This window comes from Ammospiza caudacuta, chromosome 6, assembly GCF_027887145.1.
Source record: "Ammospiza caudacuta isolate bAmmCau1 chromosome 6, bAmmCau1.pri, whole genome shotgun sequence".
Taxonomy (NCBI): Eukaryota; Metazoa; Chordata; class Aves; order Passeriformes; family Passerellidae; genus Ammospiza; species Ammospiza caudacuta.
In genome coordinates, this window is record NC_080598.1 from 35,159,366 (window position 1) to 35,231,454 (window position 72,089).

The 72,089-nt window shown below is 37.8% G+C and overlaps 2 protein-coding genes across 3 annotated transcripts in view; one reads left to right on the top strand and one right to left on the bottom strand.

Annotated features, from left to right (window-relative positions):
- Positions 1-23,063: 23,063 nt before the first annotated feature.
- Positions 23,064-60,335, top strand: RASGRP1 (RAS guanyl releasing protein 1). Of its 2 annotated transcripts, XM_058806309.1 has the most exons (17): positions 23,064-23,245; positions 25,457-25,626; positions 38,674-38,779; positions 40,918-40,980; positions 42,066-42,197; positions 42,851-43,004; positions 46,037-46,210; positions 46,936-47,052; positions 48,735-49,010; positions 50,210-50,290; positions 50,935-51,039; positions 52,035-52,144; positions 52,794-52,938; positions 53,657-53,693; positions 54,264-54,410; positions 55,620-55,996; positions 57,342-60,335. In XM_058806309.1, the coding sequence occupies exons 1-17, from the start codon at positions 23,214-23,216 to the stop codon at positions 57,474-57,476; spliced, it is 2,361 nt and encodes a 786-aa protein (XP_058662292.1). In that variant the 5' UTR covers positions 23,064-23,213; the 3' UTR covers positions 57,477-60,335. The 2 variants fall into 2 exon arrangements, with proteins under 2 accessions (XP_058662292.1, XP_058662293.1); XM_058806310.1 differs by lacking the exon at positions 50,210-50,290.
- Positions 60,336-61,299: 964 nt separating this feature from the next.
- The window catches only part of FAM98B (family with sequence similarity 98 member B), a 17,048-nt gene continuing 6,258 nt past the window's right edge, over positions 61,300-72,089 (bottom strand). The window contains exons 5-8 of the mRNA XM_058806976.1: positions 68,924-69,004; positions 68,424-68,540; positions 65,891-66,058; positions 61,300-64,426 (exon numbers count right to left, since the gene is read on the bottom strand). Coding sequence (XP_058662959.1) covers positions 64,076-64,426; positions 65,891-66,058; positions 68,424-68,540; positions 68,924-69,004 — 717 coding nt within the window. The 3' untranslated portion in view covers positions 61,300-64,075. The remainder of the gene's footprint in view (positions 64,427-65,890; positions 66,059-68,423; positions 68,541-68,923; positions 69,005-72,089) is intronic.

Consider the following 72,089-nt stretch of genomic DNA (forward strand, 5'->3'; position numbering starts at 1 on the left):
CAGCAGATGATAAACTTGTAAAAATCTGTGTACATATTCTATTACTTTGTAATGTCCCATATTGTACAATGCCACCCAGTGTTGCCAAAGAGCCCACTCTCAGAAATGTCATAATTTCAGGCAATATTTGAGAAGTTTACAATATGAGAGTTCTTGTTCTACAAACTCTTAACCAAGATGAAAATTTACCTGTTTTTTCAGTTGGAAGTGAATTAATATGTGTCAACACAGTGCAATCCCTCTTCTAGGCAAGGGATTCTTCTGCTCTGTGTCTGTCACTCCTGTGCAGTTAGTTTGGGAAATTTTCAATTAGCCTGTGCTGAAAACACAGCACTGGCATATTGTTCCAGGGAGATGTACCATAAACTTGGCATAAGACAATATAGACAGAAATTTCTCTTGAAATATAAATGAAAAATGTTCATAATTCACACAGTTATCCTCTCCCCTCCCCCTCCCAAAAAACCCCCCAAAACCAAAAAACCAAACCAACCCAAACCTCTTTTCAAAGAGAAAAAAGCATCCAACAAAAAGCACCAATGTCTCAGAATTTTGGGTGGAGTTCAACTCGTTCCTAACTGACAGCCTTCTGATCTTGTGGCCACTGGTACTGACATACCTTTCTCTCTGATTTCTAGCGTTTGCTTCCAAGTCAAACAAGATTTTGCTGGGTTTGCTCAATGTGGCATGGCCAACACAGTTGCAGCATCTGGTTCCTATGTTGTTTATCCAAATTTGTTCCACGCTTTCTCATCAAGGTGAAGATGAGATGAAGACATAATCGACCAAAAGGACATGATACTCACTCTATTCAGTGACTTGGACAAGTCTTGTGAAGAACAAAGCAGTCTTTAATCTCACCAGTAACATGTCACCTGGACAAAAAACACGCAAATTTTAAGAAACAAATGAGATTCTTTCCTTTGTGCGGGCCAGGTACTTGTAAAATATCAAATCTAATCTATCCAATGAGGTACATATGGTCTCCAGTATGACCTGCATTCTAGTTATTTGTGTAAATAACTTGTTTCCTTCAGTAAAATAGGAGTTGTTGGTCCCCTGGCAAATATTCTGAGCAGCCTAAAAACAGCAATTCAAAACACAAATCAGAACTGAGAAAAATAAACTAGGAACCTACTCTTTATGTTTGTATTTCTGCATGCTTTGGCACATTTTGTTAGTATTTGTTTACAGATTCAAATATTCTCAAATGTTCACAATGAAAAATGATACAAAATTAAAATGTGGTAATGTCTGGAAATACCTTCAAAATGCCGCCTCAATTTTAAAAACATTTCTTTTCTAGCAGTTAATTGATATTGTATCTATTAACATTTGAGTTAATAATGTCCGTATTGACAATCATACTAACTCTGGATTACACACTTCCCAAGTTTACTATTTGAATTTATTCCTCAATGACTAATGCAAATAATTATAGCTATACGTTAGCCTACTTGTTACATGTTAAGCTGATGGTATAGGAGATAGGAACTAGACCAAAACTAAACAAATGGTGGTATGCTATACATAAAGCATATGCCTGATTTGATATTTCTGGTAGTTGAATTTTCCAAAGAGCCTACAGGAAGGAAGAGCCTAATGGGCCCTTTAATTTTAAATGTGCCCTGCTGTTTGTGTTTTGCATCACCCTTTCTATGCTGAAATGCTGGATGACTGGCTGAAGTTCTGCTCCTGATCACTTACTAGAGAAGGCATTTCAAAAAGGAAGGATGTGCATCACAATCACAAAATTAATCCAGATTTCAGACAGCAGTTTGTAACAATTTCGATTCAGGTTCAGAATGACACTGTGCATTTCAGGCCACTTTAAACTTTCAATATCTAAAAATTAACTAAATGGTATGTTGTCAGGGAAGCCATTTTTAGCATCAAGGAGAAATACAAGGATATCTATTTAAAGATTTAACAAGGTTAAATAGAGAAGAACACTGTTAATAACAGACTTAAAAAGTCATCAATCTCAGTGGTAAATGGTCTAAGTTATTCAATGTAAAAATAGCTCATTAAAGAGATACAACTAAGCACCATTCTTTTGGCAACAAATGTTTCCATTTAATTAAAATGTTCTGTTACTTTCAAAGCCACACAGTTTCTAGTGGTTTTATTGAAATGTATTAAATGGTTGATCCATTGAACTAATTTTATCTGTATATATTTTTTCAGGCAACAATAACCAGACATTTACTATATTTGCAATATCTGAATAAAAAATGTTATTTTCCATTGACAATAGTATTTAGAGAGGCTTTCCTTTGGTAAAACTTTGAAAAATTGCTTTAACTAAGGACAAGACACCTCACAAGCAAATTTTACCCATTTTTGAGCATTCTATTACTTTCAAAATTATTCTTTTCTATATAGCCATGCCTGATTATTTTCCATATGCTACTGTCTTCTTTTTAAAAGCTCTTTCTCTAATGGCCTTTGATGTTTCTTTACAGAATTTATTGCTCTTTTTCTCTCTTTTTATTTTAGTTCCAACACATACTCAGGCTGTAAAAGGAACATCCATTTAAGATCTCCTCAGAGCCTAAGGATATGTATTTTTCTTTGGGTCAATGCTGAGTGACATAGATTCTTCTTTAATCAAGAATTACAAATTTCAGAAACACTGGTAATAACATCTAAAACTTTATGTACTTATCTGTAGTAATCTCTGAAAATTGCTTCTTTCTATAGTGGAAATTGTCTCTTGAATACATAATTAAATATTGAATGCAGGGCAACTAAGGCTCTCACTAAAAGGGCTTTTTTTCTATTACCTACATATGCATTCAATTTTCCTCTTGAGGGTAAAATAGGAGAATAAATAGGAGAATACATAACCTAGTCTGTTCTCATCTTAGTTTCTGACACCCTGTAGGAAAATAATATTTAGGGCTGTGCATTATCTCATGCATTCAGCAAAAGATGTGTTTGATTGGTTATGGTCCACAGCCCTGGTCTTTCATCTGAATGCTTGTGTATACAGAGGTGTGGTAATCAGAATGCAGATGATCAGTCATCAGTAGGCTAGAATTTAAGGCTAATTTTTAAACTGAATTTTAGAATTATAAGTGCTATTTGTATTCTTGGGTGGCTAAGTTTAAAGTAATCCCTGTATCATGGAGATTACAAGGTACAGAGTTAAATTCTTAAAGAAAATAAATAAATTATACTCTGAGAGGAGAGTGAGAGCATGGAAGAGAAAATAGTGAAACAAAAGCAGTATTTCTAATAGGATAAATTTTGCATTAGGTGAGCAAGTCTTGGCAGCTTTTTCAATAACAGGTAGTTTTGTCTTCTCTACACAGAAATTTACTCCTTTCTTTCCCTTAACTAATTTGTTCCATGAGTTAAATATAACTCTCCATTGTCGAATTTATTTTAAAGCTATCTAGTCTGATTTGTTGGGTATTACATGCCATACAAACATGAAAGTAGAGTGTATCTATTGAAGAAATGTAATTTTCACTTGCTTTTCACACCTAAAAGAAGCATGTAAAAAAGAAAGATGTGCTTTTACTCTAATTAGTTCATTCGCTAAAATGGCCAATTTTATACCTTCTCTTTGAAAGAAATGGTATCAAAAAATGACCCTTTTGGTTAAAGCATATGGCTGGTGAGTTTGCTAGAGTAATGTAACATGAAATGCATGAAAAACATATGAATTCTGGCTCAAATCCAAGAGCTCAATGAACATCTGAAAGAAAACTTCTCAAATGCGCATGTGCAACCTGCAGCACCTTAGTGTGAGAAAAGTTCAGGTTTGACAGTTCAGGAATTCTGACTAAACAGAAACTACTTGCACATGACTGAGAAAGAAAGTTGAAGAAGAAACTGGTATTTGGTAATGAGCTTAATGCTCTCATTTTGTCAAATTTTACAAAATCACAACCTGTCAGGCACAAAGATTTCTCAGAAGCCCATTCTGAAGGCACCTACCAGCTCACAGTTTTTAGAAGCACTTGTACAAGCAGTGTCAAAATCAAAGTAGAGCATGGAAAGACAGGGTAAAACCACAGCTCAAAAACAATATTCCTGACTTTTTTTTTATAAGATGGTAAGTGCAATGCTTATAGGGTTAGCATTTTTAAGTGTTTTAATCCTTATGATTTTCCATACTAAGAAATTATTTTTTTCTTGTTTTTAACTAGCAAACTGCAAATATTTGGGCTGAAATTCTTCAAGCTACTGTTTGCTGCTAGCTAGGTATTTCTGTACATTTCAGCTACCAAGAGAGAACAACCTTTGAGAGTAAAATTGAGCAAAAATACATCATGTGGTCTATGTTCTAGACCTGTGTAGCCTGAAAAGATTAAATAATAGAATCAACTTCTAATCAATCTAGTCAGACATTTTTAAATTCTCCAAGGTGATGTTGTGAATTTTCTTGCCCCGATTAAATCTTGTTTCATCTGGTAATTAACTGGTAACTCTTTTGTCTCCCCAAGCAGTGGTCAGACATCTAGTGTCCAACGCCGACGTGCTCTGCGAGTCATTGCTCTATGAGGATTTATTCATACTGATAAGTGCTGGGCTCAATGGTGGTGCATGACCCCCCTTCTAGGTTAAGCCAGAGCACCAATGTGAGTCATTCTGTGAACTGGAGGGCTTGAATGATTTATGTTAAAAATAAGAAAACATGCGCAAACAAGGCGTATCAGTTGTCTGATGTTGTTCCATAGTCAGGTATGAGGCAGGGGACGTGGAGCACAGCACTGCAGTCATGGCTGTCCAGGCACAGCAAAGACAGCAGTGCCTTGGGCTGGCATTACCACTGAAACCCTGTGGAGTGGAAATAGAGCCAGTGGGGGCTTATCCTCTAACGAGGCTCAGGCAGACAATTACAGTGACTGATCAGAGCAGCAATCAAATTACACTAAATCAGCCTAGTTAAGTCTTTTGCACGGCTTGTATCTCAGCATCATTTCAGTTTCAGCCCTTAGCAGTCACTTTGAGACAAAGCATTGCTTCAAAAAAATCTCTCTTTGATAGGGACAAATCGGGTGGAAAGAAATATGGTATTTTGCTACAGCTTGAACTAGTGTTATAGAACATATTGGAGGATTTTGTATCAAATTGCCTCTTCCATACAGTTATGCAATCTAAGTATCATTCAAGACACAGAAAAAATAAGGTATCTATGATCTGACTTTTAGCAGAGCTGAGTGTCCTCAGCAGAAGTTTATGATAAGTATGATTTTAATATAAATTTCTAAATATTTGGAAAACAAGATTATAGATATTTTACATGGGACGTGCAACATGATTTGACTTAACTCTCTGCATTTTATTCTTACACTTTGGTTTTCTTTATCACAACATGAACAGGTTTTCTTTCAATTTTTACTAAATTTAGTTATTAATATCAGACATTGTAAAATGGAAGCTAGTTTCTGTATTCAGTGCAGACTGCAATAAACTGTAAATAAGTCATTGAGCAGTATACTGCAGGAAATGGGAAATTCCTTATAGGACCATACAACTATCAGACCTAATTTATGTTATAGGTTGCTAAACCTAAGATGCAATTGCAGACTACTACATAATTTAATTCTTTTCCTATATGCTCCAAATTAATCTTAATGATTACTGAATTGCTTGCCCACAGTAGGAAAAATTATAACCCATTCATCTCTAGATTCTACTGACCATTTTGCCAGAAATTTCTAATGCTTAGTCTGCATCGTAGAAAATTTCTGTTTTCCTGCTAATGTTTTTTTTGGTTTTTTTTACAATGAAATGTCATATATTCAGCTAAATGAACAAGGATTTATGACAGGTTGGACTAGAGCAGAGAAATGGCATACCTCCTTCCATAACATTTGTTTCACTCTGAAATCATCTTTCTGGAGCTTGGATGCCTAGAGCTATTGCACATGAGATACTCCTGCTCCTGCCCATCAAATAACCCAACTGCTTTCCAGTACTGCTGTGGCCAGTGTCACCTGGTGCACTTCTCTCCTACAGCCATTTCACACCAGTGACTCATGAATCATTCTGAGATCAACCTCTGTGTCCCACCACAGCTGTTTCCCACCAGTAAGCTCACAAATGAACAGAAACTCTCAGTATTAGTCCCAAAGAATGCTTGTGCTTGACAGTAGTTAATTTTATCCCTTGTGTATGGCTCCAGTTCTTACAGCCACCCAGGTCTTCCTGGGCACTGCAGCTGCCTTCTGTGTTAGTGAGACTCACATTATGCTGTCAGCAAACTCCATTATCACACTCCTGTATCTCCCAACTGAACTGTTTAATGAAATGACAAAGCAAGTGTTGTTTGAAGACTGACCCTCTAACAGCTCCAGCAATAACACCACAAAACAGCACTTTCCCTTTCAATGCCACTTTCCCCCCTCACAATACTGGCCTCTCAATAATTAGCACTTGGCATAATTTATTTATTAATCAGTGCCGAGCACTGATTATCATGTGCACTGAAGGTACATCAGGCAGGAGTCCTGCAGGAAAAATATGTTCTTATTTAGGCACACACTGTCTATTGATGCATGCTTACCTAATGAACAAAATGACCATTTATATAAATCTAGGGGTTTTTTATAATCAGTAAAGGAATATTAGTCTACTGTACTAACAATAGTTGAATGTGAAAAAGCTGAGGCAGACAATGAGAATCTCTTTTTTTTGCTATTTTAGGGCAAAATATTTTGTTTGATGAAAATTTTTTTGAAGTTTCATTTTGAAAAATCAAGCCTGAACTAAATTAAAAAAAATAAATTGAAAAGACGAAATGTTTCCAGTGCTACATAGAATAAATGAATAAAATCACAATGAAGTATTTTTTGTGAATCCATACAAAGAAAAATGTTTGGCTAGAAGAAATAAATATTTTGGACTGACGTAGAAGGAATGTACCTTCTGGGTTTTTTTTATTTTGCAACAGAACCGAAAAAGGTAATTCATTTAATCAACCTCTGATTTTACAGAAAGCATGAGCTCTGGTGTTCTCCATATACCAACCCATTACTTTGCAGTTTTAATGTTCTTTTCCCACAGGTCATTTAGGGTACAAATTAAAATTAAATACTAGTGTGGCAAAGATAGCTCTGGTCCTAAAGCGCAGATGTTTTCATGAGCACAAATTCTGGATTTGGAGGAAATAATAAAATAATGGAGGAGTGGTGGCACCAGGAAATCTCCCCAGTCTCTGCCAGGAAGCAGTTAATGCAGGAACAAACCCAGTGCCAATGTGCATAAACAAGCCTGTACTTCTGTGATGAAGACATAGAAGCATGTGTCAAAATCTAAATGCATATTTGAGGTGATTTCTTTGGTTGGTCCTCAGAAAAAGCTAGGAGGAGCATGAAGCAAAGATAAATAACCAGTTAAAGACAAGTAATAATGTTGACAGGCATTGACAGTGGGGGAAAAAACAAGCCAAGTTTCTTAGGTGACTACTCTTTCACATTCATATGGCAAAAATAAAAAGTTGTTTACTGAAATGGAAAAAAAAGTCATATGTGTCTCTTAGACATCACGTGCAATACAACTAAATATTTATTTAAAGGCATAAAATGCCATGCTGTTTTGCCTAATTAGTGGCAGAAATACTTATTGAATAAACAAATTCTACAAATTTGATCATTATATACTTTAAAAAATCCATTGCTAAGAGGTACTTTATATGTCAGAGTGATCACATGTAGCCTAGCAACCAGGATGTTATTGAAATTCTACATAGAAGTGCATGACTCATTTTTAGATATGATGTAAGTGTAATGATGAATGTTTAACAAATGGCAGAATCAGTAAGATATGAGCTAGATTTTATAAATGTGCAAAGCTTAGTAATTTTTTTTCATAAATTTGCTGATAAGAAAGGATAGATATCTGTGGGGTTTTTTTCCATAAGAATGTTAAATAATATTTTCTGTGCAGGTTATTTCCCATATTCATCATTTGAAGATTTTTAAACATCAACTTCACTTATCTCAGGTGTAAGGATTTGTCCTGAAAACATACATCATATCACTCTTATCCTGCCCAAGACCCGAAGAAGAGTCTTCTCTGCTTCATGTACAGATTTGTGGGTATAAGTGTCATGCATCCAACTGACAGAAACCATCTCTCTAGGATATTTTATATGCCTTTCCTGACACCAGTTTCCTTCTACTTCAGCTCTTTGGTGAGGCATTATCCATTTTCTAAGAACAGACTGTTCTGTAGTTAGTGCACAAAACTTGTACAATGTGCTGCTTCAAAGACCACATGACACTTGAAAAAAAAAAGTGGAAATAGTATTAATACCCAAAGTGATTTTTTTTTTACATTTAAGGGATCTGAAGGGGTCCTGTTTCATGGTAGTACTGTTGCATTCATCACAAGCCTGGACTTCAGCTCTTTGGGATTCTTTCCTAAGCAGCAGTCTAAGTAAAAAAAAGTCAATGAAGTCTGCAAGTACACACGATGAAAATGCAAGATTCAAGGCCGAAAGGAAGGGGAATTGATTCACTCTAGAACGACAGTTCTCACATTCCTAGCACAGAAAACATATTTGCTTCTCATTATTCCATGTCTTAAACCTCAGTTTAACTGTAATCATTACTTCTCTGTTCCGTGCTAATTTGCATGCAGCATCACTTAATACCAGCTTAGAGGAATTGTTTAGTGATTGGCTGTTAATTGACATTGTGTATGCTAGCCCTATCTCATTTTCAAAGCTTTTTTCTTGAATTCCAATTATGAATCAGGAACAGCTTTTGATTAGTTATCAATCAGATAGGAAAAATTATCAGAAGTTTTTGAATATTGGAAATTCCTAAAAATAGTGCATGAAAGAGAAATTTGCCTTTGCAAACACTGTACAGAAGAAAGAGACCTTAAAGTAATTGGAGGAAGAAGTTGACTCTGTCAATATAAAACTTGTTTCTGGTTTAACATAAACTGAGAATGATGGACATCTAATCCAAACTAAGCTAAAGTTTCACTGACTGTCATAACTTGCACAGGCTCGATGGGATCATTGCTGTAATAGTCCAAAGCACAGCACACATTTCTCATGCAAAATCAGACTACAACAGTTATGGTCATATCAATAAGAGCTTTTTAACAGTTCAGAACCCTTATTTAGAGATGTTACACCTAAGGCACAAATCCATAGTTTTAGTCTGTGCTGAAAGAAAAGCAGAGGTAAACAGTATCTCAGAGAAGCAGTGCGAATGAAAACCTCTCCTTTTTTTCTGCTAGAACTGGGTGCAGGGTGTGGTGTGCCCTTACTACTTTATCATAGAACCCATCCCTTGATCTGTTTGTAGTAAGGTAATGAGTAAGCTAGGCTTGTGTAGTTCTTTTGAACTGAAAAAAATATTTTCTCAATGTAGTTTCTAATCTCAAAATTAATAAATAAATTCTCTTTATTTAGGAAAAATAAAAAGACTGTAATCCTTCCTTCCTAGGATCCTGGCATATGCTAAATAGTCAAATAAATGATTGCTTAAGAGAAGAATCCTCAGGAAGGGTGCTTAAGAGGAGAAGAAACTAGTAATTTAGATTAGTTCTTCATAAGAAGCAGCCTATTTGTATTTTTTTCTTTAAATTATCCAGAAAAAGTTGTACAAGCTTAAATTTGGCTAGTTGATACACAATTCCCCTTAAATCTGCAGAAAGATTTCAGAAAGTTAGCTGTGAACAGCTCTATTTTTTTGTGTTTTGGTGACTGAATATTGTTTCTGTTTTGGTTAATTATACAATAAAGAACAAAAGGAATGTTGCATGGGCATCAGCATGCTAAGTACTGTAAAGACATGGACAAAGTGCTTGTTCCTGCTTGACCATACTGTTTCTAAACAGGCAAAAAGGGAAATGAGATGAGGGAGATGAGAATTTGACCAAAATTACACAACTGACTAATAGCAAACAAAGGATTTCCTGCATTTAAGCCCGATAAGCAGGGAACGAAGCTGCTTTTTACACATACAGCTTACAGGGGAAACTAAATACTCAGGTTGTTTCACTTGCTAGAATGTGGATATTATGCTGAATTAGGAGAAACAGTTTTGATTTCTCTGTTTTGTGTCTTTTTTCAGTCTGGTTTGCTAAGGAAATGAAACTTGTGCAATCACCATGGGTGTGTATGAGTGGCTGCACACGTCCTGGTAGTGCCTTTTGAACCTGTTGGCAAACTGTTGCAAATTGGTACAGTAAAAGTAATGTACAGACGAAGTATTGGTCTCACAGATAACATAATTCCAAAGTCTTGGTCTCAAAGGTAATGTTATACAAATGGTGTGAAAATAGGGGTACAGTTGTAGGTGCCATCCTGATAGCAGGAAAATTCATGTGACAGAAATCATACTACTTTAGTTTTGATATAAACAGAACCATGCACTTTCTTCAGTTATGTTTTAGAGTCTTCCTCTGTATTCAAATCTAAATAAAAGCCCAACAACAAAATGAAACCTCATAAAACAATGCAATATTATGAACTGAAGCTTAAAGGAAGAAATTACCTAGAATAACTGCTCATGGAAGGATGGTATCAGATTTCCAGATTTTCCTTCACAGAGTAGAACTGGTGGCAGCAGAGAGCTTCACTGCTGTACTTCAAGGAAGAAAGAGGAAACATGAAAATAGGGATGAAGCTATGTTCATGATGGAGAATATTTATGTTAGTGATCTCAGATGCCATAATGAGGCAAGAGCTAATAAAAAATATCAGTATAGACAAGGCCTCACTGGGGCTCAAGGAAGGCAATGATTGAAGTTCTAACATTAGACAATTCCATTTGAGCACGTGTCTTGTGCTGGAACTTGCTTCTTTACAATCACTGCTCCCTGTCCTGCTGTTGAGATCCCCTGCCAGGAGGGTGTGATGGAAACTGAAGAGCCAGTGCATATGTTTCACTTGAGTACTCCAGAGCAGGTCAGAAATTTTATTTCCCCTTTCAAAACAAGGGTTCCAGTAAAATTCAGTTCCACTTGCCTCACTGTGAGCAGCCTTCAACCAAACCAAAGCACACAATTTCCATTGTGTCATACATGTTCATTCAGCATGAGAATAAAACGCAGTGAGAGACCAATTACATGGGATGGGCTAGGGAACATTTTTATTCTTGTTGCTATAGTAATGAATACAGCTAGTTGTGCAATCACTGTGATTGCACATTTTAAGACGGTGGTACTTTCAAACAGTAGCAATACAATTGCAATGTGAAAAGTGATGTAATCAAGGAAAGATGGAAGCATAAGGCAACAGAATACCTAAGACATGTTTATTGGATTTTGATGAAATATTTTAAAGACGAAGTCTGGCTTAGTTAAGATACTTGCATCAGCTTCTTACATTAAAATCAGCATTTTGCCTTTCCACAGCTTTCTTTTTCTTAGCCATGAAACACAGAGTTGGCTAACAGTTCTGAGCACTAACAAGACACTTTAGGTGCTTGGCCATGGAACAGAATCCAGAACCCAAAGCTACTCAGATTGACCACAGACTGCATTCTGAGCTGGGAGCAAATGAACACAATTAATGGTCATTCTTTCTGATAGATTATATCCTAAAACATCATTTGAGGTGCAGAAGAGGTCATCATTGGAAGGAGACATTTCCTTTAATATGAGATTATGGAATTTTCTCTGAAGACATATTCCCTTCAAAGGGCAAGGAACTTAACAGTCTGGTTTTGTAACGTATTTAAATTCAAGGGTGCAGATACTGGGAGCCCTAATAGAGATGCTCTCACTCATAGAGAATGCTCTGACACTCATTATAGCATTCTATGGGATGCCTAAGTCCAATTATTTCCTCTCTCTGTAAAAATTCAAATCTTATCCTAATGTCTTAAATGCCAGGCTATAGGGTAGGATGCTCTCACTCTCCTATTCAATAACTAAAACCCTTTGTCTGCACACAACAAAAATGAAAATGGGGAGTGCACACAACAAACATGAACACTACCAACTACCAGAACACTTCCTTGGAAGAGGAGATTTGAGCAACATATCCAGAGGAACAAATAGGCAATGGATTTTGATTACTGGGGGCTTACCAGCCTGACCAGAAACAGAGCTTAGATGCCACCAGATTGAGGAAGCAGCTATGTCAGAATATTAAGAATTTTAACTTGGGTCTAAAGATTTTGAAAGACAAAACACTCTATGGAATAAGGTATCAATCCTGCTGAACAGTTGTTATTTAATAAAATGGCCATGTTGGTAGTTCCTTAATTACCCCAGGTTCTGTGTCACTAACTATACTAAAATTGTCAGAATATCAGAACTTACCACCATATGGCCATGGACAATAAAATAAATTAACAAAGATTTAGCTAAGTTAAACAGCTTCAAGTTAGAAGATTCCTTTAAACAATTTTTCAAACTATGGAAAATATTGAAATAATAAAGCTTACAAAAAAGCATAGTGTTTGATCACTCAAAAGGTTGCTCAAGGACTTTGTATACTGGGAATGTTTTGCTGTTTTTCAAATATATTCCATAAACCAACTGTAAAGAGCTTTCAGTTATTGCTTTTTAAAATAATTTGTCTTGTGAGAGCCAGAGACAGGATATAAAGAAATAAAAAAGGAAAAGGAGGTATTTGCACAAAAGGTAAACAAAAATTTTTAAAATACTCAAAACAATGTGTTCCTATCTATACATAAATGGCACAAAAATGAGAAAGAAAAGGCTCATGATTGAGATAGGCTTGTTAAACAGCTGGAGTGACTTCCTGAATTTCCTCTTATCCCTGATGTTTCCACTGAGATTAGAGTTCAAGGAACGGGAAAATAAGGTAAATGAAGAAAGTAGTTGAGGCCTACAACCAATGCCTGCAAAGGTGTCTGCAAAGTAATTCATACTGTATGTAAGTAAATACAGGCAATTAAAATAAAGGCAAATAAAAGCAAATACAGGCAAATAATACACAAAAACAAAAGAAAAAAATTCAAATAACTCTCCAGTTTTGTATGGTATACCTCAGCATGTTCTGCAATCTACACAGGTCCAAAGGAACAACTTCCTATGGAAGCATGTCAAATATTAAAATTATGTCTGCTTCTCTGAACATCACCACAATGATTAGTACAGCAAAATCTTGGAATTTTGTATGAAAATGAGACGGTCTAGCACACCTACCCAGTTGCCTGTCTTCTAGTGGTGATGAACAATGTTATAAAGTCAGTATGGCATGTGCATGCTTCCCACTGGGTGCCTGAGGAATCATCAAACTAGGTTAAAGAGGTATAAGCTTGTGAAACCCAAACAGCAATTACCCCTACAGTGTGCTACTATCTATTTTTTGCCACTTATCCTGCACAAAAAGCCAAGGGGTCTACAGACCTATTCTGATTAAAAGTTTGAATTCTTTTTCATTGTCGCAACCTCAGACTGAGACAAAAGAACTTAACTTTCTTATCTGAATACAAATACTTTGCACCATTTAAAGTAGTGATTTGAATATTGATAGAATCTGACCCATCCATCTAAGCGCAATTTCTTTCTTGCCATTGTTCTACTAGGGAACTAGAAATTAAATTTTTTGTCTACAGTCTTAAATAGTATTCTGTAATTGATGCTGAGAATAATAATGTGTGGCATGCTCTTAAAGGCAGCATAAACCAATCTGCATTATGAACACTAGTTCAGTTACTCTGACTCATTAGTCACACAGTTTACTGGCAATGTTTTTCCCTCCTCTTTGTTTTCTGAACTTCTGAAGATAATACTAAGTTTAAATACAAATTTTATAATGTGTTTGTATTTGACAAAAAAGTAGCACACTTTTTTTAACCTGTGAGTCATCCTGAGCAAACATTAGCAGATCTTCCTTTCAAAATTCCAAAGAAGTGATAAAATAGGACAGGTAGATAGGTAGAGAACACACACAAATGATCACTCTTCAGACAGAAGAAGAAACTCTAACTTTCACTGCTGTATTGTTTTCAAGTTGTCATAAGACTTCGCTGTTCATGTTTATACCACAGGATTTAAGAAGCTTTCAGAAGTTTGTCCTGGTTTCAGCTGGGATAGAGAAAGGTACTATCACGTTTTTCACTGATGATTGAAGGAGAAAAATAAAAAGCTGCAAATGAACAATTTTGAAAGACAATTGAGGCTACAAAAAGCTTCAGATACTTTGCATAACCCTCTTGTAGACTGACAAGCAGAAATATGAGCGCAGAAAGTTTCTGGCATGTCTTGACAATTGTGCATTGTTTTCCAAGGTAGATATTCAGAGACACCTGTAATTAGAGACTAAGTTCCTGAACCTAACAATGCTTGGGCTAGGGCTTTACAAGGACCCCTTAAAAAGGAGCTCCTAATAAATAGGGATGTATCTTAAACAAGATTAATTTTCAGCATATGAATTTTCAGCTCCCTGTTTGGCATTTTGCAATAAGAATGCATTTAGATGTGAATACACTGAATTTGCAGAATTGCTGTCTAAATACCTTCAAATAATTCAATTATTTATATGCTACTGAACACTGATAGTGGTGTATATTCACCATTACAGTTTGTTCAGTGCTGCTACATCTACTCTCCCTGATTAAAACTGAAGCCAGCAATTGATAGGGCATCTAATCCAGTAAAATGGCAGTAATACTTAACAATATTGCTATTCTGAGCAGTCCTTTAAAACAGGAAACAATACACATTGCTTTAAAGTTGAAAAGGTAAGGAGTTATAAGACGGGGAAAAGGAAAGGATTTGAGGAGTTCAGAAAAATTTGCATCATTTTAGGTCTAAATAATTGACATTGCCCTCTATTCATGTCACATCTGGCCACCATGGACCACCAATATCCATTTTTGGAGAGAAAAATTACTTAAAATTGTCTTTATTGCATTAATTTTCCTAATCCTGTTCCCAACAGCATTTATTTCAAATCATCTATTAAAGCTACGAAACTGAGGAGCAGGTTTTACATTCCCTTCCTCTAAGTTTGATGGTGTTGACAAAAGAGTGTTAAGTATTTTCCTGTGAAGGGTCTGAGAACAGTTTTGCTCCCCCACCTCTTCAAGGTATTTTCACCATAACTGTAAGACCTATAGAGACTGACCAGTGTATTGCCCTATCCTGATGATATTCTTCAGGGACCACACAGAAGTTCAATAAAGTACGGTGAATGGTAACAAGTTTTGTAAACAGATTTGAAAAAACCCTCAGGATTTTTTCTAAAAAGCTCCAAATATATTATGAAGTATCAGCTCTCTTCAATTTAAAAAGGCATCAATTAAATTACTCAGTCTATCACTCTTCCTTCTGGGTCGGTGGAAAAAAGAGCCTCCAGGTCTAGCCATAAGTATAGAAAGTTGCTGAGAACAAGAGAACACATGAGGGAAAAACGGAGTCTTGAAGAGCTTAATCTTTCTCTTCATGCACACACATGGCTGTTAAATTTACTGTTTGCAGCTCACACCAAGACTACCTTTTCCTTTTAAATAAGGAAACTCACTGTTAGTTCTTGTAGCAATAACAGCAGAAGAGAGCCAGCCCTTGGCAGCCACTGTTACCTGTAACCACATTCTTAGCTCAGTTCTGCTTCCTTCTGATCCTGCAGAACCATGGGCTCGCTGAATTGCTGCAACGGGTTTGAGGGAAGATGCTCTTCCTTCCCCATTATCTCTCTTTCTTCAATGAGCATACTAGAGAAACAGAGAGAGGAGCAAGCAAAACCTGGTGAGAAGAGCAAAGAACTTTTCCTTTAAAGTGATGGAACAGGAGAGTCCCTCAGTAGAGAAGAATGGGGCTTGTCTACGTGGCATATCATGTCCAATTACACTTTCAGCATTCAATTCGGTGCTTAGTTCAAATCAGCACAACCTTGCATTCCAAGGTGAACTCCCTTGGAAAAGATTCCTGCCCTGCAGATGAAGTCAGAAAGGGCAGAGAAACACCACTTACCACACCCACGTCCTGTGAAACCCCTATGACTACTGCTTACTTCTTCTCACCTCACAGTCAGCAGGAGCTGTCACTCCTAATTGTTCACACAACCCCTGAGTTTGTCACTGCAAGTGATGAGGACAAAATTATTATCACTGACCTTGAACACTGCAGCAGCAAAATCAAATTTTGTCCACTCACTTTGGATATTTTGAAGGAGCTCCACCAGAAACAAAGCACATGGAAACCATGTCTACATTTCTTTCCAATTTGAAGGACCAGTGTAATTTTAGGAAAAAATTAAGTAAGCATTATATTAAAAAAACCAAACCCCAACACTTCTGAGAGCCCAACTTTCATCCTGTTATACTTTCAAAGGGACTGTTATATCCACAACAATTTAACTGTGAAACCAATTGAAAAATGTTTAAACAATACACTTAGTGTATTTCTAGAGCATGATGTCTGGCCTCTCGCTGCTGACCAAGAAATATCCTGTAAAGGAAGTAGCTAATCACTGTCTCCTTGGAAAATGTTTACAAAGGGGGTTTGGGGTGATATTATCTACATCCTGTTTAAGTAGCTATTTTGTTCTCTTAAATCAGATGGTGAACCAAAAAGAAGCATTCTTAGTAGTATTGTTATGCTTTTCCTTTCTGTATCTTGAGTTTCTAGACAGTTATTTCAAGGGTACCAGCTGTTTTTCACCTTATCTATCCATACTTTATACACATCTGTTTTAAGAAATAAGGTGTTTTGTGCTATTTTTATCAAAATCAGTAGGTAAACTGTATGTACAAGTAAGCAACTAAATCAAATCTGACCAAATATGTTTATTCTGAAAGATCATAAAGGAAAGAAAGCTACTTTGCTATGGGCTACAGGAGAGAAATAGAAGTTATGATGACAATGCTGTTGGACTCAGTTATAGTAAATAAAAACTTTTGTCTTTTGCTGATGCCAGAATGATTTTATTGATACAGAATACAGATTTCAGTTTGCAATATCATGACCTTTCACTGCATATTGCCCCAGTCTGTGCTGCTTCTGAAATTCAAGGTAGGCAGATGATCCTATAGGCAGATGATCAATGTTTACTGTAATTCAGCATTCTCCTAAATAGAAAAATATCAAAATCTTGAATCAATAGCAAGGCTGGGGAATTGAGCCTAACAGCCACATAAATCAGTGTGAATCTACTTGGAAGAATGCCACCGGTTAGTAGCATTTCCTAACCCACCAGACCTCTTGATATTTTTACCTATTATCAAGATACATCTTAATTGCTTTTTCTAAATTTTACTAGAAGAATTCATTTTAATCCACTTTTGTTTAAAATTTTTTTGATTAAAAGCAGCAACAAAATCTCAGTTTCAATTATACATGGCTGATAGCGCAAGACTATTGCCAATCAGTGGCTTGCACATTAGCTGTACATCCACCTAATGATAAACTTAGGCATAGTTCTTAAAGCAGATGTTAGACTCCCTGCTGACTTTTAAGTCTGTGAGGGAGCCCAGAGTGCACACAGAAGGAACATCTAAGTTATTAAAAATTAGAAATATCTAAATTTTACTGTGCTAGCTCACTTCATATTGTAAGATTTATCCAAACAGAAGAAAAAGGGAAGAGGAATTTGGTCATTTTGGGGATATTTGCCTCTGCCCAGAATCCCAATCAGAGTACTGATGACACTGGAGTAGTATATGCACTACCTGATGCATTTATTCCTTTATCAGTCTCAAAGTTCCTGGACTGAATGAGAAAAGCTCTAATTTGGGTTGCAAAACCATGTGCTCATGTGCATTCCTGGAATATATGAACACTTTCACAAGCACATATGCAATTCTTTTCAGAGTATATTACCAAGCAATTGGATAAATATTTACGAACACAGCTGCATATATAAAAAAAAAGATTTTATCACTCATTGTTGTGAAGAACAGTGAGAGGGTTTTTTTCTATTTAAAAAAGGGGAGCAGATGCACAAGGAAAGGGCCGCAGAAGTTGTACTACTCAAAATGACACTATGAGGACTTTTTTTTACAAAAACTAATCAGCATTACTTAGTCCTTTGCATGATTGAAGAACACAGTTTTTATTTAATTTTCACTACTGACTGCTCAGATTTCTGCAATTCCTGCAGGTAAAAGAATGACCAGTCAGCACCTGAAGAATACAGCAAATAAATGTGTAGAAAGCTCTTTTTGGCATCGTCACTTAAAGAGCAAGAACACTCTAGAGCCCATAGAAGATGCACAAGAAGTTTCTACTTATTTCAGTCATGAGACAATATTTTTACTTCTCTAATCCTCATTCCCATCCTCATTCCCTAGTGACAACAAGCCATCTAACTTCTGTAATCAAAGCAGTTGAAAATGGCAACTCCCACCAGTATGCCTCTTTGTTTGCCCCCACTACATATCCATACTATTATTTAAATGGAAGCAGAGATGCTGTGAAAGAAATGATACCTTGTTTTATAGTTAAAGGTAATATTGACACCCATACACATGAGATATAAATTTTGAAGTTCACAAGGGGCCTCTCTACATGGTTATACTGTCATAACAGCAATGGCTTAAAAAACACAGTCAAGACAAAGTTTTTAGGGATAGATAATGCCTTTTATTAGAACCCATAATATAGGCAAAACCACACAGATTTCCAGATGTTGCTGGTTTTTAAAGTTCAGTAAATTTTAGATTTCAACATGACCTCCTGTAATACTACTGCATTCAGTCTGGGAGGTCTGGATAGACCAGACCAACTAGATACACGCCCAGTAAAAAGCATTTTGAATGGTCAGGCTCAGGGAGCAGGTGTTTACTGTAGCTGGAGACCAGCAGTGAGCAGTGCTGGGGGAGCTGGTGCAGTGCTCTCTCCTCTAGTTGATGCAGGCAGCATTAAATTGGGATGACAGTTCAGTACACCTGGGGCCAGGGCTGCCATCCTGAGAGGCCCAGGCAGGCTGAAGGAATGGACTGACCAAGGACAAATGCACAGTCCTGCACCTAGGAAGGAAGAGACTGCACCAATGTAGGCTGGGTTCTGGCAAGTGGGGAAGCAGCACTGCTGGGAAGGAGGTGGAGGCTTTGCCAGGCAGGGGCAGCACATAAGCCAGCAGTGTGCCCTGACAGCAGAGAGGGCCAGCAGCAGCCCGGGCTGTACTCACAGAGCCAGCAGAGAGGGAGAAGTGATTCACCACCACTAGATGGATCCAGTTCTGGGCATCCCAGCACAAGGAGGACATCGACAAACTGGATTGCCTTCACCAGAGGGCCACAGAGCACTTGTCCTGAGAGGACATGCTAAAGGAACTGGCCTTTTCAGCTTGGAGAAGAGATGGCTACAGGGGAGATGCAAGAGCCGATTGACTACTGAGAATGCTCCCTCAATAAGGTTTTCACAGCAGTGCTTAGCAGAAGTATGAGAGACAACAAATAAATCAAAACAAACTTAGTAATTAGATGTGGAGATTATTTAATTTTCCAGTTTTTTTTAACCATGAGGTCAGTCAAATGTTCTAACAGGCTGATCAGAGAAGCTGTGCAGTCTTCAGACTTGGAGGCTTTCAAGATCTAGCTAAATAAAGCCTTGAGCAACCAACAGCTGGTCATGCTTTGAGCAGAAGGCTGGACCTGAGGTCCCTTCCTAAGTCAGACATTGTGTGATTCTGAGACTCTCTACAGAAATTCTTGTTAAATCTACTCAAAATTTTGTAGCTTTTTAATTGTGCCAGTTGGTCTGATAAAAGTTATTGCCTTTACCCACAAGCTATGTCTTGCCTATAGTTTCCAAGACTAAGACTCACAGATATTCCATAAAGTGGCAGCATGTTTACACCCAAACGGGTCATTACCAGGACTGGACTCATTCAATCCACCCCACAGACCTTTGGCATTTGAAGTGAACAAAGTTATTCACAGTAGCTGTAACCACCAGCCTGAGTGTTCACTGAGAATGCTGGGGAATCCATGGCTGGCAAATAACTCAAAAAGTGCTCTGGCAAAATTAGAAACCAGCAAGTCCAAGTATTCCATGCTCTACTCTAGATTCTGGCAGTTTTTCTAAGCTTTTTCTTTTCTGCTTTCATGAATTCTGTTTGTGTCTCTCACCTTGTTCAACTAAAGGCTGACTGCTGGATGTTAATGTTTAACTGAAGCAACCTTTACAGAAGAAATGCCAGTATAGAATAGCGAGAGAATTACCCAAGGTCTGATAACCTCAATGGGGTTATCAGACCAAAATCTGCACTTACCCTGCAACTTTCCAAAAATGGAAATATTTGATAAATTGGTGAATGTACCCAAAGCCTAGATCATGGTGATCAAAAGGAATAACCCAGGCTTGGAACAAGCACTAGAACCACTCTACTAGCTACAACAGAAATCAACACTCACACCAACAAACTGTTTTAAGAGTTTTAAAATCTACAAACTTTAATTATAACAGAGAACTACATTTAGATGATATCTTAAACAGGGCAGACACTACAGGACAGCCACACCTTTGTCATATCACAGCTCAGATGGAAGCTTTTCATGTGCAATTGCTGGTAGGCTCTCACTGAGGACAATTTGTTAAATCCAATGACTTTGATTACTACCTAGTTTACATAAGAATTTGCAATGTTGACTTTTCATACAGTGACTCTTCTAATGTTTCTATTTTCTGTTCTTCCCAATTATGTTAGCAAGCTTTTCTCCTTTTCTGGAACTGCTTCCTACGCTATATTATCTGGCTTGCCTCCCTAATGTTGTCTACTGACCCTGCCACATACCAGATGTTCTGTCAGTGCCAAGGACCCTTCTCATTCATGATCCCACACCACAAGGACGCTGAAGAGCTTTCAGAATGAGGCTGTGCTTTTACAATCATCTATGTTAAATAGATCTAAGTAAATGCTACTGGGAAAATGTATCGTCTCGCTCTCATGCACTGTTTGGTTGTGGCAACAGTTGAGCTAATATGAGTGGGTGGTGAAATGATTTAAATAATTAGTACTGTATGAAAGAACATCTATAATTTTTATTTCGGTTGTCTTAGTTTATTTTTTCCCTGGATTTTGTGTTCAACCCGCTGTATGTAGCACATGCACCACTAGTTGGCCCATTCTAAAGAGCAGGTATAGACCCAGGAAAAATAGCAAACTGAATAAGCTTAAAATAGATTTGAAATCACAGCTTTCAGAAAATTACTTTTACTCTGATTCAAGGCCAAGCTATGTTTTTCGTCTTGCAGTAATTTGGAGGGGAAAAGGTGTATCTTGACGAACAACTAAACTCCAAAGATCCAGCTTGAGCTGAGGCAGTAAGAGGGTTCTTTCACTTGATTCTGATGTTAAAATCCAATTTATAAGTTATTATTGTGGCAAAATCTTCCAGGAATCTGAGCACATGAGTACCAAAATATCTAGCTGGTCATGTTCCCTTGGGAGCAATATGGTCTGTCTTAGGCATAAGCATCTTGTAACTGCTAGCATGGTGGCTTAGTATCATGTTATACTTTAACTACTGAGTGGAGCTCTGGGAATAGAAGAAATGTCTTGCTTTTCCATAGAGCATATCTCTGATCCTCTGAGAACAAACCAAGCATGAATCTACTTTACACTAGGAGACCATTTCATCAGAAGGTCACATTCAGGGGTCAGTATGTCAGAGCCGCTGTCTGGGCACATAAACGGAATATTTGTATGAGATTGTGTACTGTAAGATTTACTTATGGATTACTTTCAGGCCACAAAGCTAGAACGTACTCTTTCTGTCTAACCTCAATCTCTCCATCTATTTGTGTGTGTATGTATGCATGCATGTGAACTTCTTAAGAAAAATGTGTTAAAGAAAAAGCAAAGATGGCTGGGATGTACTTCTCTGAAGTACAATTCAGCCAGGAGATTGGCTTACCAACACAACTGCCACAGAGGATGATATGTGACTTTGGATATATATTAATATATTTGGGTTTCTTAAACCATAATGGACTCCAAGCTCTATGCTAGGAATGACCTTACAACTTAAAAGAATGGCACCTACTGAATGTGATTGCCAGGAATATGTAGGGTTTTTCCTTTTACCTGAAATTCTTCAGCAAAGCAAAAGTCAAGTTGCCCCAGTCCCTGTTGTGATAATGGTATTTATCACTGCCTCTGAGAAAAGCCAATGAGCAAAACTGTAATTTTGGAAACCTGAAATGTGCCCAGATTGTTGGCAGAAAATTACTTTAAATATCTGAACCTTGTCAGTTTGTCTTAAAATTAAAGAACCATTTTATGAAATCTGTCTGAATCTTGGTGTGAGGCACATTGACATTATGACGACTAAGTAATGTTTAAAAACATAAACTGAGCTCTAAAACAATGACAGTGCAGCATCTCCGGGACCCTGTATTTTGTACTGCTCTGTTGAGCGTATTTCTCAGAAAAAGACCATTTGGGTAAATTTCGGTTACAAGATATAGAATGACTTTGCCCTTTCAGATTTCTCGCCTGGCCATTTGTTCTCAGAAGCAGAAAAGTTGACAACATTGAGTTGGAAGAGCACTCACAAACTCCTAATCGTGATACAAGAACCTTGAAAACCACTGGGGCCCCTCTCCTTGCTCTGCAGTTAAACTGGAGGGACAGCATAAGGAGCCGGATAAGCCTTTAAAATGGCAATCATGAACGTGGGCACCCGAGTTTTGTGCCCCCACCTGAGCACGCACAGAGGCTCGCCTGGTGGGCCAGCCGCTGTCCCACGGGCGAGCTGCATGAGCCGGGCCCCTCGCGGTGAGCCGGGCCCGAGCCGGGCCCCCCGCCCGCACACCGCGGCCGGCGGCGGAGGGGCCGGGCCGGCATCGCCCCTCGCTGCAGCCGCGCCCGGGCCCAGCCACGCGGGAGCCCGGCGGCTCGGAGCAGCCTGCTCTGGGAGCCGCGAGGGGAGGGGAAGGCAGGGCAGCTCCTGCCCTGAGCCGCGAGGGGAGGGGAAGGCAGGGCAGCTCCTGCCCTGCCGGGCCGGGCCGGGCCGAGATGGTACCGTGGAAAAAAGTTGTGGCGGCTTCAGAGCTGGGCGGTGCGAGCGCGTGCGGGTACCTAGTAAAGCCGGCGGCTTCAGAGAAGAGCAGCCCCAGCTCAGTACTTCCTCCTGCCGATAAGATCTCCGCCAGCGCTCGTCACGGGTGGCGGCCGCCGCCGTCGCTGCCCTACTTGAATTGGTTTCAGACTCCTCCCGAGGCGAGACGGGAGCGCGGCGAGGCGGGAGGGAGGAGGCGATGCTGGGGGCCGCGCCGCTCCGCCCGGCCTCCTCCGCCCCGCGCAGCCCCGCTCCCTGCGCTGCCGGCAGAGCCTGCCGGGCGGCGGAGCTGCCGCTGGGACAGGCATGGGGACCTTAGGCAAGAGGAGAGAAAACCAGTGAGTTTGCCGTGCTGCTTTTACCCCCGTCGCTCCGCTCCCCGCGGCGGAGGGCACCGGGGTCGGTGTCACGCCTGAGAGCGTGCGGTGCCCACCGGGGCGGTGGGGCGAGCGGGGGCTTCCGTGGGGCACGGGGGTGGCACTGCGGGGCCGGCCGGGTCCTCCCGAGCGGGACAGGGAGGGGAAAGAAGCGCGGGAGGGAGTGTGCGGGGGAGGATTTTGTTTCGCCCTTTGGGATGCCGGTGTGGCCGAGCAGGCGGGTCAGCGCGAGTGGAGGAGCCTCACGTTACGGTGCCGGCTGAGCGCCGCCCGGGCTCGGTTACCTGCGGCGCGGCGCGGCCGGGAACGCCGTTGGCACCGGCCCGCCGGGCAGGCGGCACCTGCTCCGGGGTCAGTCAGCCTGGCACGGTCACTTGTTTGTGATGTCCGCCCCACCGCCAAGGGTGTATAGTGGAAATGCAGGGCAGGCGTCCTCGCGCTGCACGTCAGTCCCCCTTTCGTCTGTCATGTCGGGTGGCTGCTGCGAGAGGATCTGTTCTGAGGAATAACCAGAGGTGCCACCGGCTGAGCTTTGCCTGTCCAGCATGGCCAGGTCGGCCACAGTGTAACTGTAAACTGCTTTCAGGTGTGGAAACTTCAGGTTTTTTCCTGGGTGTTGTCAAAGCCTGAAATATCTTCTGCTTTAACTCTTACTTTTTTGCTACTTGCTGGGATCCTCTGCCCTATGTTGAAGAGGCACGAATAAAGCTATGAATAAAGCTAGGAGAGGGGCTTAAGCTTGTGAAAAGAAAACACTGAAAGCTGATCAGGCCCTTGTTCTTTTTATATGAGAACAGGAAGTCCGATCACAAAGCTAAGAGGGAAATTGAGAGAAAGGGGGAAGGGTAGAGAATATTTGTGTGTCAGCTACTGTCAGCCTAACTACGTAGGAGCTCAGTGATGAGTATTGCCTCTGAAGGGTCAGGTGTGTGTTTTCCTGAATTTGAAATTATGGAGGCTGGGATCAGTGTTGGGTTGTAAATGACACTGTGATCAGTTTTGTGGCTTCCCCAGCATTCAAGTGAGATGGAGAGGTAAGGATGAGGCTGGACTCTGACAGGGATGAGGTAGGGTCTTGTCTTTCTTCATAAGGCATGTATTTTTTTAACTTCATGCAGGAGTGCCTATTCAGGGATATCTGTGAATTTATTTCCACTATCTCTATGTAAAACACACTGGAGGAAATTCTATGCCGTTTCTTCCTGGGACTATTAGAGTCTTGCATGGTGTTCCAAGAAAAGTTATGTGATAGCACCTTAAAGACACCGGAATCACTTGTTTAGGAAGGCTGTGGAGTGTCTGAAATAAACCCAGAGGATCCCTGAAATTTCAGGAGTCCCTGAAATAAACTGAAGTTTCAATGAAATGGCAGTGCTTGTTGTTATTTTGCAAGCGGTATGGTTATACTCTTAAGTCAGATCTTCCAGTGGTTCCTGGTATTTGCAGGCAAATATATTAAATCACTTTTCATTAATACAATATTGTTCCAATTTACTATTTGATACAGAAATATGAACTTGTGTGCAAGCAATGAATAGCCTTTAATATTATCTATAAACATACATGTTCTTGCAGTAAAAGGTATTATACAAGTAAAACACAAGACTAAAATTAGATATGTGCTTTATTTTGATCTTATTTACCGTTGTTATTAAATACATTTATTTGCTCATGTATACTATTTTAAAGCAACCTAGGAAATAATAGTATTGAATAGATGCAAATTAATATAATTGTTTTGGTTGTGAAATACTCCACTATTAGGTTGTGCTGATATTTTGTTTACTTAACAGTGACTTCTCAGATTAAATTAATAAAGCTAGTCAGGTGTTTTCCAATGTGTTTAGTATTTTTTTGCTCCTTTACTTTTGGTGGACACAGACATCTGATGGTAGGTTATTACATACTCTCCAACAAACAGACAAGACTGCTGATAATCCTGACAGATCATTCAGGGAGCTCTGTGACCATGTGCTCTGCCACTCACATTTAGCAGAAAAAAAGTCACTTATTGAGCAGTCCATTTGGTGTACATATCAAGTGGGAGGGTGATGTATTTCAGCAACCCAACTAGAAAGAGTTAATTGTCCTTTAAATCTTTCCTCCTTTCCCGTGCAATGTAAAATTTGGCACTCTATCGTGTATTTACTTCACTACTGTGCTTTCTCCTAGGCAGCCTGCCCAAGCATGCAGCACTGCCCCTGAATCAGCGCTGGAGCTGCAGCAGACCAGCCACTGTCACAGCCTCTCAAACCATACTCAGGTCATGATGGTGCCCTTGGGGCACCTAGCCAAAGGAGCCACTTTGGAAGACCTTCTTGAAACCTGCATTCAGTCTTTTGGTGAGTGCCTGGAGGTTTTTAGAATCAAATTAATTTGTTTCTATGTCTATGGTTATGTTTCTGTTGGCTGTGTTTCCTATAGGGAATTAAATACATTTATTGGGGAAGTCAAATGGTGTTCACTGAGAATTGTTTGTGCTACAGGTGATTGTATTGTTAGTTGATGGATGTGTTTATGCAGCTGTGTGTAATATATGCTGAGAGATTAGAGTAACTACTGCTCGTTCTTCAGGGAATCGGACAAATTGCAATCATCTACACTTCTGAGAGTACTTTTGTTAAGTACCAATTTTGTAAACTTCAGCAAGTTATCAATATATTTTTGTATATTACAATAACATTCTCATAATGCGTGTAAGCAACATGTTAATATTAAACATTTTAAAGAAGAAGGGTTATTTTTAAGCTAGGTGAGATAACACTGGATTGCTTTTTGCATTATCAGTATAGATTTCAAGTTGTTTCTTTATAAGAGGAAAGAGTCCAAACAGAAATCACAACTGCATTTTTTAAATGTATCAATTATCTATTTGTCTTTTTACAATAAGAATTGAAGTATGGATAAGTGTAACCATTGCCTGAGCTGTGTACCCCTAGTTTCCCTTTCTAGCTTTTTCATTAGTAAGCGTGTTTATATTCAATATTATTAAAATGTTATTACTGAAGACAAAGTGATTCTGAATAATTTGCTTATGAGTAGCGCATCTGTTTGTTAATGCTGAGTCTTTCAGGGCTTTGAGCTACTCCCAAAGTATATGGGGGAAAGTCTTAGTTTCAAAAGTAGTCCTTAGAAGATAAATGTAGTTGAACACCCACTCAGCTCTAAAATAATTATCTATATAGTTAAATAGTAACACATCGTGCTGATCTACTGGTACAGTGCATAAATACTGTGTAAACAATGACTAATCTTTCACATTTGTTTAAAACGAGGTTTTTTTTAACTTTAAAGCCTTCTAATCAGCATGAGCAGAGAAATGCATGTCTGAGAAAAGCTGGAGAAACATGTAATTGTCAGTAAATCTTGTCTCTTTTTTGCTTCTTTTCTTCTCCAATTCATTATTGTGAAAACTCTAAATTTCTGTAAAGCCCTAATTCCTCAACAAATGTTGATTGATATATATAAATAAATTTCAGTTCAGTAGCAGGGGGATAAGATATCTAAAACATAAGGCTTTCAGGTAGCTGTAATGACTACTTGACCAATATTAATATCTCCACATTTTAATGAAAAAACAGTAATATAAATGTAACATCATAAAATTATAGAATAGTTATTAAAGTGATTGATTTAAAGTAGGGCAGGTGAAACCCTGAGTAGGAGATTATTTTTGGCTAATACTCTGTATAGCAATATAGACATGCTTAGGTGTTCTCAAATTGCTGAGCATCAGTACATTGAAAGGACTGAGGTAATGAAGAAAAGTACCTTTGCAGTTCAGCAGCACATGCGTGTGAATCTTTCTTAAGGGTTTCACACTTCAGCTAGGAAATTTACTGTAATCCACTAGGTAGGGTTTTCCTGACCCTTGACAAGCTTTACATAAGTTGAGCAAGGTGAATTGTAGTGCATCAGCAAACGTCATTATAACTCACTAAGGACTGCTGAAATCATGTTGTGTGCTGCAGAGGCTTAGACCCTTAATTGGACAATTCATAGTAGTGTCTGTATTTATACATCTTCCATGAAACTATGCATGTTCTTATGCTATGTTGGAAATTCCCATTAAGATATTTAAATAAAAATACAACTGCTACAACACTAGGTAACTTGCATAATAAAGTTCATTAAAGAAGGCTCTTGTTCTATCAGCAAAACCAGTGCAAAATTCATTCACATTATTGTGCCAATAAAGGAAGAGATAAAAAGTCTTTAATCTGAGATTTTGAAGAGGGTTGGGGGCAAGGAGCAAAATGGTGGGGAAAAAAGCATAACTGCAGAATGATTACAAGGAATCTGAATGATTGAGCAAATTTCTTTCCATGCATATATGGATATACTGAAATCTTATAACGTCTATGCTGATAGTTCTGTTTAGGCTGAGATTTTATCTTCAGTCTTGGATATGCTGACCTATAATATTTTGTATATTATTCTATAAAGTCATTATTGTGATTTGAGTAAGTTTTATTTAAATGTTTAAAGTACAGAATCCCTCCCAAGACATTGTACATTTGGAGTTTACTTTCTGAAAAAAGCCATTGGTTTATTTGCTGTCTAGTCTTAAGGAGAACAAGAGGCAGTAGATAGTGACGATGATGTGTCATGTTTCAGAATATGTACTGCATCTTGTTAGAATTATGCTGCACTTGCTATACATGCTATGTGTACAAACACAATTCCTCTGTAATGGATGCAGCTGAGTTTATACTCCTGGACTCAATTATAGAAGTTTGGAGAAAGCAAACAGTGTGTAAGAGAGGCTGCGATCAACAATGGTGTGTAAGGAGAAGTTGGCAGCCTTTTAATGTATATGCAGAGAATATCACAAGAAGGTCTAACCAAGAAGGTATTAAGTATCAGTACATACTTACAGCTGTGGAGAACACAGACTGCAAGTTTGTATTGATTCTTGTTGTATTGATTGTTGTAGTTCATCTTACAACATGATTTGGGAGAAGAAAGGAGGATGGGAATTTGCCAAATTGAAGTTAAGAGTGAGACGACTTTGCTGCAGTATTATAAATGGGTTCCAAGAGGAAAGACTTTGTTAGGAAAGGCAAGTTAATCCAAAAGCTTAGTCAGTGCAGTTAACTTAAAATCCTGCTTTGGGGTGAGTAGTATGTGTGCTCTTTCACCTCTCTCAAACTTGGTCTTCTTTAGCTTGGACTGATGAATGACAGGCGTGTGCCTTAGTGACAGAAACAATGAGGGGCTTAAGAGGTAATTTGAAGTCATGTAGGTGGTCACTACATCTGAAAGAGTACATCAGGCCAGTGTTTATTCAACATCATGATGAGGAGATGCTAAAAGTAGAGGTTTCTTCAAGTTCCATGGAAATTTGAATCAGGATGATGAAGATGAATCATCCTGCAAATGAATTGCCAAAAGTAAAGGCAACAAAAAAGCAAGGATGTAAGTGAAGGCAGGAGTTTGGGAAAAAATAGCATGATGAGATATTGAATGTTGGAAGTGTCTTAGAAAGGAATATTGGTCCTTTCTTAGGAGAAGATCTGTGGAGACTTGAAACCACTCTCACCAGTTTTAAGAGAAGATATTTGGTTATACAGGAGAGTGATTCAAAACATGTTCCAAAATGTGTCTCAGAAGACCTTCCAACATTATGAGTAGCTACAGGATGGTGTTACTGCTATGATCTGGATTGACAAGAATTGTAGAGCACAAATAAATGCATCACACCTGGTTGCCTAGAAAAGAAGGGGAGGAAAAGAGAAAGGAAGGAAGAAAGAAAGGAAGAGCAGGAGGTAGGGTAAAATGATTTTAAAAACTAGAAAAGACAGTAACTGCAGAAAGGTTAGATTCAGTGCAACCTCTACATCAGAGAGGTTGCACTGAATCTAACTTCACTACTAATCCTGAACAAAAAGCTCATAGAGAGATAACTAAAAGTAGATTTTCCATTGGCAACAAAATGGCTTAAGTTGTAAGTTCAGGGAAGCAAAGAAGTAGTTAATAGATCTTGGCCCAGAATATGACAGCTTCAAGAGGGAGATAATTTATTCTGGAGGAAATCTTCATTAGTGACTGTGATTCTGGAGTGGAATTTTACATAGAACAGTGACTTTAACCCCCTGCATCCATTTATTTTCCCATTATGTAGCACATGAAATGCCACAGGAAATGTACTTTTGACTGGCAGACAGGTCTCTGAAAGTCAGTATGGCTTTGACTCTTATTTTGTTGCTAGTTGTGAAGGCATTTAAGTCTATCAGCTTTGTTGTTGAAGCCAGCAGAGTTAGGTCTAGTTTGCTGGCAGGTCAGTGGAACACAGGAAGCATCTGCTTAGTAGCACAGCCATACTTTTATGTCTAGTTCTTGTAGCAATCTTTGTGACACTACATAAATGAATAACATATATTTAGTTCAGAAAGTGTTACAGGTCAGAGAGGAAAAATGTATTAGCAGTGTTCCCTTCACTGGATACCTAATATGTTAATTTTATATCTGCTAAATGTTCGTGACATTTATCATGATACCCTAGGGTATCTTCATGCTACTGTGAACTTGAAATTCTGAATATGTGTTTTGAAGTCAATTTCTAATCTAGAAATTACTTTTGTTTTGTAACTTCACAATATGTTAGTGCATGGTAAGAGGTCCCTGTTTGTTTTCTTCGACTATGTCTATTTTTATCTTATAAATCTACTTTTTTAATCTAGAGTAAAGTTTAAGGGTGCCTATTTTTTAAACAAACATACCTTTCAAAGATCCAGTGAGCTGTTTTAACATGCATTCAAGCTTATAAACCATGTAGGGTCAGAGAGCCTTCTCCTTGCCCACACAGAATATTTGTTTAAATTGTTTTTACAAGTGTTTAAAGACTGTATTGCAATCAGGACAACGTGTGTCTTCAGCATAGTGCCAATTTGATATCTCCTTCTTTTGCCTGTAGTAAAGTCCTGAAATGTTACCTAGAATTACCTAACAAACAATTCCAAGAGTGCACTTGAAAGCCATCGTTTACTCAAATACGTCTTGCTAAAAAAATCTGAGGATCATTTAAAAGCTGAGAATTCTGTAAGAGCTCAATTGTTATGAAGGAGTTTTTGTCCTTAACCTCTGAGTACAAGATCTTACTCTTTGCCTCTTACATTTGAGTGCTGGAAGTATGTTTACTGTAGCATATGGGTGACATATGCTTATCCTACGACTCAGACACTTCAGTTAAAAAGAGATCAAGAAGTATCATCTTCAAATGCATGTCACAGTGCAGTGTCCCTGTGTTTGGTTTATTTAAAGAGGTGTAAGTAAAGGGCTTTAGGAAAGCAACAAAAATATTTCTGAGACCACGTAGCATAATTCCATGTAAAATCTCATCCATGATAAACTCTTTGCAATGGAGCTACTTGTTTATACATATATGTCAGTTTTAACCCATGGAGGACTTAAAGGAAGTGGAAAATTACAACTTCAAAGATTAGCAACGTTCTTAATAGGATTTATGTGAACCTAATGCAATTTGCAACTTCTAACAGTCATAAAAGCCTTGGAAAGCTAGGTCTAGGAGTAGGTTGTGATGTGAAGTTGTTCTGCAGTGTTTGATCTGTGCTAAACTAGCTTGTTGCCTCAATGTGTGATAAACTGACATGTTTGTACACAAACCTTATAAACACTGGAAACTACATTCAGACTAATTTGGATGAAAGATGCCACAGAAGTGTTTTGATAGAAACCAAAAAAATCTCACAAAGGTGCTGATGCTGGTCGCTTCTTAGGTGCAAGCTGCCAAAAGGTTAACATGGTTCTCATTTTCTGGAATGAAAAATAACTGTATTATTGAGTTGTGTAGTTATGTGAACTGATAATGTCTTTATATTGCTCATCTCAATATCATGCAAAAAACATATTGAGACTTAGGAATTCTTTGAGAGTCAGATATATATTGCATCCATCTTACAAACAACAAACCAGGCAAGTTAGAGTTCCCTCCTTAGAGCTGTAGACATTTTCTCCTCTAAAATACAGAAAAAAATGAAAACTATCCCATTTTTCCATATCAGTTATCTGCAAAAAACTCACTCTATTTTGAACACAAATATGTTCTTCCACTCTGGTTCAAGCATACAATTAACTACTAAAACAATCACAGGTCAATTACTGTGTTTATCTATTTATCAAATTTACTATATAAAAAATTCTTACATAGAATTCTGATTCAAAGGCAATAAATTCTTTCAACGCATATGCACACCCACAGAATGCAACTATTGCCATTTGCTTTTTTCCTCTCAGGTTTCCCTGAACAATCACCTGGTTTTTTCTCATGCTGCACAAACTTGCAGAGTTCTATCCCTTCTCTTGATGCCTGAGCTGAATGTTGAGGTCTCCAGTTCCCCCCAAGGTGTTAAGTTTTATCCACGATGCTGTTCTGTGAGAAAATGCTGTTGATCATTGTGTGTTAAGTAATCTGAGTGCTATTTGGTCAAATACAGTGCAGAAACCTTACTATTGCTTGGCAACAGAAACTATGTTAATGATCAATTAATGACATTGTGGGAACAGAAGAGTCATTACTGCTCTGTAGAATGCATGACATTGTGGGAAGAGAAAAGTAGTTACTGCTCTGGAGAATTCTAAGTGCTGTTTAGCTAACTACTGAAGTTAATTGTGGTTGTACCAAAATGAAAATGATTTCTTTTTTAACCTGATGTCTGTGAAAAAATTTTCCCAAAGAAAAGGAACTTTTAGATTTCTTTATATGTATATTAGAGAGTTCTATTTAGCAAATTTGACTTCACTTTTTCAATGTAATTTTCCAAAGCCAAGAAGTAAGTAATAAATCAAAATGAAGAAAACTTAGACTTTCTTCTTTATAATGCAGTCTCTTATTTACTTATATTTACTACTGGGATATGACTGCAAATTCTGTCTTCATGCATCTCAATATAACTTCAGGAAAAATCAGTATAACTATTATTTAGCAATGCAAGATATTCTAATTGCCCATCACCAGTCAGCTGATACGCAGACAGTTCCCAAGCAACAGCCGCCCTGACAAAGTTGCAGCCTGTTTCTAAATGCTAAGCATTACATGGTATGACACAAAATATCCATTGCTCAGCTGCTCGGGCTGTCTCTGCAGCCTCCTTGCTGCTGGGGCAGTGTGAGAAGGCATCCCCAGCTCCTGGGTTAGGGCTTGGTTTGCCATAGTCTGTAAACACCAGTTCCAGAAGTATACCTAGAAGTTAATGCCAAGACTAGGAAGCTTAGGTATGTGAGTGACATGGTCAGTGAGGAATATTAGAGCTGGAGCATGCAGCACTAATGAAAATCAAGGTCAGGAAGTGGGATCCAAGGGATCTGTTCTCCTTCAAGCCCCTGAGAGGCAAGCAGCTTGGTGTCTGCTAGTGTGTTGCAGTTTGACCCTTTGGTGGGACAGGCTTCCTGCTTCCCTGGATGGGGTGACTGACTGCCCAGGATCAGTCATGCCCTCAGAGGGAAGCTTCTTGTAGAACACTGCAGAGTAAGGGTTAAAGCACACATCTGGGCTCAGTGGTCAGACAGGGACACTGGCCTCAGCAGTTTCTGGTTCTGTTCTGGGAGCCTGTTTTTTCCTATCCATCAGTGCCTGTGCTGGCACAGCTGTGTTGCCAAGCATTACACTTGAATTATTCAGGAGTTGCCTGCAGCTCAAAAAATTCACATGGCTCCAGCATCATGACTTAAAGCTTTGGAAAAAGTCTTGAGTACTCAAATTATGTTTTGTAGGCTTTGGAGAAAAAGACTATTTTATTAAAAAGTTTGCATCTAAATTTGCTAAAATCAATATTTTAAATATGCTGTAGAAGGATGTGTCGTGTGCATCCGTGTGTGCAAACTTTTTGTCTTCTTCTGTGTACCTCATCTGAATTTCCAAGGCTAATGGAATGCTTTCCACCCACATTGCTTTTGGTTTCTCTCAAAGTACATTTTAATTTCGGAAAATCATCCCATTTCCCTTTGACAAGAGCTTTTATCTCCTTGTTTTTCATTTCAAAGAATTACCCACCTAGAGCTCTTTCTGCAAGATGTAGCTTTCCAAAAGCTGTTTCTGAGAGAGGGTAATGATTTCCCCTGGAGATTTCTCTCCCCTAATGTTCCCTACCCTCACACAAAACAGTCTCATTATTCTTTTTGGATACATATTATCCCCATTTTGTCTTGGATATATCTGCATTGTTTATGAGTATTTGGAGGAACAGGAGTGGGTTCCCCCCTCCTCTATTCTGTAGGGAGTTAAAATGGAATAGACTTGAAGAAACAGCAACTTTATGGGGTTGCTTCTAACATTTTTGTTAACTTGTTTTGTTTATAGAGCTGTTGGTGCAGGATTGATCACAAAGTAGTGGAGTTTTTCCTCTCAGGAAAATACTGATTTCTTCTAAGTTTAGTTTTGGAGCGTTTCTTCCTAAGATCGATTACTTGTGTAAATAAATGTATGTAAAACTCAATAGTTGCAGACATGTATGGGCAATAAGCCAATTTAAAAAGACACAAATGAATCCAAAACTTTGGTGCAATTCCCTGAGCTTTTTGATGTTGTCTGCTAAACATCATGTAACTCTTGTGGCATGAGGGGGAATTCCATCATCCTGTACAGAATTAAATGGAAGCTGGAGAGCTCAATATTCCACCAGCTTTCTGCTGCAGCTAAAACTAAAAAAAGCATTCTATTACCTTATTACTGTGTCACCTTTGCAAGAACATTCTTATTAAGTTATATTATTTCTGAAAGATATTAAGTACTTAATGATTTGAAACAAAGAAAAAATCACTAAGGATGAGTACAAAGTTCTACTTAGAGTAATCAGCTGTAAAAATGGTATGGTGAAGTCCTTCAAATACAGCATTTCTGCAGAAAAGGATCTCATTGTGAAGATGGACTTTAAAACTGAAAATGGTATTAATTACAATAATGATATTGTATCACTGCAGAAACTCTGTGTACATGGAGGGATGTGTGTACTTTCATATTTTTTGTATATACATTATACATTTGCTTACATTAAAATGTAGGTGTATAGAAAGGTATTATGCAATATTTGATTAGATCGAAAGGAGAACTCTTAAATGATAGAGAAACTCAAGCATTGGCATTAGTCACCTACAAAAGCTGTGAAGTGCTCATTACTGTAGAATTTTGAGAACAAATTAAACTGGTTCTGAAGTGAGATTTTGAGAAAGCTGTTTCTGTATTGGAGCAGCAGAATACAATATATTGGTTCCTAGCCCTGATATGTGCCATCAACTGAGCATTCGGCTGTCATTAAAAAATTAGTTTAAGTTAAATCTGCTTGCTGACCCTCAATAATGGTGTCATAACTGATTTGGAGAATGGTGGCTTCTTATGAATCTGATTCTGGCCAAATTCTACCTTCAATTTAATGAAGGTAGTTAAATGACTAGCTCTGTTACAGGGTATCAAATTCCAACAAAGAAGTAGTAAGCATGGAGTAAGAAGGCTACTATGGGTTGCTTAACTTTTAAGATGAAGGGGAAAAGACTGTTTCCTGTTTGTAAAGGGAATTTCCAGGGAGTATCTGTAAAATACTTATGAACTATTTTATTTAGTTTTGGTAGTTTCTAGCCATTTTAAAATTTTCTTGCAGTACTGCACCTCACGTGTGGGGCAGATGCATTGACTTTGGCTGTTTCATTTCAGTCACTAAACTCTACCATGTACTCCCACATGTATCTGCATATTTCTTATGTCTGTGTGATTTCTCAAGGTCTTTGAAACCTTGAGACCTTAAGAACACAAGTTCCCTCAGTTTTCAGATGCCAGGTTGACTTAGTAATCTTTGCAGACATTTATAGCACCATTCTCACGCTGTGTTCTTTAAACTGCTGGAAAAAAAATGCACAAGTCTTGAAGAATTCTATGTGGCACATCAGAATAGCAACCCACGACTTTCAGCTTTGCACTTATCTTCTGGCAATTGCTTGATACTTTCTTGCACTGCATTGTTTTCTGCATTTTGATAACCACTGAAAGACTTAAGGGAGTTTACAAGAAGTTATTCGTGTTCTTCGTATCTTAGTCACTGATCATGTGATGTCAGTGCTCTGTGATTCACTTCTGATTCATTTCAAATTGTACTCTAGGTGATACAGTTGGAACCTGCTTATGAAATAAAGATGGTGCTTATGAAATAAGGGCCTCTTAGACCTAGAAAAGCTAGCTTTTCTTTCCTACAAAATTCAGTTTGGTTAGGACATCCTTGGCATTCTTACTACTGCCTTCTCATTGCCTTCATGCATCAGAGGGAAGGTCTCAATACAGCGATCTTCTCTGCTGAACAGATTCTTTCTGCTAAGTGTATTTACCACAGGCTCGTGGCCATCAGGACCTGGTGAAAAGCAGGGAGTTTGCTCTTAAAGCCTTGCTTACAGACTTTTGAGCAATTTGTTTCTCTGAAGCATTCAAGGACCTAGAGAGACTTAAGCTATTTCTAAATCACAGACTGCGAGGAGTCACTCATTGGATCATGCAATAGAGTGGCTGATGGGCCTAAATTAGAGGGTTCTTACCTTGTGTGTTCTGAGTCTCACATAAGAAATGAAACTTCTGTAATTGTAGTTTTTAGTGACTTTGTGCTACTACGTGGATCGTAAAATACTAATCATTAACTGTCATTGTGCTTTCACTTATGGAGTTAAATGCTGGAAAAGTATATTCAACTTCTGCTTTATTTTTTTGTTTCAGAGTATATTTATTAAAAATCTTAATACAATAAGGGAATTTACAGGAGAATAACATGCAACGAATAACTAGTTGGTTATTTGTATTTTGCTCTAGTGAGACAGAGCTAAGGCTTTTGCAGTAATTTTCAGCTTTCTTTCATGTAAATTGACTAACTGAAACACACCCATTGCACTTTAGTTAGTGTTCACTTGGTGGTTTTGCTCAGTAGGCTGTGTGGTTAGAAGCAGGTATACAAACGGAAATGAAAAGGAGTTTTAAACAAACTGCTGGGGGTTCAGGAGAGTGCTGCAGAGGCACTCAGAGGCACAATTGCAGCACAGTCAGGCCAGCCCTCTTGCTGGCTTCACCATTTGGGCAAGATGCTTTACCATTGTAAATTGTGTGCTGGTACAGTTCATGCAGGCTTCTGTTCAGTGCTCAACTGTACTGGGAACATTTAAATTTATTTTTGCAGAGTGTTTATTTTGTTTTTTAAGCCACCACAAATACAATGGGTGTTTTTTGTGAAGGTGAGCCTTTTACTTGGATGAGAGAACAGATAGCCCCAAACTTCGTATTGCTTTAATGTGTGCAAAATAGTTGCATGCCATCGTAATGAAGTGTATCTGTGTTGCAAGACAATTAGGTCTGGATGTGGTGAAGCATAAATACACTTTCATTATGCAGGAAAACACCATAAATGTGTTGGCTGAAGTACTCATAGTAGGCAGAACATACTGTTTTTCTCTGTACCTTTGTGACATGATAAAGCTAAATGGAAGAGAGAACTTCTAGAAAACAAAAATTCAAATGGGAACCTGTGGCCAAGTGATACCTGTGTTATGTCACAGCAGAGGATTTTGCACACAATGAAAGTGCTAAGGGAGAGAGAGTGTTATTTTTTGTCTTTGTTGTCTGGAAATGATCTATATTGAGCACTTACAGGAAGCTGTATATTTTTAAGAGTATGTGTGCACACATCCATTTGGCTTCCAAGTTAAGCATGTACTGAACTGTTTTCCTGATTAAACAGGAGGTAGTGGATGGAGCCTCTGGCAGAACACCAAGTTTTGCCAAAGGGAGAAAACTGATACAGGCCTCTGTGTGCAATGCCTAAAATAATTTTACTCTTCATGAAGACACTCAAAGGGTACAAAATGCCAAATACTAAAGGCCTGATTAAGTATTTATTCTTAATGTTCCAGCCTCCCTCTTCAAATTTCCCGCTTCTCTAGCTGAATAATTTGCTGGTTTGCCCTCAGAGCTCATGCTGTAATGCCTAAGCAGTTTATATCTCAGAAGGGTTCTTTCAGTAAGGAATGAAATTTTGTGTGAACACAAACAAGGAACACATAAACTTTGGTTCATGCTGTACAACAGAACTCATAGCATAAGTCAAAAGTCAGATCAAGAACTTCCTGTTACTTGAGGTCTGTTTCACGCTCCTGCTCTCATTCATGGTGCAGTAGGACAGGCAGATTTTTCCTTTGCGCATACCACTGAAGGTAGATACATTTGGTATTTTCCTGTAGAAGGGCATGGAAATTGTTACCCAGTAACTAATGTGGATTATCTTGTTTTGCAAATGGGCTGTTTCAAGTTCCATTTTGGTGATGTGCAAGTTAAAGTGCCTTCTCCCTGCCTTCCCTAGCAGTAGATGTCATTTCATATGCTGGAAATCTGCTGTTTCACATCCCTCTTCCATTTTGCTGTATTGTGCTTTGCTTCTCTATCTTGTTCCTGCTGCTGCTTTTTAAAGAGAGAACTACATTTATTCCCATAGAGGTTAATCTATTTAAAATTATTCAGGAAGATTAATTTTCTTTTGTATTTGAAAGGGTGTCAAATTTCCATTCAAGCTACTTAGGTTCTCTTATGCCTGGCTGTGGGAGAGCATTGTCAGTTAATATTTACAAACACTTTCACTACTGTTTGTTGCAGTAATGGAAACTTTTTAAAGTGTTCTGCTACATTTCTTGTCCTTCATCTTTTTGACGTATGGAAAAACCCAGAAGACAGATGTAGTCTAAAGTCCTTCTGCTGAAATCTCTGTACTGCATAGTTCAAATTGATGTGCAGTACAATTAAGTCCAGGACAGGGAGTGTGCACAGGTTAATCTCTAACAGGTTTTCTAGCATATGTTGTATCTCATTCCATGTGCATCTATGCACATCTGTGATCCTATGCTGTGTGTGCACTCTGGTGTTGTGTGTCATCTGTACAAAAAGGCTCACAAACAATTGAGAATATTGCTCTTCTGTTTGTTAACTGTAGTCATACCAATGGCTGGCTGAGATGGATCAGTAACTGAACTATTTTGCTCTGCAGTTCAATGATTTGTTTCCAAGTTTATATTCATATGCCGAAAGCTAAGATTTTAAGTGCATTGCTGGGCTTAGATCATCATGTATTCTGGGTATTCTGGTTCTGATTACTTTTGAGACACATATGCTTTTTTGTTTGCCTTTTTTTTCCTTATTTTTAAGGGTCTTCCAAACACAGCAGCAGTGAAATATAGTAGTTGTTATATGGCTCTCACCAGAAAAAGTATGCACTCCCTAAATTAGTGAGTTGCTGCTATCTTTGAAATAGCATATGTGAACAGACCTGATTAGAATTAGGATTCTGAGAAAGCTTGTTGAAAATTGTTTATGAAGGTATAGCAAGATTTCAATATGAATAATCCTTTTTGTTTTTTAGATTTAGAAGGAAATGCATGTCAAAACAACCAGCTGCTAAAAATAATTCTGGCCATGCATCAGTTTTTCATCTCCTCTGCAGACATGCTTCAGAAACTCGTTGATCTATATCCTTTGTAATCTTCACCTGCTTTTAAGGTAGCTTGATAGCCAGACAAGTTTAAAATGGGTAAGTAGAGGATATTTAATCTATGGGTGTATTAGTATTCTATTAGTTATTCTGTATACTTGTTCTTCACAGTTTTTGGTTGTATGGTGTGCTTTTGTTTGGTTTAGGGTTGGCGTTTTTTGTTTGTCAGGTTTAGCTTGTTATACAGAGAGGAAAAAGGGAAACTCCAAGTCAGGTTTTAAGTAGGATAAATCACCCTCTGTTGGCTGGGGAGGGAATATCTAGCAGGTGTTAGATGAATGTAGGCACTTCCATTAGGTACTGTGAACCTGGATCTAAGTTTTGGATTTGTGTCTCTCTCTGTTCACTATCAAGTCAAAGAGTAAAGAACAAAACTGTATCATCAAGGTGTGAAAATTTTTGATGAAAATTATTTCTCTCACACGCACTCAAAATTGCTGAAATAAATCATAAGCTTTTCCTTTCTATTTGTTCTCATTTGAGTTGACTGCCTGGACGCATATGTGTGTGTTTCTGGCTCATTAGGTTTTTCACAATGTAACTACTAGATCATATTCACAATACTAGCCTTTCTTTGGAATTTTTATTTGTGGAATATGTTACTGTCTTCTTAGCTTTACAAAACGTTTACTCCTAATTAGATGAGCACAGTACAGGATGGACACCTGTCATGCTAAGAATCTCCATCCAATTTTGGTACAATTCAATTTAATAATCTTTTCTTTCCTCGAACTCTGTATCTTCCAGGCATTTACAAGCAGCATCCTTACAACAGAGCATTACTGGAACACTGACTGTCTGTCTGTAGCAGGACTGTCTTGCTGCTTCTCTAATGGCAGGTGTTGGATCAAGTGTGCTAAGCTACAGCTGTGGTGTAGTGTTGTGTTTCACTTAGGCTCCTGGGCTCTTGGAAAATGCAGCAAAGCCAGTGCTTGCATCTTCTTTCTGAGGTGTAACATTTTCTACAACCAGAAAAACAGTTCAAACTTTTATTAGACTTGCATATTTTGGAAGCTTGGTTTTTAACTCTGTATGTAGCTCCCTGTAAAGACATTGAAAGTTAAAGACAGTTTTGAATGGATCAGGTATTCAGAGCTCTTGTATTTTGCAAAACCTTGCAAGTGTTCCAGTTACACTGTTTCCCATCCTCTAAATTAAGGGAGAGATTTCAGGTGGTTACAAGTTCTTTGTAAGTCATCTAATTCTAGTCATTCAGAGAGGAGCCCTTAAAAATACTTGGGAACTTAATCAGACTTCGCCAGTCCTGTAGTCAGCATAGTGTAAGCCTGCTGAAAGGGGAGATGGCATGTCCCCTCAGCTGTGGTAGATTTAGGCTGCAGTTAATTGCAATCGGATTTTGAGTGGATCCACAAGGTATTTTCATTACATTGTGTTTTTCATGCCTGAAAATATGTATGTCATCACCTCCATCAGAAGAATCAAGAAATGCTTAATACATTTTTCAAAGTGGATTTTCCATGACATCCACAGACATTGCCTATGATATCAAAACATGTTTTAAAGAGCTAATAGACTAAAAATATGGTTGTTCCGTTCAGTTGCCAGAGCAAATAAAGTGAAAACTGTTGTGTAGCTAGAAAGGTGAGGTTACTATGGAGAGGCATGTTACATTTTGCTCTGCCATTGTCAACAACTGGTTATGTTTAAAAGAAAAATGCCTTTTTTTTTTTTAAGTCTCCAGTGAATTAGCTGAAAAGGATTGCTTCATAAATGGATTGATAAATTTGGTATGAATATTTCAATTTTTAATGACATCTGTCATTGCACGAGTTTTGTGAGAAATTTTGAGGCATGTTGCAAAGAAACATGTAGAAAACAGAGTCCTTTTGCTGGTTGACACTACTCAGTACTCTGGCAACAGCACCGGTATTACTCATAGTAGTCATAGTTGCAATAAACTTCGGTAGCAACCTGGGGATATACTTTGTATATACTTTGTATATACTTATGTAAAACCCTAATCTGATATAACATTTGCCATCAGCAGGATGATTCTTATTGCTTACAGGAATAAGAATAAGATTGGGAAGTATCAAGCTTGTTTTATTTTACATCTTATGTGAATGGATGTGGTTTTCCTTAACAGTTTTCTACCTATCTTAATGCTTTAGAAAATAACTCTTCCATGCTGTGTGTGAAGATATGCTATTTTGTGAGGTAAGTATGTTCCTGGTTGCTAGCTATTAGTTGTTAGCTTGCAGTTATCTATGTGACGAATATAAATATGTTTTTGCATGTCTGAAATTCACATAAAAAAGAGAAACAGGTATTCTGCTTCAGCTTTTCAAGGTTCACTTTAGCAGCTCTACACAGAAAGGTCCAACTGGCATTTAGCAGATCTGCTTAAATCAGTGCAAGAGTTCTCGGGTCACAGTTTTGAACTGAGTCTATATGAATCTGTATCTTAAACATCTGTGAAAATTGACAGAGCTCAGGAAATTGTAGAAGTGTGTCTAATATTATTATATAGGTCTATTAAAATGAAGTGGGATATTGCAGATACTTCTATACTAAGCAAAGCTCTAGTGCATTTGGGAGGTAATTCTCCTTAGTACTTCTACTTGCAGTGGTCCTGGAACACTCTAATTTTTACCTATTAAGTATAATAAAGTTTGATATCTCAGTTTAGAGAAAACAGAAGAGAGGGAGAATATTCAGCTCTAATAGATTGAGGATATGTCTTTTTTACAGGAAGGGGGAAATTATTAGTAACAGGGCAGTAGAATTTGTTTTAAATTGTGATGATTTTATTATCTCAGAGCTGATTCTCATTGGTTATGTCAGCATGCTTTAGTACTGTGCGAGATCTGGTAACATTTTTGCTTCCAGGCAAATTCATACTTACATGCATACCTAAAAATGTGCATTTCCATTTTTCCCACAAGCACAAGTTTTTACATGTATAGTGCTGGGTACTATGTCTGTCTGGGATGGAATTAATTTTCTTTATAGCAGCCTCTATAATGCTGTGTGTTGAATCTCTGAGTAAAACCCAGCATTATTTTACCTCTTGCTGAAGAGTGATTGCACAGCATCAATGCCTTCTGTTTCACATCTCTCCCTGCCAAAAGTGGGCTGGGGGTGAGCTTGAGGCTGGGAGGGGACACAGCTGGAACAGCTGACCTGAATTGACCAAAGGAACATTTCAACCCATAGAGGCTCATACTAAATTTCAGCCTAACTAAATCAAAACCTTTTTTTTTTTTTTTTTTTTTGGTGTGTGTGGGTTTTAATTTTAATAGGTATTGGATTACAGAATTTTGGATTATGTTCAAAATGGACTCTAAACTATCCACAGCTATGGAGGAATTTCAAGAAGTGGTTCGAGCTAATGGTGAGGAGTTACATTGTCGTCTAATTGACACATCTCAAATGTGAGTGTCAAAGTCTCAATATACTCAGAAAACAAACTTCTGCTCTGAATTTCCTTTATTTGATTATAATGTCTCTCATAAGTCATATGTTAGCTGTCCTTACAAGAGTTTATACTTCATTACAGATGAAATATATGTTATGCAGTAGAACAGAATGCCTTTCAAGAATGGCTTAGGTTGAATTTAGCTGCAGTGTAGACTTTGGGCTGATTCTCTATGACAGCCAGGTTTTACCCTGTCCAGGGAACTTAGAAAATTTACTCTGTGGGTCAATAGCAAATGGAGACAGTTCATAGAGGCTGATGAAGGAAATCTAAGGATTATTAAACGGACGAGCTCTGGATGTGTTCAGTGAAGACAAAGTTACAGATAGCTATTCTGAAAATGTAGAGCTGATTGCAGAAATTATATAGACTCTCATGCTGTTCAGTAAGACAGTTCTATTGTACTTCAAGTGCTACATCAATACAATAAAGACTAACAATAATATTTTGTCATATAATCTCTAATGCATGAAAGGAGTTTGCTGTTTTGAAATTCAAATAATTCAGTTTTTACTGCAGTAAGGCATGAAAACAATGTTACCTCTGACTTAAGGAAAAAGGAAAATTTTGCTCTTCAGTAAATAACTTGGAGTAATTGTGTTTTAAAAGAAATTCTAGGGATTGGTCTAGAAAGCTGACACAGCGTGTAAAGGCCAACACCAGTAAGAAACGGAAAGTCTCACTTCTTTTTGATCACCTTGAGCCAGAGGAGCTGTCAGACCATCTTACCTATCTTGAGTTTAAGTCTTTCCGAAGAATATCAGTAAGTTATTTTTATTTATTTATGTAATTATTTATTTATATTAAGCAAATATGGGAAAGACATAGGAGAAACGGCAGAGGTAACAAACAGCACAGGATTAACTCTGCCATACGAGATGTTGGACATGCTGAGTCTGTTTTCAGACTCTTTTACTTTACTAGTATTGAAGGTGGCCAGTGTAACTTAGATTCTGAGTAAATACTCTTCTGCTACAACCATATGAGAGTGAGAGAATGAATCTCAACTGTGGGAGAGCTGGGGCAAGATCAGTTGGAAGGAAGAGGAGAAAACCTTCCAAAGAAGCTTGTTTTGTTAGAACAAGGGATGCCATTGGACACAAGAACAGGAAAACTTGGAATATTCTCCTAGAATGCCAACCTTCTGTGGCTGTTGTGATCAGTGCAGCAGTCCTGTGCAGTGATTAGTGCTGGACTCTGCTTGCCTTTTTTGATTGTGCATAACAAAATAAAGACCAGAGATAAGAAAGCACTTTAGAAAATGCCATTTTTAAAATAAGGAGGTTAAACATATTTTATTATGCTGTCATATACAGAAACAATTTTTAAGGATTTATCCAAGATATTTTTTGCTCAGTCATGTGTGTAGCTGATAAGATGCAAACTTCCCTATGCACCTTGGCTTCACTTGCATCACGGTATGGTACAACATTGCCTCTTTTCAAACCTGATACAGTTTACACATGGAAAAGTGAATGTTAGGGACCAAAATCTAGAAGGGTTGCAAAGTCTGTGTGAAAATAAGACTGAAAGCAAAGTTATTTTTTTAGTGTGTTGTTTTTTTGCTGTTTCTTGTTATTTAGTTGGTTTCAGTGGGTTTTTTTGGTACCACTACAATATGAAGCTGAATCTGTGCAAGAAAAGGGGCTCTCACTAGGTGGTGGAAGATTTCACAGTCGTGTTTTCATGTACTTTGTTTTGAGCTGACAGTACATGACTCTGTGTTTTGCGTTAAACTCAAAAAGCTGTAGAACTGAAGTCATGCACAGATTGCTGCCTGTAGGCAGTAATAATATGCAAAGCTTATATAACTTACCATTTTCAAAACCTCTGTGCAGATGTAAGGTAATTAATGAGTATAACAAGTATGATTTTAGTCAGTGTCAGATGTGTCATGGAGTTCCAACAGTTACATGCATGTATATATTTTGTATACAGGGTACCTGCATATGTTTTTGTATAAATTGAGACCAAGACTTTGGGTCAGAAAATTATATGTAATTAATAATTAGTTATATTAATTAAACCTTTGCAGAGTATATATCTAAACCTTAGATGTGCTAAGCTGCAGAATCCTTTCGTTGTTCTAATGTGGCATCATACACCAGGAGAAAGATTGAAAATGACCAGCTGTGTTATTAATCCCTGGAATAACTATTTAAAGGCCTGGGCATTTGAAAGTCAGAAGGGAATATTTGATCACATACACAGCATACAGCAAAATCTTGCATGAGATACCATCCATCTTGCAGCAAATTAGAATGCAAGGAGTGGTGCTCACAGAGTAAGGGCTGGAGGCATGCTGGTGCTTGGAAAGTATTTTAATCACTAGTCATAAAGTACAGGGAGGCCACAGTCTTTTGTAAGAATCTGGATTCTGGATTCTTGTTGAGGCTCTTGTTAATCATCGCAATAACAGACTCGAGCAATATTTAAATACCTAAACTACTTTAGTGTATCTGCCACTAACAAGCTTCTTATAGTTGACTTCAAATTATTTGTGTACCACAATTAATTCAAAACTTTCAAGTAGCATTTTAGAGATTAATTTCTTCAGGATTTAAAAAAAACCCCAAACTTTTCTGAAGGAGATTACTGATGAGAAAAAAATATATACTGATTCGTAGTTGTACTGAAACTGCTATGAAGTTCATAATTATGTAGTCAAAAATTGAAAAATTATCTATCTTATAGAGTAGTTGTTTAAATTTTCAGATCCAGCCAAACCTGGCTGGAGTTCAAAATTCAAAGAATAATTGTAATGTAAGTACTGTGTAATCTCAGAGATAGCTCTACTTATTACTAATATTTCTTCCATTTTTAATTTAATAAGGACAAATCTAGAGGTGTCTGCTGTCATCCGCTTTGACAGTGCTAGTAGTTCTTATTAAACGGATGGAAAAAATTTAAAAAGTTGCAAGAAGATGAGAGAGTGAGTGTAAGAAACAAACAACAGCCTGACCTTTGCTTAAAGATCAGTGCTATTCCACATATTCCTGTGGAGAGGAATGTATATCTCCTACAGCTATGAGTGGTTTTGGTAAGATATTAGTGGTTATATTAAAGAATGGAAATAAAAATCCCATGTAATGTTTTCTGATTATTCAAATTCTAGTGTATTTTTGTTAATGGATAAATCAACAGAATGAATAAAAATTCTGTTTAACAAAAGCAAATTATTTCTTCTCTTTAATTTTAATGTAAGAATGGCTTAAAAAAAAAGTGTGTTACAGGTATCTACTGAACAATTTTAGATTGTCTTGATTAAATAAGAGAATCTCACAAGTTGTATCAAAACTTGTGAGTTTTGACAGCCCTCACTCTTAATAGTCTTATCTCAGTTTTGTATTAATCCCATTGAACTTGCTTTTTGCATTAGTGTAGCTTAGTTCAGAAGTGTGCCCCAGCTACAGAATACATGAACTGAACACTGAATTCCCTTAAACTGAGTTATTAGATTACAATTTAAATTCTGTTTAACCTTCCCAATAGAAGTCAATGAATCTGTGAAGCCACTGAGGCTGGGAGGAAAGCCCCAGTGCTATTCATCCTGGGATTTATAAGAGCCAAGACTTCTGAGATATGGCCAATAGAAGCTTTCAGTTAATTCAATTAGTGGAAGCCCCTGCTTTGAACTTAACCAAGCTTTAACAAAGGAAATATTTCAGTTTTATGGATAGTTCAGGTGTAAAAGATATGGTGTATATTTCATTTGCAAAGCAGACCTCTGTCCACACACAGATCATGAGGCATATGAAACTACATTAATTTTCATTTACGCTTCTTTTGTTTAAGTTCTCAGATTATCAGAACTACATTGTGAATAGTTGTGTGAAAGAGAACCCAACAATGGAAAGATCAATTTCTCTTTGCAATGGTATCTCTCAGTGGGTGCAGCTAATGGTTCTGAGCAGACCAACACCACAGCTTCGGGCTGAAGTGTTCATCAAGTTTATCCATGTTGCACAGGTCAGTTAAAATCTAGCATGTTTGCTGTTTATTTTGTCTTTCTCTGATGCAGCCATTTTTCTGCTCTTCCCATGCCACTACTGTAGGGTGAGCTGGGAGTGTTGGCACTGCTCTGGTGGTTCATGCACACCACATGTGCATTTCTGTGTGTGGTGCTGTCTTACGAAGTGTTCAGATATTAGTGTCGTGGCACCAGGACTTTCTCATTTCATTCTGAAGAAATTATTTTCACTGTAAAACTGGACTTGCTTTTGAATCAGCATGTGAGATTCCCAGCTGTGGCTGTGAAGCTTACCAAAGCATGAGAGACCCTGATGGCTTTGGCTGTAATTAGAGGCATTCCACCAGAAACACCTTTCTGGATAAAAAGAGAGCTAGGGTCCTATTTGTATTCTTTGCATACTAATTCAACTGCAGTCATAACAAAGATAATAGGCAGTGTTTCCTATTTGTGGTAGATTGTGGGAAAAGGGGGAAATACTGAGGAGGTACTTTGAAGACTTACTGTATCTGAAAATTTAATATTTGATTTAACAACAGTAAAGTTCATGTTACACCTAGTAAAATCATAGCTCATCACCAAAATACATGAAGTCAAATGGCACAAACTTGTAAGACTTTGGAGGAAGACAACAGAGGAAATTAAAATTTGGATGTGCACATTGAACAACCTGAACCTTTCATTTATACTGTTTTTTGTTTTTTTTTTTTTAATGTGAACACAGAAGCTTCACCAGCTGCAGAATTTTAACACATTAATGGCAGTGATAGGAGGTCTCTGTCACAGTTCCATTTCCAGGCTCAAGGAAACAAGCTCATGTGTTCCTCATGATGTAATTAAGGTTGGTATTGCTTCTAAATTTTGCAAATACGAGAACCTTTAACTTTTTTTGTCACTGCACACACTAAAAGTAACACACACTGAAGTTTGTTGGGTAAGATGGAAACAAAGAACAAAAATTTCTTTGGTTTTGAAGGGTTTCTATTGATTATTTCATCTCTACATCACCAGTTACTCCTATACTTCTTGCAACCCCATCTTTCTTCAAGACTTGTAGAGATTTTCTACAGTTTCTCCTTTAGCCTCAGATGTCATGAGCTGCACTTTCATTTACATGCAGTAGTACAAAATAATATTCACATATGAAAACAAAGTGAACACTTGAAAACCAAACTATTGTCTTCTGTAGTAACATTGATCATCCTTAATCTGTAAAATGCTAGCACAGAGCTCTCACTTTGAGTGAAAGGACTGATTTTGTTCATCTGATCTTTCCATTTGACAGGTTTTATTTAATTTAGACTTGAACAAATTTAGCCCTAATGCACACATGGTATGGTGGACTGTTAGGAATCTGTTTTAATTTCCAGTTAAATTCTTGTGAAATACCATTGAAAGCTATTGAAAAGGGAAGGAAGGCATATTTTTTAGCAATGCTTCTTAAGCATTCATGTGGCTTCCTAAGAGACTTCTTAAGACAATAAGATACTTTCTTCTTTTGGGGCCTGAAAGAATCCATGAAGGTATCTAATGAGCCTGTTTTGATCACAGTATGATCAGCCTAAATAAACAGTGCATACCTGGACCTGAAGTGTAACCTCCCAGTGGAAATGTTTACAGCTATCAGAATCTATAAAATCAGTTAGAAAGCTTATTTTAGAAACATATTTTTCAAAGTTTGTCATTTTAAGGTCTGCATGTGTGCACATCATTTGAATAACTTCTTGTTTCAAGAAATTGTATACAGGTGCTAATAGAAAACAGGTAATAAAAGTCTGGTAATTAATGACTTGTAAACCTCACACTTCGAGGTTTAACTACGTCAAACAGTTTGCAAAGGTTACAAATGGAGAACTTTGACAGGAATTTCCCAGAGAAGACATTAGTCCATGAATTTTATTATGTTAATGAGTCAATTTTGTACCTGTATAATTTTAAACAAGGGAAATATTTATATTGCTAGACTGAAGATTAATTTGGCCTTCATAAAAAACACAAGATTCTGTTTCTAATTCATTTCCATGGAAAAAATTTTCTTGAAAAGACAGGTGTAACACCTTGAACTGTTCTGATCACACCATGATGGGATCATGGCACAGCACAGGATTTCACTGCCAGGACCTCTCCAGCAATTCCAACTGGTGTCCTGGAAGTCAGAGAATGCATTCCAGATTTGAATGTGAAGATGGCTGCTCTTATGAATGTCAGAGAGCTTGTGCTGAGCTTACACATTGACTGCATTCAGATCTCCCTGATTCAAGAAAATCATCTCTTTTCATTTGACTAAATGGGGAGTGTAAGGAGACCAGCAGTATAGATTAGGCTATAAATTAACCATCTATAATTACATATTAGTACCTAATTTATGGCAGTAGGAAATCTAGAACACCTAGATTTCACTCAAAGTTTTGTAATTTTTTTCAAGAGTAAATTTCTTAACAATAATATGGGAAGTTCTTGGCTGTATAACAAAAACAGAAATAGTAAGAAGTGCTGACTCTTTGCTTTTATTTTTATTTTTAGGTGTTTAATGAGATGACAGAATTGCTTTCGTCTTACAGAAATTATGATAGTTACCGACGTGCCTATAACGAGTGCAGTAACTTTAAGATCCCAATCCTTGGGGTCCACCTGAAAGACTTGATATCCCTTTATGAGGGCATGCCAGACTACTTGGAGGACAAAAAGATTAATGTGTACAAACTATATTCTCTGTATAACCACATAGATGAGCTGATACAACTCCAGGAAATGCCACTTCCCCTGGAGGCTAATATGGACCTTGTTCACTTGCTTACAGTAAGTGTGTTAGACGAGATAAATGCATCCAATTAAAATTGTCATACACGTATCAAATAACTAAATAGAGAATCCCATTAGTTAATTAATTGAATAAATTAATTGAATACATAAGATTGTAATCTTTTTTTCCCCAAAGGGGAAATGTTCAGGAATAGAAGAGAAGATAGTGGTGATGATTTATGTGGCAGCAAGGGTAGAGGTGCCACTTCAGCAGTATGCTTCAAATTATTTCTGTAAGGGAAGGAAATGTTTATTTCTGCTTCACTGTATTCCTCTCTGTACTGTCAGTAAGGAAGATTCCTTGTGTTGAAAACGAAATCACACAAAAGTTCAGTCCCTCAAGATACTTGGCAGTTCTAGCCAAGTTTCTTCTGGTGCTTAAGAAACTGTCTGACATAAACGTTGGTCACATATAGCTAATGTATTTCACTCCTAGTCATATCTAGTCAGTGTCATGCTACTGAAAAATTTATACTACCTAGGTCATTGTTAAAACTATAGTTTTGGCTTCTCCTAGTAAGTTAAAATACTACCTTCTATTAAAAGAGTAAATCTTCCTTTCTTGTTTCTCAGTTTTGTTTGGCCTTAACAAGTATCTTACCTTGGAAAAACCAGATAGTCCACTTCCACTTTCTGGTTACAAGCCCTGTTTCAGGAAAAAGATAATAGATAAAAATGCTTATGTGCCTGAGGTTATTTGTTCTGTCTGGGAGCACCCTTGTGTAACATTAAGCGCACATGCTCAGAGCCTGAAATACAGCTATGTGAAGTGGTGAACTGCTTACTTCTTCCTGCTATTTGTTTTAAATATTTTGTTTGAAATTATTCTAAGTATTTTTTTATTCTAAAAAATGTTTTATAAAATCAGCTACTACAAATATGTAGAACTTTGGTCATAATTTCATGCAGGAATATATTACAGGATATAAATGAGAAGAAATACTTCATTTCAATGCAGGAGCTTCTGAACTCCCAGCACTCCATGTTAGAGATTTCCAGATAATGGCAATAACAGTCTGTAATGTAGAATTGGACACATTTCAAATCACTGTGAACACCTGTGCAGCTCAAGTTCATTTTCTTCTAAGTGTAATCTACATTAAAAAAATCACCAAAAAAATATGAGTGCACTCCAGCAGCAAGTTTTTAAAGTAGTAGTGACTGTTCAGGGATTAAACTGATGTGTTTGTTTTCAGCTGTCCCTTGATCTTTACTACACAGAAGATGAAATTTATGAACTTTCATATGCACGAGAGCCTCGAAGTCACCGAGCTGCTGTAAGGGCCTCTACAGATTCTTAAAAAAGGAGGGCTTTTATGAGTGATTGTAATTTAAAACCAGGATTTTTTAAAAGAAAATTTTATCTCTTGCATTCAATTTAGTATTTTATTTTACTATATGCTAAATTGAAAACATTTTAGCTTTGTAGACTGAGTGAAATCTATTAAAGCACAAATTGTTTGGTTGATGATGAAGTTTAAAATGGAATATATGGCATGAGTTGACACTATATAAGGTTTTATAATATGAACACAATGACAAATGAAGTTGCTCTATAGAGACATGACATCAGTCTTAATCTTGGCAGTTGATACTGTTTTATTCAAATGGAAAATCTTATATGATTCAAATGATGAAACCCATGAATGTTATGTGGTAGTTTTGTTCCTGTTTTATTAATATGGAAAAGATGGTGATTTTACAGGGCTGTCAGTGAACTGTGACAATTTAAGGAATGACTGCTCTTTTGAACAGTTCAAGGAAGAGCTTAAGCACCATGTAATTATCAAAAGAATGATGTTGGGTCCAACAGGTCATTTCTGCAGTCTTGTGTCACATAGTCCACTGTCACAAATGGAAAAAGTGTAATACTGAAAATCTTTCCATGTGGTAATAATGAAGTTCCTTTCAATTTTTTAAGCCTATGACACCTTCCAAACCACCAGTAGTTGCAGACTGGGCTTCAGGAGTGGCCCCAAAACCTGATCCAAAAACCATCAGCAAACACGTTCAGAGGATGGTAGATGTAAGTAAGGTTGGCCAGTGTACTTCATACTATTGTAAACATTTATAGCCTTAATCTCAAGGTATGAGAAAATATGGGGATGGGCCTTCTGTGCTCACAAACAGATACTTTTGCCTACCTGTAAATAGCAGCAGCAGCAGACATGAGGCAGGGGTGGAAATTCCTTCAGGGGGTGAAGGGCCATCAGGAGCTGGGAATGCTGGTTTGTGCATTTGCAGAGCCACGCTTTCAGGGAGCCAGGGAATACATTTTTACCAGGGCCTCCAACATCATGTTACTGATGCAGAGGCCTCTCAGTGGCTTTGTTACACACAGCAATTGTTTTTCGTTTCCTTTTGGGTCCCCTGCTTTATGGGAAACAATTAAGGTTCTTGATTCCAAAACTGATAGAGGTAGAGATGTAAAGAGTTTGTCTTTGCTTACCTGCTTCATTGCTTTCCTGTCTAAGCACTTCTAATATTGTGAGGCATCCTTTGATACACACTGTTTTGGAATATATTTCTAAATTTATTCTGGGTGTGCGCCTTGCCTTGCAGCAGTGACAAACAGTAATACATTCCTCAAGTGGAAACAGGTATCTGCCTGAAAATTCTGCCCTATAACTGATTTTCTCATAACGCTGTCCCAATGAAATAAGCTAGGCAGCTGCACTCATTTGGCTACAGAAACCACCATGGAGACCACTAATTGAGAGCATTAGTACAAATTGTATATGTGGGCCTGGACAGAATGGTCTTAAAGCAGAAGTAAAAAATAGCTGTCATCGTGTTGTGAAGCTTTTAGTCCAGCCTGTAGTGACTTACCAATGTTTTGCTGCAAACCAAAAAATCGTAATGCTTTTTTAGTCTCAAGCAAAAAATGCAATTAGGCTGTTGCACTGTTTAATATACACTGGGAGAAGATGGGAGATGAGATCCATGAATAATGTGGAGGCTTTCTAAAGTGGTAATTGAGACCATCCTCATTATAAACTATTACACTCTTACCTTGCACAGTCTGTCTTCAAGAATTATGACCATGATCAGGACGGATACATTTCCCAGGAAGAATTTGAAAAGATTGCTGCCAGTTTCCCATTCTCGTTTTGTGTAATGGCTAAGGACTGGTGAGTGCCTGCTTATCAACTTTATGGCATCTGTTTTGGGAGAGATTTAGGGGGTTTTGTGTTTAAGTTGTACTTCATCATTAGGGTGTTGAAAGCATCCTCTTCAAGCACAGACAGAAGTGAAAACATAAATGACAAAAGCATCTTCTAAACATGTTGTGAATGACCTCTTCATTTGCCTTACAGCAGTGGTATCCAAGCTCATTTAGAATGGAAAACAGACGATAGAAAAAGAAACTTTTTTCAAATTATATCCACTATATACTGCTAAAGAATTTTCCTATGATAAAGCTGTCCCTTAAAAATAGAGAATTGGCGTATGTATATTTTGATAACATCAGGAACATTTTTCTTAACATATTAGAGCATGGGAAAATACAGTAGTGATTATTCAGAGGTTTACTATGAAGTAATTTTGAGGTTGCATCACATGTGCAGACATTCCATTTATCCTGTCAGTCTGCAGTTTAAATGTGTAGATCAGCTTCTGTATACTTTGGAAGCAGTTGGCAAGATTACTGAGATCACTTTAGCTTTTTGTGCATTAAACTATTGCTATTATAAAATGTGAAGGAAAAAGATACTTAATTCTCTTTATGCATTTGGCAAAATCTATGTCTCACAAACAACTTTTCTTGTTTGTTTCCAGGGAAGGTCTGATTAGCAGGGATGAAATAACAGCTTACTTTATGAGGGCTAGCTCAATCTATTCCAAATTGGGACTTGGCTTTGCTCACAACTTCCAAGAGACCACTTACTTAAGGCCCACTTTCTGCGACAACTGTGCTGGATTTGTAAGCTTACTTTTTAGTAAATTATGTTAACTTTCTTTGGAATTATGACTTTTTATCTCATAATTGCCTTGTGTCATATACAGAAATGGATCTTTATAAAACATCAGTGAACACCAGACTTCTGCCTCTGTAGATGTTTAAGGTACCCTTTTCTCCCCTCTTGGCAGTGTCAGTATGTTTAAACATGGTTCATATTTTGTGGGGTTTGGTTATGTCACCAAAAGCAGTCTCAGGCAAGATTTCCAAATGCAGAGCCTTCCACTCCTTGGGGCTGCTAGAATTCATGTCCTGATACAAACATGACATGCCTCTGCCTGTAGCATGGAAGGTTTCATACAACTGACCAGTGTTGTCCTACCAATCTTCTATTCAGCTGAGATCAGACAAGGGTGCTGAGACAGAAGAATTCTCCATCTACTCCAGCTCCACAGCTTCTTGAGGAACTGCCACATCTGCTGATGCTGATGCTTGAGCTAATTCAGAAGATTAGCTCAAGATATTTTGTTTGTCATTGAGACACATAAAATATTGTTTACGTTATGGTAAAGGGGTAAATAGTTCTATTTTGACATTATGATTAGAAGTGCAGAAAAACAAGATACTCTGCAAGTGCTCAGATCTTAGAAAAGAGTGGAGCTTTTAGTGTGGTTTTTATCTGGGGGTATCAAACATGCAGAGAAATATATTAATACGTAGGCTTTTTCTTTGTTTGTTTCAGCTATGGGGAGTCATTAAACAAGGATACAGATGCAAAGGTAAAGTACTTTATTCTTTGTTAATTTTAATCTATAATTGATAGGGAATGACAAAAACCTGTGATCATCCTGAGATCCATGGCTGTATCTACAGACCCATTTAATCTGACCTCCCAGGGAGGACAGGACTGATTCAAGAATAGTGTGACAGATACAAGAAATGCAGAGATGAAGGGACTTGTAACTGACAGCTCTTATGCTTTGCAAGGCATGACTGAATTCAGAGGGTTTGGGAACAGACCCTTGGACAAAAACATCACCACTCTGTGAATATTGTGCAGCATATTCCTAAAATCTATTTTGCAGTTTTCTTCCTCATACAGGTATCAACTTTCTCTGCAGCTCCTACAGTCAGAGCCCTTATGTGACTGAATGGTGCCATTTTGTACTTTCATAATGAAAAGGAGTTTTAGGCATGTATAGCAAAGGGATGTTGTTTTACAGATGTATGTTGTTACAGGTAATGCATGTAGAGAACACCAAAGAAGGCTTCTTGCTTCCCAGGAGGGCAGTAGTGCTTAGATGCTACACCAGAGCCACTGAATCATGCAAACATTATTTTGTTTACAGACTGTGGGATGAACTGTCACAAGCAATGCAAAGACCTGGTTGTGATAGAGTGCAAGAGAAGACCCAAAACTTCAGTTGCAGACAGCAGCCCAACATCTGCTCTTGCTTCAAGCCTCTGCCCAGTAGGAGTTAAAGAGCAATTCCATGGTGAGAAAAGATCCAAATATGTAGATAATATTTCCTTTCTTTGCTCCTTTTTCTTTTAAAGCTGTTGTACAGCATCCTTTTAGGTTTTGTGAGTTAACTGCAGTGTTCTATCTACATAGAAACTAGAAACAGGTGTGTATTAGCTTTTATCAAGTAACACCGTTCCTGCTGTAGACTAAGGATGGACTCCCTTTCTGGGAGATCTCTTGTCACACTACACAGTGTATGGTGCACAAATTCCACCAAATAAGGGGTAAATCTTCTGCCAGACTCCCATGAGAACTTGATGCCTTGTGACATGAAGAGTTAACAGACTTCCTTAACTCTCTCACCTTGTGACAAGCAAGTCTTGCTTTTTAGCAAGTTGTAATATTGACTTCTGCACTGTTACAATTCTGACTCACATTTTAATGTGGAGTTTATAAAGGCAGTTTTCCTGTGTATCCGTGTGCTAGGAAAAGCAACAGCTAATTATTGTCTTTATTTTTCCACTTCAGTAGCTGAATCTCTAACTCCTATCCATCTGTGCATCTTCTACAGAATTGGAACTGAAAAATCTACACTTCTCTGTTCTTTTCTCCTTATATCAAACAAACTGTATAAAATTTTCTGTGTAGTCTTCCAAAGAAGGAATGTTGTCCTTGAAAACACCAGGCTACTTCTGTTTTCATTTGATGTTCCAACTCTTTGCATATTTGCTTTCTTTGAATTTCTTTCCTGTTCTTTGCCGGTATTTAATGTTCTTCAAATCTGCTTCCTGCCACTTTGATTATCAATCTTTTGTGTTATATTTAAGACTCATACTGCTGGATTCCACCTTAGGCTTCCTGTTAGCATATATGTAGAGCTCAGTGCAGCCCATTTCTCTTGACACTATGTGCATCTCTGTGATTGTGTCTGAAATGACTGCAGCACTACGTAATAACCACCTCTTACCCAGATCCGAGTTTTTCTCAAGCTGACCTTGATGCCACACACCTGTTTTCTTCTTACTGATCCATATTTGTGTTACTGAGACAGGGCTAAGAGTTGTTTCAAGGGACACAACATTGAGAAACTTCTAATGACATCTATTTTGGAGAGCAATGAATGTAAAAGTCAGTAAGGAATAAATGCTTTATTTATTAAAACCATGTTTAATTACCATGCCTCCTGTTTCTCCTTTTCTGGGAGAAGATCTTGCCTTAATTTACCATATATATTTTAAAGGACAAGAAGAAGGATCATTCACCTTTCCTAATGGAGAAGTAGTGGAGCACAGTGAGGACAGCAAGGATCGAACCATTATGCTCATGGGTTCCTCAGCTCAGAAAATCTCAGTGAGACTGAAACCAGCTGTGATTCATAAAAGTACACAGACTGATCCTGTACTGCTGGCTGGTGATGTGTCTCGTAAGCGGAGAGAGAAGAAAGAGCACAGGATGCCAGAGAATCCTTATCTCCAGGCAGCCCCAGCATCCTCCACGTTCCCAAGCCCAATTCTTGGCCGCCGAAGGGCATTTGTTAAATGGGAGAACAAGGACTCCAGCCACAAAATGAAGGAGGAGCATCACAGCTGTAAACCTTCATACCAGGAACTTGAGCAGGTACTTAGATGATGGAACAAATTCTGTTTTACACAACAGTATGGTCAAGTGGTTGATGTGTGGGGGAGTGGCTGGGTGGCAAGGTGTCACTTCACTCCAGTGATAGCCAGTTGCAGTTGAACAATCCATGAATGACATCATAAAGTCTTAGCCACTTTAACTTCCAGCAATGCTTTATTTAAATGATAAATTTTAGTGTTAGTACAGGGCTTTAAAGACATTCACACTGATCCCTGTCTGTTCTAGAATGTGAACATAATCCAATCACTCAGGACAGAATGTTGCTCTGTAAAATGAGGAACATAGTTCTGAATTTCTTCCTGATTTTGGTGGCCTCTGCTCCCCCAGGTGACAGGATATGTGGGGCTGAGAGGGTAGGGAGCTCTGCTTTTATTCAACTGACAGATGTAAGGACCACCAAGAAATTTTGCTGTGGACAGGATGCTTCTTGCTAGATTTCACCTGCATCAGCCCCATTGTGTCTCAGCTTACTCTAAAGTGCTCTGACACAACAGCTATTCATAACACTGTGTCACCTCAAACATGGGGCCCAGGTTCAGGTTTGTACAAACACCTCTCCAGACAGATTAAAGAGACTGTTGCAATTCCAAAGGTGCAATTAATGGACAGATCCAGCTATAATTATGAGGAACAAAGACTTATTTTCAGACTTTTTTCTCAATATTTATCACTATTCTGTGATGACCACAGGACCACAGTCTAATCTTAGAATGATGACTATAACTTTCAAAATATCCCTTGGTGCTGATAAAGTGAACTCATGTTTTATCAAAGATGAGTGGTTTATTAAGACCAAGATTAAGACAATCTTCCAGTACAAACCACTTCCCTTTCAATCACCAGTATATTCAATACAAGGATGTGAAGCATGGATGTAACTTGTAAAAATGTATTCTTTAAAATGTCCCATTCATGTGAGCCCTGTAATTTACACTTGCCCTTGCTCCCTCCTTCTGACCTCAATTACTAAACACCAGATGATGTTATGAATGAATGGCTTCTGCTACATCAATTTCTGCAGCAGTAGAGTGGTAAAGTGTGACCTGTGTTGTTGTTTCCCCAGACTGCTGTTGTTATGAGAAGTGCAGTGGAGGGTGGATAAGTGCAGGTTGTGGACATGAGTCAGATACCAGCTGGTGGAAAGATGTCAGAGTATACAGGAGGGTAGAGCAGGGACTGTGGAAATATTCAGATAGGTTACTGGTTCTGATGAGAGCTACACCACTTTATTTTTATGGCAGTCAACCTAAATATACAACCAGACAGTCCTCAAACAATTGCACAATAAAATACAATTCTCTATTTTTTTTTCTTGTTTGTTTAGGAAAGGAATATTCTAAAGGCAGACAATGAAGGCTTAAAGATCCAGCTGGAACAGGCACACAAAACAATTGAGTCTCTCACAATCCAGAAAAGAAACCATGTAGTTGACAGTCTACAACACAGAGACTGCTCCTAGCAGATGAGAGGAAAATCTCCCATGGAATGGAAGAAAGTAAGACTGAAAGAGGGGCTCTGATAAAGCTGCTTACCAAGTGAACTGGAGAGAGAATCTGAAGGATATTAAGCAGAAATGTTGTCTTTACTACATTTCTCTTTTAAACATGCACTCCCAAATATATAAAATAATTTTGACCTTGTAAGGTAATTTAGCATTACCTGTGCAATGAAAACAGTATCTTCTGGGTTTGCTTTTAAAAGAAGTGAGAGTGTTGCTGAAGTCTCTGTTCATGTTGAAGACCATATTGATTTCCCAGTGACTTACTTGGCTGCCAGCAGCACACCTTACTGTACAAATGTTCTGACAAAGTAGATCTTCATAAGACTGGGTCACCTCAAATTTGGCCCAACTCAGTTTTATAGAAACAAATGTGTGATAAAGCTGAGTAAGTAAAACTATAGAAAAAACTACATTAAGAAAAACAATTCCTTCTTGGAGCTGAAACCAACTAAAGACATGAAGTGAACGGTCACATTTAAATCCAAAAATTAACAATAAAATTTAAGTAGCTAAGCTAGTGATATTTGATTGATCCACACACTTTAAGATAAACTGACAGTTTTTAAAAACATCTTTCAGAGCTTTAGAAGTTCTGCTGCTCAAACATTTACCTTTATTAAAGTAACAGAAGTGAGACGATAGAGACTTTGAATACTGCTTCCATGCCATGACTTGGAAGATTTAGTTCCCCTTATTTGGCATAAGGAGTAACTTGTTGTCCACATACAGTAGATATGGAACAAGGTTGATTATATTTCTCTCGCATCAAAGTAGATGCCATTGTTGAGCAGAATCTTTAGAGCCATATTATGAGGGAAACTGTAACTGAGCAATCCCTGTGCAATAGCTACTGTATTTCAGAGCTCCTAACAAGATTTCTCCATTTTCTCTCTCCTGGATTTCACATGCACTTTACTTTAAGAGTCAAGATGAGTGTGCTCCTATGTCTGTAAATTTTGTATAGTAAACGGTGCGAGGGAGGTAACTTAAAGACACAAAGTGTATATATTTTTAAGAGAAAATAAAGTCTTTCAAGTTACTGATAAATCTACTTGTCAGAATAGCTGATTTGAAAATTCCATTTGCATTCCAAGAGGATCTGTATGCTTAGAGTTGTATATTTGTCATCACACATACAAACATCATAGACAAAGACCACTTAACGCTCAACACTTCTGAGTTTCCAGTTCCATTATAGATTGAAATTTATAATGACAATAGCATCTGTGCTTTGTGTTCAAAGTGGCATAAATATACATTCCATCCACAATTTACAGTCAATACCAAGTATATGGATGCTTTATTTATAAAGTTAATTTGAAAGTATTTGCCAGTTTAGTGATTCAAAATTGCTTGGAAATTGGATTGTGCTTGCAACTCCATGTGTAAGTAAAAACAAATGGAAGGAAAGACTAGTAGTAGTAGATTTTCTGTAACATTACTGTAAATAACTGAAATGCATAGGAAAAAAACAGCTCTGAAGATGGTGCAGCTTTTTTCAACTCATACACTAAGCCTGAATTATTAACAAGTAACATAGAATTGCACTTTGGTCAGTGAAGCAATCAGAATGGCTGTCAGGTCATGTCTGCAAACTTGGTTTACCCATTTTCTGTGAGCTTCTTGATTTTGTCCTCTATTCAGGGAACTACAGCAAGATGTATTTCTAATAGGCATTTAACAAATAAAAGTCTGTTTCTACAACTATTAAACAAGATAAAGGTTGAATATATTTTCACTTATTTAAAAAATAAGTGGAGGAGCAGCTAAGACTCATAAATCTTACTGTACAGCCAATGTAAGTGCTCACTGGTGGTCTAAACTCTGGATTGGAACAGAATTTGTGTATATACTTTGTCTGTGATGGAATTTGGAGATCATGAACAAAACCTCATAGTTAAACGGAAAATTCTCTAATATCAGCAGCTGGTCCAAAGGTTACTGTGTAACTAGCTACTTAATACTCCAAACTGAATTATGACCACAGATTTGTACAGTTCTAAGTGCTAACCCAAAGTTTCTCTGTGAAGTTTGCTTGTTCAATTTGAAAGATTTAAAAGGGCTTTGTTTGCAGGAATGTCTTACAGAACAAGCGAGCAGTGCTTCATGTGTCCTGAAATTTCCTGCTTCAAAGAAGTCAGTTGATACCTGGATAACTTCAGAGCTCTCTAAGTACCTTCAGGTTCTCTGTTTGCCCAAAGCCCCTAACAATTATCTCCTTCCACCCCACCTTAACAGTGGAACCTGACTACAGGGAAACTCTTAAAACTGACAGTGCTACCCAGACAAAAATTACGTGCCTTTGTGTTAATCTTCAAGCTGCTTTATGTTAGGAAACTAAGAGACACAATTAGAAGTGCTGTTCAGAAGTTATCAAACAGTGATACTGAAAGTTATCTCATGGCTAAGTCAAAAAGAAACACTCACCTCTTCCTTCTCTAGGTCCAGCTCTGCTTACAAGAAGGCAGAAAGAACAAGCACCATTTCCCGTTCGTTTAAGCGTGAATTCTGATTGTTTAAAGATAAAAGTACACAGATTGAGTAGTATCATAATTAACAAGGCAGGGCTACTGTTCATATTGAGGTTAAATACAATTGCTTTTAGATTAGCTCATATATGTTTTGGAAATACGTTTTTGTTCTAGCAGCATGTGTTATTTTGTTGTAACTGATCTCTATGGCAACTTGAAAAAGTTCAGTGCTGTCCGAAAAGATTGAAGAAGTGTACAGATTGTAAAGATTTTATATAAATTGTAAGATTTTGGTTTAATATTTATAACAGAAAAATATTAAAATTGCATTTCATGCCACCTCTGATTTTGTATCTCCAAGAAATCTATACAACCGATACTCATCTTCCTTGACTGTTATCTGAGACCCTTCTGCAGCATTAACCTAGTGCCCGTGTCTTAGACCAGCTTCACCTTCTCCGAGCCTTGGAATGGTGCCTGGGAAACTTGGGAAGCTAGGTATTTGCACATTATTTGTTGGGTATTTTACTGGCTGACACAGTGAAAACACTGTGTTGTTACTCACTGTTCCAAGTATTACAAAGCACCCATCTTCACTATCATATCCTCTTACTTTTGTTAAGAATGTTAATTTTGAAGATTTCACAGCACAGTAGCCAAGTTTAAGCAAGGCTTCTGTTGTGTCTGCTAATGCTGCCTGCTGTTGCACAGGCAGTACTGTGGCACCCTAAAGACTTGCTATTTACCTTACAGTAAACTTCAAACTACCACATCCTAAATTGGTTTTTGTATAGGGAAATGGGCACCCACTCAGTTACCTTCAGTGATGAGAGGGAAGACACAAGAGGTGAAACTCCTGTTTGTATGGCAAATCTGCTCTACGGTCTTATGCAAAACAGGTCGTGGGTTTTTTCATAATTATAGAAAAGTAATAAAATAAAACTTGAGAGGTAATTGGAGGATATTTCTTTACGTAAAGAAAAAAGAAGTGATCATATAGATCACTATGCTTTTAAATTTTTTTCAGTAAGATAAAATCTAACTGAGATTCCTTAGTAATCCCAGACAAAATCCCAGACTTGTGATATAACTTTATAGAAAAATTTTAACAGGCAAGGTATCTATTGCTTTCTCCATTTTAGTCAAAATACATGTTATTTCCATTACCATAAAAAGTAAGTTTCACCACTATTGTAAATCACCAGCAGGAATTCTTTCTTACAAACAAAGGAGGAACATATGATAGTGGATCCAAATCACAATACACACAGATGATGGAAATAATTTCAAATACAGTACTTTATTCCTCAATGTTTACAGCTGTTGACAAAAGCGTCTCTCAATTCCTGAAAAAAATCCCCAAGCTTTTTTTTCAGATCTTCAACAAACAAAACAATATTAACTTAGGTATTCATTAAGTGTGAATAAACACAAAAATGTTCACGAACACATATGAAAATCTTTTACTTACAACAGCATTTTTGAAAATACTTTTTTTTCAAAACAAAACTTGAGGTTGAAATCAATTACTTTCATGGTGTTATTGCATTGTTTGAGAAATTAAAAGCATACACTCTGACAAAAGGACAGCAAAGGATACCTCCATGAAATATGGTGGTGCTTACTTTATTTTTTAAACTACTGGCTTCACATTTTGAAGTTATTTAAGAAAGACTGAATTGGCCAGATTAAAAAAAAAATCTCCAGCCTATTTGTATTTCCATATTTTACATGATCTACATACACATAGCTGAAATATGATACTGAAATAATTCAACTGTTAGAATTGAAGTGGACATGTACCTGCTTCATCTGATGATTTACTTCATTCAGAACTGTTCTGCCTACTAACAAACAGGATGGACTGATGAGTGTAAAAACACCAAGGCACATCCACATCTGCAGTTACAACAATCCAACTAAACTGCTGCCATCTTGCTGCAACCCTAAGACTAATGAAACCTTTAAGCATAGTAAATAATTTGTTTTTCCAAGTGCAGTTCCTTGATGAAGCCACGTGCTTGACTGCTGATTACTTGTAGCAGAAAGAAACATTGGGATGAGCAAACAGAATTTAATCTTAAGGCTTTGGTTGTTAAAAAGCTGCTCTCTATTCCTTTGCTTACCAACACTTTGCTCCAAGGCCAGCTGTCTCATTTGGTATGTCATTGTTTTGGGAGCTATTCCAGAGCATTAGGCAAAAACCAAGCTCAGAACCAAGAGAACCAGCACTGTGCTCCCATGAGGGGTCTCTCCATAACCACTGCAGAGGCTGCCAAGAGCTTAGGCCAGTAGGAAGCATAGAAAAAAATTGGAAAAGCAACTACAGCGCTAGCAGTTGGGTGACATTAAGCAATTGCTGCAGCAGTTCACATCCCAGCCAACATGTTCTAGCAAGCAAAACTGCTGCTGCTTTTTGTCAGGCACCTGCTGCAACCCTAAAGCCTGGGTAAAGCCATATATATCACATTAGAAGCAGCATTCTCAACCACACTGATGAGAGAGGAAATAACAGAAGAAAAGCTTTTGAAAGACAGTAATTTGATTTGGAACAGAACTTTACATTCATGCACGAAGTTGCCAGTGAAACAGGATATATGTATGTTTATGAAGGTAAAAAACATGTTTAAAGCATACCAATGGACACCAATAGAAAATTGTGCAGAAAGAACATGTGACTGAGGAACATAAATCCAAAATCAAACCCTGAAGTTCAACCTGCAGTTATGCCTACGATTACAAGTGCTTCAAGCCTGCTGTGCTATTTAATCATCAGACACACCAGGTTCATCAGCTGCCTTCCTGAATCTCTCTGCAGTGACCTGACCCTGACAAACACTGTCATGAGAACACTCTCAGGCAGCATCCCCCCCCTACCTCTGTTCTCAGGAGCACCCTCACAACATGGGAGAGCTAAAAGATACTGGGCAGCAGAACCTGACTTCTTTAAGTGACAGCACTAAATCTAATTCCTGTCTACATATATTTACAGCCCTGATGGTATGTCAGCTAACTCCTTCTAGACTAACAATGTGAGGGAGAAGGCACCCATACCATGTCAAGACAGGGCTTCTTTTATGTTGGCAGAGAGAGAAATCACTGAGAAAAGGCAACTGCTGCATGAGGTGTCTTGTTAACTAACCAGACAGCTGGTGATTCCCAAACACAGAGCAGGCAAGGGAGAACAGAATAATTTAAAAAAACTAGGGGAAAGAAAAAAAAGGTGAGAAGAAATATGTTCTTAAAAAGCTAAGCTTATTCCAACTTTGTGTCTCAAAGCTGATACACAACGATATACACACAAATTCATACCAGACATGATGCCTACAGGTGTTCTGCCCAATCTGATTTAAATTTTTTTTATGAAACACCCACAACGGAAAACAGGTAAAATGAAAATAAGACACTCAAACCTCACTATGATGAGTTTACAGTACATGCTCTGACCATTAAAGAGTGTCTGATACATTACGAACACAAAAAACAACCTGATTCAATTAATTTATGTAGAGTATTAAATCTAATTGAATAAATTTCACCAAAGCCTTAAAGATTTTAACATTTGAAATGAAAATTCATTTACATGAATGAATTAATGAATTAATTTTCATGAAAACTATGAATGAAGAACAATGACATGAAGAGAACAAGCCTGAAAGCAGCATTCTTGAGTCTTTTAAAAGTGGTTTCATCCAGTTCTTAGGCCTACTTTGTTTTTTCTACACAAGATTTTGGAGCAGGAGAGTAGACATGCAACATGCAATAATTAGAGAGGTCTGACCATTAATATATTTCTGTTTGTTTAGAAAGGGTTTTATTCAGTTTTCTGAGACTTATTTTAAATAAAATGATATAAAAAAACCACCATATAAGCAGTATGAAAAACAAGGACTTCAGTCATCAGATTTTAATATAAAACATCAGTTAACTAAAAGAACCCAGTGAGAACATCAGTTGGTCTAATGAAATTACTAATATGGTCATATTTAATTCTAACCTAAACCCAAGTCAACAGATCTAAATTCCTAGTACCAGTAAACACCACCACTATGTTCTGCCAGTTACTCTGGTAAGATTTACGGTACTTCAGTATCTTCGGTATCCTCCCCCTCCCCTTCCACCATAGGGATCACCATAGCCTCCCCTGCCACCATAACCTCCCCTGCCACCCTGGAAGCCACCTCCACCCTGGAAGCCACCTCCACCCTGGAAGCCACCCCCACCCTGGAAGCCACCTCCACCTCTTCCACCGCCTCTGAAACCTCCTCCTCCTCCTCTACCCCCTCCACCCCCCCAGTTACCCCTTCCTCCACCACCACCCCCCCAGCCACCTCTTCCACCACCTTCTTGTCTTTTTTGCCATGGAGGCATTTCAGGAGGAGGTGGTTCAATCTCTGTTGGTCTGCCTCCACGGTCAGGGACTCTCCCCATCAGAACCTGTATGGAAAAACAGGCCATTTTCAGAGTTACAAAATAGCAGCAATAACCTGAAGAGACACAGGATCTTCTCCTGTGAACAGAGAAACGCTGCCTGCTGTTTTCAGGAAATTTGGCCCCTCAGTGCAGTGCCTGACAGCAGAATCACTATCTCCTGTCCCTGTAACACCACAACAGAACTCTGAAAATGTTCCCATTTTTCACCTCTAAAACAGAAATAATGGCAGCTAGCTGGCTCATATTACTTTTGTGAATTTTTAATGAAGAACACTGCAGACCTGAAGTATTAGTATTGCAATAAGCAACACACACACTTCATATATAATATATACAAATGCACATATATATTCATACAGAAAATACTCCTTATGATGTGGCTCTTCTACTTAAATTTCAAAGTTCAAGTTCAAACCTAACCAGCCAACAAAAAAACCCAACTGGCAACCTGATGTGCAGTTCTCAAAGGCACACCAGTTTGGCTAACATTAGAAACTACTGACTCTCAGTAAAGAGCCAGAATGAACAAAATATGCAACAGGCTGCAGTAGCACTTCCAAGAAAAGGGAAAAAAAAAGGCATCTTGACTATGGTAGGTATTACTCAGTGTATAAAAAGAAAAACTGCACTGGACAAAGTTAAACAAAACAAACATCTCTGAAGAACAAAAATGTATCCAAGTAAGGTGTTTTGTTTTTTTCTTTTGTATTTCCTAAACTCTCTGTGATCAATGTTAACATTCCCTGATCAGCCCCAGGCACTCCAACTGAAGTCCTCTCAAGAAAAAAAAAGACAACCCACCTTTCTCTGAGATCCTACAATAATTAAGAAATTTCCAAGTGTTAAGGATCAAAACATATTAAAGTATCTAAATGAGGTAAAAAACATTATAAAAATCTGTAAATACAGGATCAATATAATCAGGTTTAGTCACCACTTGAATGGTGAAACTCATGTCACGACTTGCAAGCTTCAGCTTTTATCACCCACAAGAAAGCAGCACTAGGTTGATTCAATACTGCAGCAAACTAGGTAATTTTCATCAAAATGACATTTCTACAGAAACTTTTGTGATTTATAACACACTGATGAACGAGAGACGTAGGTTTACAAACCAAACAATAATATCCTGGCAAGGTAGCTCAGGAACTGATATCACAAGTACTTATATCTATCCTTGAGGTGTGCAGTTCCACTGGACTCAAGAGGTTATTTACACATACACATACACCCCCCCTACTTTTCTCCCTCATCTACACTACTCTATTTCATCCTGTTGCATGACTGACTGTCTAAGAAGATCAAAACAGGACTTTCTGCAATGTTCACCAGAATACTGCAAACCTTCCTTTCTTAAATGGAAAAAATGAAATTAGGGTACCAAGCAAAACCAGTGTTTAACTCCAGAATCCCTTTTGAGAGGTCTGCAAATGCCCATGTCCATTTCTCACTGCCAGAACAGTGTACCTTGTTGATAGCACAGGCAGTCTTCTCCCGTGTTGAGCCACTGCTGGTTCTTATGATCTTGGACAAATCCTCGCGAGCAGCGAGAAGGTGAGCCAGGGAAATGGTGGACTTGGGAGACAGCGCGTGGCGCTTGGGCTGATAGATCCGAGCTATCTCATCTGTTTTTACCTGAAAGAACACCAAACACTGCTCACCTGCCAGGTATCAAACACACCAACAGATCTACTGTAAACCATGTGCTGGTCTCAGTAAGTTTCAATTTGAACACAAGGTGAGGTGTAGCTTCTGAAATACAAACTGTATTACAAACCATAGTGCCAGTTATCAGCAGTTCTATTCCTGTTGGTGGAACTGTTACACAGAACGTGCTGCTGATTATGTTTAATTGATGCTGAAACTTGGCACCAGTACAAAAGAAACTCCTCTATCCACTGGCATCAAACACTCTTTAATGTCTTCCAACATGTCTACAGACTAAAACTTAAGGAGTCCATACTGCTCTCTCAAGAGCTTTACATAACCATATTCAACAGATTGCTTCTAAACATGATGAAAACAGAGCAGCTTCAACATAAAGTAAATTTGTGGAAAAAACTGAAAATATATCAGTGCAGCAAAACACTTTTGCAAGACATGAAAAAGTGAGACTGAGAAGAAGACAACATTAGATATTTTCCAAGCATGCTCTGATGCTTCATTTATTTAGCAGAAAAGGAAAATAAATATACTTTCTGGGAAAATCTAGAATGACCTTCAGAGCGAAGTAAAACATTTGTTATTGGCTAGACCAGATCAAGCTGAACCTTTACAAGACTGTTCTGCTTGGTAATTACTCCATCACTTGTGAACCCATTTCAGTCTGCAAACTTAGCCCTCTTGGAGGCTGAACAAGTTACAAAGAAACAACAAAAAAAAAAATCCCCAAAATGCCATACCATCAAAAGCAAAGAAACTTTTCAATATCTATTTTATGGTGGAGAAAAAAAGGTAAGCTACCAATTTTTAAAAAGACAACAATTTGTCTCTCAGCTTAAAAAACCAAAAATCTCTAAATTACATCAATGCCAAAATATTTTCAATCCCCAAAACCTTCTCAGAGAAGTTATGAACATCCTTCAAGAGAAATAGGGGAAAAAAAAGATTTAAAACAGTATGTTATTTTGAATTAGTAGGTAACCTGGTTATTTCTGTAACTGCATATATTTCACACTAACAGTCTTTACAAGACAGGAAAACGAATCATCTGACTACTTTCTCATAAAAAAATTCTTTAAACTATTGTTCTATTTCAAAAGGGCATTCATTGTTTTTATGGAACAATAGCAAGTGACAAAGTTTTAGTCTGCTTAAGTTAGTCATCAGTCACATCAACTACATTTTAGAAGGATACTTTAAATTTGAAGGTACATAATTGTACTGGTACAGCTGTGAGGAAGTTATACAAGTAGGGACATCTCCTGGCTTCTCTGAGCTAAATGCCTCCCTTTTCCTTTCTTGCAGCATGAAACATTCACAACCTCTTCAGAAATTAAACAGTGAGCTGCTCCAATGCAGCACAGTAGCACCTTGACTGGTGAGTTCCAGTGATATTTAGTGAATTTCACATAGCTGATTCTGCACGTGTCAATGACAAATTGTGACGTCACAAAGACTTGTAACAATCCATCCTTTCAATAAGCTTTTCAAGTTTTAAGATTTATTCAGCTTAAGCTTTCTAAAGAAACCTTTGGAAGAAAAGCTGATCTTGTCACTAATGAACAAAATCCTCTGCCTCCAGCTTCCCACGTGTCTTCATCAAATCACAAACTTTGTGTGTCTTATCTCCCTACTCTTTGGGATACAAACAAGACACATTTCCAGCTCAGAAATACCATGACTATTTTTTAATATACAGAGTTCTAAGAAACAGTACAAATGAAATTATCACAATTAAAACAATACCAGCAGAAAAAAAGACAGAGAAGTGCTTTGGAATTTTTAGTGACTGGAAAGATTACAAGCAATTGTGTGATTTTCTCACGCAAGCTACTATTCAAATAACCTGTTCAACTGAACAGCTGTTCATCTAGCAGAATCCAAGATAGGGGGCAGTCACTGTAACCTCTCAGACTTTATGAACACTACCTTCTTACACCCAATTTATGTTAAGGCCCAGTACTTGTCTTACTTTTGAATCTGCACAAGGTGCAGAGGTTCCCTCCTAGTTTACTTCATTGGAGGGTGTTAGATACAGAAAACAAGGAGATGGGAACTTTAATTAAAGTGAGAAACCCCTACAAAGGATGCTAGAATTTCTAATTGTGAAGCTATAAACAGTCACAAAGGATAGACTGTGCCATGCCTGGTTCAATCCAACCCCTTCCTCAATACCTAGGATTTGGATATTACAACTTGAGATGAGAACAGGCTGGAAAAAAGATAACAGTGATGGAAGTGTATTTGTGTATTTACATGGCATGCATATTCTGTAGGAAGACTTGGTGAACAGTAGCAGACTCCCACCTACAGGAAGCGAAAGATACATCAATTTTACCTTTGCTCTATCAGACCAGCCAAAAGACTGCACAGTCACATCGAGCCTCTTCATCAACATCCGCCGCCGACACTCGTACTCACTGCAAAGAGCATCATTGATCTTCTCCAATCTTTCCTGCAGGGTTACAGTAAGAAATTCAAACAGACAAATATATAAAGTTATAGAGGTCAATTCAAACTTAACCCCATCCATCAACTAAGATGTCTATCCCGAGGTGACCACTACAAACTGCATAGCATCTTTGTAACGCTACAGTACTATGCGTGTACAAAATGATTTGAAAATGAGCAATGGATGAATCAACACAAGGCCTGTTTTATAATGTCAGTTCTGGAAGTATACCTGATTATCACCATTAGTATTTAGCAATTGAATTTTAGTATTAATATTCAGCAATAGAACAGTGACTGTAAAAAGGCAAAGTTAAATGAAGCCATATGCATTTATTTTGACCATCCTGTTAAATACTGAAAAGAAATGGAGAAACTTTTCTTTACCACTTGGTCAGAGTTCAGAGGTTTTGTTAGCAGTGATTTCCCCACATGGTTATTTTTAACTTTGGAGAGAATGTCCTTCACCTGAAAAAAACACATACATCTCAGAACACAAATGATATTTAGATTTATTTCAGCAAAATTTGTTACAATCTCACTTTGCTACTTAGAAGATCAAACACAGCACGTTTGTTTTAGCAGACTCATAAAAACAAACACATATCTTCTAGCTTATGATCCACTGTAGAAAGATTTCCTGAGTACTTTTGTAAGATGACCAGCCTCTATACAAAAATATTTTATGGCACATCACTTGTCCTACCATTAACAGAACAACAGTTATATAGCAAATTTATCAAGTGCATACAGGAAGTAGGACTAGCTAAATTACTCATTTTAGATACTACTAAATGATGAATGACAACAATTGGAAGTTCAGAGCTCTGTTGCCAAATATTACACTGGGCTACAAAAAATCTGGTGATGGGTGTTATGAAGAAAGGCAGAAGATATGACAGGCAGTCATTCTCTCTCAATAATTTTACTCTAATCCTACACCTGGATCCAGCTAACATTATGTTTAAAACTTTTGCATTCACCCCAAATCATATTTGCTCATACTTTTTCCACTAGTTCTTGCCCTCAATAATTGGAGATGAAATGTGCTCTCTCTACCTTTCAAACACCACTGCATTTTCCTCTCTCATTACAAGAAATCTCTCCCACCTCTTCTTGAGTGAACTTCCTTTGGCAAAGCTCTTCTAAAATCATGACCATGAATGCCCACAACACTTGTACATAGCTTGAACATAATCCAACTGATTTTTCAGCTGGAGTTGACTGCATGCATATTATTGTTCCTGCAAGTTTTGTAAAGTCTGATGGAGAGAACTACATCTTCATTTGTTTTAGTAAATTACTATGGGGAACGAAGCAAAATTAATAAAACTAGAATTAATTTTCTTTTATATGTCAAAGGAAGGATTAAGGTAATGCATGATCTACAGTAAAACCTGTAACTGGGGACAGCCATTAGATACATTTGCAAGGATTATAAGACTTCATGCAGGCACACAGGCATTTACATTACATTTGTCACAAAGGCATGGTTCAAAGCTCAGTTTTGAGCTTCACATGTTACAGAAATATCGCTAATTACTGCTACAAAAAAATTCCAAAAGTCAAAAACCAAATTCTGGAGCACCTAGTTAATTTTTAAAACAAATACTTAAAAAATCAACTCTCATATGGCAGGATTTTTATAATTATCTCAATTTTTTTTGGGTGTATATGAAGAAAAACATCTGATCTCAAATTTTCTGCGAAAACCAAGGTTTTTGTTCTTTCTTTTGACATCACTGCTGGGCAGCACTTTGCCAGGCTAAAAACACAATATCCCAGAAAAGGTCTGAGGTAAATATATTGTGCAGTGAACGAGTTAAGGGAGAACACTGTTTTGACTCCAACAGAAAAGACAGCCTAGCAGTCTGAAAAGTGGCAATCTAATTAGTGTAATACCCCTGTTATTGTATTCAATTCATATCAAAAGAGGTTACAATAAGGGGTGAAGTTCAATTCCATGTACCATACCGATCCCAACACTCCTTTCTCTCTGATAAGTCCTGCTTCTCTGTGACCTTTTTCTTTACAAAAAACACTCCAAGGTTGTCTGTCTTCTGCATATAGCCAGTTTTTTTTACTGAAGCATGAACACGGTGCCATATTCCACTCCAAAATGCAAATGCACCCAAGCACAAACTATGTTTGTATTTAAACAAATGTTTGAAAACAAAAATCGAAAGCTAATAATCAACAATAGAGCAAGATCAGTATGACAAAAAGAGATGAACAGATCAGTAATGAGTATAGAAGGAATGAACAGCAGATGAATTAAAAATTCTATGGGGCAAGAGGTTGCTACTCATATACCACTGTGGTCAGAAATATTACCTCAAAGCCTGAAAGAAAGAGTCTATCAAAATGAGACCAGCTGCTGAAACAAAAACCAATACAGCAAAATGAAAAATCCTCAATGTAATTTACAGTTAGACTGTGAATGAAGATGTGAAAGCCAGTGATGCTGAATACTACCTAGAGATTAGAATTATTTTAGGTCTGCAGCTGCAAGGACAACTAAGAGGTGAACAGAACACTGGACTCCACATATGAAAGCCACATTCTGCCATCACAAGTCAATCTGCTGCATACTCCTGATTTCCATGAACTGAAAAGTGAAAGGGAGTTTAGAGAGAACAATTAAGGAAGATAACCAATGAAAATCAGAACTAGAAGAAACAAAAGCAGCTAAATGAAACAATCCTTTACTGACTGAGAAACTGCCCCCAAATTGCTGCAATGTTTTCTTTCCAAGTTAGAGAACACCTATGTAATTTTTACCCAGCACAGCTTTACTAATCAGTAACAGTTAAGGAGGAATCTCTTCACTGATGAACTGGTCTATACTCATGAACTGGTCTATGTTTTTGACACACTGTAGAGTCATACTCAGATTCTCTGCTTACTCCTCACCCCCATCAGCAGGGCTCATGGGGAACTCCTACAGCTATAATGGCAAAACAAGCTGAGCTGCCTTACAGCTGCAGAATACACTGCTCAGCCAGGACTGGGGACAGAGCTATGAGCACAGGAACTCTGACACACAACAGTCTGCCAGAGGACAAAAATACAATGGATGTGAGAATCTATGCTACAACCTGTATTCCCACACATGATAGTTGCCCTGGACCGAGAAGGATAAGCAGGAGTTTAAAAAACCCACCACAACCCAGAAAGAAGTCTGCACATACAAATGGAAACAAAACCAAATGCAGTGCCCTGATAAAAGAGCAGTGAAAACATACTCAAAGAAACATAAACCAAACTGTGATAGCCAAATCATCCTAATGGTTTTACACATTCAGGTCTAAATATAAAACCAAATAATTAAAACTAGATGTAGACAAGTATATTTGACTATTTGACATACCATGTAATCAATGACCTTGGTAACACTAAAATTTTATGGGATTGCTTTGGGAGTTCACACAGTCTCTAAATATAAAATGAAAACAAGCCATTGGATCTGCTTGAGACAAAAAAACCAAATTCAAATCTGCTGCATAAAATAAACAGATATTCTACTGTTAACAAATAAAGTGTATCCTTATTG

Coding starts and splice junctions, on each gene's coding strand:
- RASGRP1 (XM_058806309.1), top strand. CDS start 23,214: ATGGGGACCTTAGGCAAGAGGAGAGAAAACCA. Junction 42,198..42,850: donor CTAATTGACACATCTCAAAT/GTGAGTGTCAAA, acceptor GTGTTTTAAAAG/AAATTCTAGGGATTGGTCTA. Junction 54,411..55,619: donor AGTTAAAGAGCAATTCCATG/GTGAGAAAAGAT, acceptor TATATTTTAAAG/GACAAGAAGAAGGATCATTC.